Source organism: Eleutherodactylus coqui, chromosome 7 (assembly GCF_035609145.1).
Source record: "Eleutherodactylus coqui strain aEleCoq1 chromosome 7, aEleCoq1.hap1, whole genome shotgun sequence".
Lineage (NCBI taxonomy): Eukaryota > Metazoa > Chordata > Amphibia > Anura > Eleutherodactylidae > Eleutherodactylus > Eleutherodactylus coqui.
Genome location: NC_089843.1, coordinates 47,904,407 through 47,968,828, shown reverse-complemented (window position 1 = coordinate 47,968,828; position 64,422 = coordinate 47,904,407). Strand labels below are relative to the sequence as shown.

At 42.1% G+C, this 64,422-nt stretch overlaps 1 protein-coding gene across 1 annotated transcript; it reads left to right on the top strand.

Annotated features, from left to right (window-relative positions):
- Positions 1-6,708: 6,708 nt before the first annotated feature.
- On the top strand, positions 6,709-31,046 carry THNSL2 (threonine synthase like 2). Its single transcript, XM_066572962.1, has 9 exons — positions 6,709-6,835; positions 11,141-11,371; positions 19,649-19,843; positions 21,290-21,442; positions 21,978-22,208; positions 23,008-23,153; positions 25,232-25,357; positions 27,645-27,796; positions 30,128-31,046. Exons 2-9 carry the CDS (start codon positions 11,149-11,151, stop codon positions 30,324-30,326), a joined length of 1,425 nt encoding a protein of 474 aa, XP_066429059.1. The 5' UTR covers positions 6,709-6,835; positions 11,141-11,148; the 3' UTR covers positions 30,327-31,046.
- The last annotated feature ends 33,376 nt before the right edge of the window (positions 31,047-64,422 follow it).

The following is a 64,422-nucleotide window of genomic DNA, read 5'->3' as shown; positions in this document are numbered from 1 at the left end:
ATGAGATATGAGATAGATAGGAGATAGATAGATAGATAGATATGAGATAGATAGATAGATATGAGATATATAGATAGATATGAGATATATCTATCTATCTATCTCATATCTATCTATCTCATATCTATCTATCTATCTCATATCTATCTATCTATCTCATATCTATCTATCTATCTCATATCTATCTATCTATCTATCTATCTCATATCTATCTATCTATCTCATATCTATCTCATATCTATCTATCTATCTATCTATCTCATATCTATCTATCTATCACATATCTATCTCATATCTATCTATCTATCTCATATCTATCTATCTATCTCATATCTATCTATCTATCTCATATCTATCTATCTATCTCATATCTATCTATCTATCTCATATCTCATATCTATCTATCTCATATCTCATATCTATCTATCTCATATCTCATATCTATCTATCTCATATCTATCTATCTATCTATCTCATATCTATCTATCTCATATCTCATATCTATCTATCTCATATCTATCTATCTATCTATCTCATATCTATCTATCTCATATCTATCTATCTATCTATCTATCTATCTATCTCATATCTATCTATCTATCTATCTCATATCTATCTATCTATCTATCTCATATCTATCTATCTATCTATCTATCTATCTCATATCTATCTATCTATCTATCTCATATCTATCTATCTATCTCATATCTATCTATCTCATATCTATCTATCTATCTATCTATCTATCTCATATCTATCTATCTATCTATCTCATATCTATCTATCTATCTATCTCATATCTATCTATCTATCTCATATCTATCTATCTATCTATCTATCTCATATCTATCTATCTATCTATCTCATATCTATCTATCTATCTATCTCATATCTATCTATCTATCTATCTCATATCTATCTATCTATCTATCTCATATCTATCTATCTATCTATCTAAATATAAAAAATCCTAAAATCTTGCATTTTTCACACTGAGTACAGAGCCTAATAGGCATATACCTCCTGATCTGTAGAGAAAGCTTTGCAGGAGTTATCTCACTAACATCACAGGAGAGGAAGAGAGCACATGGGGGCAATACAAAATGTATATCCCATTAGGGAGGTGTCATGAAAAAGGCTTAAAGCATTAAGGGAATGCAGCTCTAGCCAACCAGTAGCCTATAGAAAACAATTTGGTCCCATAATACGGTCCCAGATATGGGCTGATGCTTTTCTTCAGACTAATTCATCAAGGGACAATTAATAAATTAAATATGTATACTTTAAGTATGGAAGTGATCTGGTGATTCCTTATTTATGCTGCTGTGAAATGCATGAAGTTCATATTCGTGCATGGTTTATGCGTCTCGCTATGCACAAAACTCGCACCACATTCTTGCTGGTGTGAAACCAGCCTTTGGGTGACTACCCACTACAGTTTTTTTTCCCTGCGAAATTCGCAGCATTTTTTTTTCTGCAGGGGTCTATGGGACTTGTAATGTTAAAACCGCGATCGCGCAAAATCACGATTTTGCGGTAAATTGCACGATTTTAACATTACAAGTCCCATAGAACCCTGGAGAAAGAAAAACGCTGCGAAGTTCGCAGGGGAAAAAAAATGGTAGTGGGTAGTCACCCTTAGGGCTCATTCACACGGGCTATAAAATCACGCAGAAAAAATTGTGGCTAACTCTGCTAAAATATCGCATGGATGGACGATTTCCCGCTATCAAGGCCCGAGCCTAATTAGCGGTGAAATTGCCCATTCACGCAATTGAATGTTGCTTTTAAAAGGCGCTGCTGCTCCAGGAGGAGAGAGAGATGAAGGAAAGCCCCGGAGGAACCCCTTCTCCGCTAGGCTTCTCTTCATCTCAGGGGGCTGGAGGGATATCCCCGCTACAGGGAGAGAGAGGTTCCCCTGCAGGGGAGAAGAAGGGAGTGGAATCCCTCCACTGAAGGGAGATGAAGGGAGTCCCCAGCAATAGAAAATACGCAGAAAATCTAAGACATTGATTTCAATGAGTTTGTTCACAAGAGCGTATTTTGCATGCGCAAATGCAATGTGCAAATAAAATGTAGCATGCTGGATTTTGCTGTGCCGCTGCGCACCAAAACTCCCCATAGAGGTCAAGTGGATTATGCTGCATAATTGCGTAGGAAGAGCAGACATCTTGAAGTCATTAGATTAATTAGCCATTTCAATGGCTGGGAGCATTGGTGCTATTTTTTTGCACGCACAATAGCTAGCAAATAGTGATGAGCGAGCATTGCCTTAGCGAGAACCTGCCCGCTCGAGAGAAAAGGTTCGGCTGCCAGCGGCGGAGGAGAGCGGGGAGGAACAGAGGGGAGATCTCTCTCTCCCTTTCTCCCCCCTCCCCTCCCTCCCTCCTGCTCACTGCCGCAACTCACCTGTCAACCGCGCCGGCACCCGAACCTTCTCTGCCGAGCGGAGAGATACTCGCTAAGGACAATGATCGATCAAGCAATTGTCCTTAGCGAGTATGCTCGCTCATCTCTACTAGCAAACTATATGCCAATGCGCATGCAAAAAAGCAGTCTTCATTCCGCAAATACGCAGATATGCATACGCTCGTGTGAAGCCAGCCTACGTCTCGGGAGCATGATGGGACTGTGTTAATGGACCTTGGTGTGGAATCCAGTTATTATATCATTAAGCTGGATACATTTAGTGCATCAGTGCAGCGTACAGCTAGATTCCTTTTCTGCATCGTCTTTTTCTATCTGGCTATTGGCTGGCTGTATCATTAGATGATTCGGTGGGACTTCTGTAAGGATATATCCAGCTGCCATGATTCATGATATCTGTTTTGTGACAATTTACAATGAACGATTACTGCATTAGGAACGGCTCTTGTATGGCATCATGTGATCAGTTTTGCGATACTGCGTGATGGCCACGCCATGGTCTGCTGTTATCTGTCCATCTGCACGTACATCTTCAGGAAGTCTTTCCCAACCACAGCACCATCTTTCAATAGTTCCATATCATTGAGCTCGGATCACTAAGGAGTGGTTGGTGGAACATGACAATGAATTCTCCACACTGCCTGGGCTCCAAACTCACCAGACTGTAACCCCATTGAATATGTTTGGGATATGCTGGAAAGGGCTGTGGGATCTGCTACCACTGATCCACAAAATGTGCAACAATGGCGGAACTGCTGCAGCGGGCATGGGTTGAGTTGAGTATGGAAGATGTTCACCACGTTGTGGAATTTGTTCCTAGCTGTCAAAGCAGTGTTCACCTGAAAAGGTGGACCAATCTGTATTCGAGTAGGTGTTCTTAATGAAGAGAATTAATAACATTGATATGATTGTGACTACAGTAATGTACTTTATGTGTATCTCCATATTATCGCTATTGGGGTTGTTACATTCATGCAGAGCTTATCCACGTGGCCTGCATGAATGAACGAAGAACACCAAGACATAATGGTCCAATAAGGACCACACCAACAAACATAAAAGGAAAAGTTATCCCTAGCAACTTATGGTGGAGCGGACCCTGCCTACAAGCAGGGTGAATGTCCTGACAGGAATGGCCCTGCGTCTTGTACCTCAGGGCCTAGTGTGTCCTGAGATGAAAAGTAGGAAATAGACAGATGTAGGATAAACCTTATAGGTACTCAACTGACAGATGTCACATGCTCACCCCACACACCAAACAAGACATGGATTCAGGTGTCTGCACACCTACAGACAGAAGGGATACATTCAGACCAAATCAGTCGTCCACGCGCCTACGGAAAGAGAAGATTCCAGCATCCATGCCCCTACGGATGGAGAGGATTCCAGCATCCGTACCCCTACGGACAGAGAGGATTCCAGCATCCGCGCCCCTACAGATGGTAGAGGATTCCAGCATCGGCACCCCTATGGATGAAGAGAATTCCAGCATCGGCGCCCCAATAGACGGAGAGGATTCCAGCATCCGCACCCCTATGGACGGAGAGGATTCCAGCATTCGCGCCCCTATGGACGGAGAGGATTCCAGCATCCGCGCCCCTATGGACGGAGAGGATTCCAGCATCTGCGCCCCTATGGATGGAGAGGATTCCAGCATCTGCGCCCCTATGGACGGAGAGGATTCCAGCATCCGCGCCCCTATGGACGGAGAGGATTCCAGCATCCGCGCCCCTATGGACGGAGAGGATTCCAGCATCCGCGCCCCTATGGACGGAGAGGATTCCAGCATCCGCGCCCCTATGCACGGAAAGGATTCCAGCATCCGCGCCCCTATGGACGGAGAGGATTCCAGCATCCGCGCCCCTATGGACGGAGAGGATTCCAGCATCCGCGCCCCTATGGACGGAGAGGATTCCAGCATCCGCGCCCCTATGGACGGAGAGGATTCCAGCATCCACCCCCCTATGGACTATGGACAGAGGGGATTCAGGCATGCACATACATACGGACAGACGGGCACAAACAACACCAAACATGAATTCCAAGATGGATCCAGGTAAACACCAACAGAAGATAGGGTCTAGAAAAAGGTACACCCATGTGACACAACATAGAACTAGACTCACACACCAAACTGGATCCAGACAGAGAGTGGCACAGCACACAAACAACTAGACTACAGAATGAACCACACCATGGCTTATTGGCCAAACAGGGGACATATCTCTCTGTCTACCAATCAGTTCATACAGCATAGGACATGTTACAGAAGAGTGGATAGGTAGACCCAGTGAGGTATGTCCAACAGACAATGTCACAGGGATCTTTTGCAGCATGAGGTTAAAGGCATACGGCAGAGTTTAAATCATAGCCACATGGACCAGGCTAACGTGAAAACACCACCCTGGTTCTACTACCTGTTATGGATGGCATGTCTAACAAAGGGCTTATAGGGTTGATAGGCTATTTCAGAGGGTTGTTATTGTAATGACTGTGGATGTGAAACCACTGTGTCAACCTATCGGGTAGGTGATGATCCAATCCAGCACAGTTGACAGCCGACTCCAGCATGGGAGATAAGATACCAGATGTACAAACCCCGTATGCAGATGGAAACTAGGGAAAGTATCTTGTCCTGAGCTGATAACCAGGAGAGGGAAACCCCTGCTTGTAAGCGGGGCTGGCGTCCTGATAAGGACGACCCCACGGTTATCTTCTAGGCACTGACCGACACTGACAGGACACCTATAAAACAAACAAGAGAACAATACCGGGGAGTACAGGAACAAAGAAGGTACAGGCTGACAAGGATAAACAGAGAGGCAGACTCACCAGGATAGCGGACAGCAGGATACACGACGGCAGTAACTGCCGAAGCAGCGGCTAAACATAGCGTTATGGATACAAATCACACAACAACACTACAGCACTGACTGAAAGGCCCAGGGTAGCTATATAGGGCAGTGATTGGAAAAAGTGCATCAGCTGAGGAGGCCCAGAAGCAATTAACCCTAGGAGTGCTGGAAAAAAATAAATGTAAGTTCAGTGAATAGGGAGAGCAGGACAATGCCCATGCCTGCCATACACAGAAGTAGAGGATTGTGTCTGAACAGCGCACCTAACAGTACCTCCCCCCTTATGCTCCCTTCCCCTCCTGACGATTCTCTGCAGAAATTCCTTAATCCGACGAGGGGCATTAATGTTCTCAGATGGCAGAGGCAGACACAGAAGCAGAGGATTGTGTCTGAACAGTGCACCTAACAGTTGTCCTTTTCAGGGCGAATACCCCACTATTTTGACAGCTGAGAAAAGGGTCGTATTAGGGTGAAATGTATATTTTTGACACCTTTGGCCCCTTTTTATTTCTTTTCTTTTTTTTGAGTGAAGTGTTACTAAATCTCCCTTATGGGTGTGCATTTTACATTCCCCCTATTGGGCTCGCTTTCCTACAATGCAGTGTATATATTTAGTTGGTTGGTATTGTCCTGTTCTCATTTGTCTTGGCAGAGTTTGGTTTTTCTTATGTATTAATTTAGTGAAATAAAAGTTAGTATTCAATGATTCAGTGATGGAGGAAACCAATCTCTTTGACCTAAACAGAGAAAACCACATTTATGTGCAGCCACAACTCTTATCTGGATAGAATCCTCATATCGCCATCACAGGGGGTAGGGAGTGGGAGTCCCAGGGCATGTGCCTTATGTGTCCTCTCTACAATTCACGTTCATCAGTCATAGCATGTGGTGCAACCAGCCTATTTCAAGAGTCGCCATTAGAGTTCAGCGAACGTACTCTGCTGAGCTTGATGCTCGTTCGAATTTTAGCATACTTGATGGTGCTCACGCTGTGCTCGACCCCGCCCCAGTTTTGGCCCCTCCCCGCCTCCTACGTGTCAAATATGACCCCCCCCCCCCGCTGAGACGCAGCGCACATCAATGCTAGGAGAGAGAGAGAAAGAGAGAGAGAGAGGGAAAAAAGTCAATGGGGTTCGTTACTTGAATAAAGCTCTCGAATTTGACAAAAAGCTCGACTTGAATAACGAGGACCGGGCATTTTGGTGCTCGCTCATCTCTAGTCGCCATAGCATGAACAAGGTCTACCATGATCGTACGTTGAATAGCAGTAAGGTATAGCATTTAATTATTTTCCTGCTTTGCTGTGTTTAATAAGTTAGTGAAAACTAACAGCAGATCTCAACAGCAACTCACAGAAAATCCCACTTGTACTGCTCGCCTGTGCTGTGCCTTTAAGACTAACAGTCATGTGACTCTGGGAGGAGTAGGCACATATGTGTGGCACGGAAAACGTTGCAGAATCTTTCTTTGGCAGTGGAATTTAATTATAGTTTGTTTAATGCAAATTGAGTCTCAGCTTTCAACATCAAGTGACCCCAAGGGCTTCTGATCAGGTACAATGTGAACTCTCCTAGCCCCGTAACTGACTATTATAGGTGTTACTGTCACACTGACCTCAGTGGGTTACCTCTACTCTACCCCCCCCCCCCCCCCCAGTAGTTGCTCAGCACTGGGAGTATGTAGTACAGGGTGATTATGTTTCATCACATGCTATAAACTTTTTATGTGTATGGCGTGTTTAAGATGAAGCCCTGGGAGATCACAGACTATAAGAGGTTTATAGTGGTTAGCCCCAAATAAAAGACAAAGCTATGATTTACAGAATAACTGCAGACATTCTGTTGCTATGGAAGTCTGAGTAGTCCTATAACACTGATTGCATACATAGAGAAATGCTTCTGTAGCAGTTGCTTATGGGAATAATGTAAAGTAGTTCACTGACGAATATACATTTTATACTTGTACATAGGAGCAGTATTATAGTAGTTATAATCTTGTACATAGGGGGGCAGTATTATACTAGTTATATTCTTGTACATAGGGGCAGCATTATAGTAGTTATATTCTTGTACATAGGGGGCAGTATTATAGTAGTTATATTCTTGTACATAGGAGCACTATTATAGTAGTTATAATCTTGTACATAGGGGGGCAGTATTATAGTAGTTATATTCTTGTACATAGGGGGCAGTATTATAGCAGTTATATTCTTGTACATAGGAGCGGTATTATAGTAGTTATATTCTTGTACATAGGGGCAGCATTATAGTAGTTATATTCTTGTACATAGGAGGTAGTATTATAGTAGTTATATTCTTGTACATAGGGGGCAGTATTATAGTAGTTATATTCTTGTACATAGGGGGCAGTATTATAGTAGTTATATTCTTGTACATAGGGCGCAGTATTATAGTAGTTATATTCTTGTACATAGGGCGCAGTATTATAGTAGTTATATTCTTGTACATAGGGGGCAGTATTATAGTAGTTATATTCTTGTACATAGGAGCAGTATTATAGTAGTTATATTCTTGTACATAGGGGGCAGTATTATAGTAGTTATATTCTTGTACATAGGAGCAGTATTATAGTATTTATATTCTTGTACATAGGCGCAGTATTATAGTTGTTATATTCTTGTACATAGGGGCAGTATTATAGTAGTTATATTCTTGTACATAGGGGACAGTATTATAGTAGTTATATTCTTGTACATAGGAGCGGTATTATAGTAGTTATATTCTTGTACATAGGGGCAGCATTATAGTAGTTATATTCTTGTACATAGGAGGTAGTATTATAGTAGTTATATTCTTGTACATAGGGGGCAGTATTATAGTAGTTATATTCTTGTACATAGGGGGCAGTATTATAGTAGTTATATTCTTGTACATAGGGCGCAGTATTATAGTAGTTATATTCTTGTACATAGGGCGCAGTATTATAGTAGTTATATTCTTGTACATAGGAGGCAGTATTATAGTAGTTATATTCTTGTACATAGGGGGCAGTATTGTAGTAGTTATATTCTTGTACATAGGAGCAGTATTATAGTAGTTATATTCTTGTACATAGGGGGCAGTATTATAGTAGTTATATTCTTGTACATAGGAGCAGTATTATAGTATTTATATTCTTGTACATAGGCGCAGTATTATAGTTGTTATATTCTTGTACATAGGGGCAGTATTATAGTAGTTATATTCTTGTACATAGGGGCCAGTATTATAGTAGATATATTCTTGTACATAGAGGGCAGTATTATAGTAGTTATATTCTTGTACATAGGGGGCAGTATTATAGTAGTTCTATTCTTGTACATAGGGGGCAGTATTATAGTAGTTATATTCTTGTACATATGGGGCAGTATTATAGTAGTTATTATTCTTGTACATAGAGGGCAGTATTATAGTAGTTACATTCTTGTACATAGCGGGCAGTATTATAGTAGTTATATTCTTGTACATATGGGGCAGTATTATAGTAGTTATATTCTTGTACATAGGGGGCAGTATTATAGTAGTTATAATCTTGTACATAGGAGGCAGTATTATAGTAGTTATATTCTTGTACATAGGAGGTAGTATTATAGTAGTTATATTCTTGTACATGGGGGGCAGTATTATAGTAGTTATATTCTTGTACATAGAGGGCAGTATTATAGTAGTTATATTCTTGTACATAGCGGGCAGTATTATAGTAGTTATATTCTTGTACATATGGGGCAGTATTATAGTAGTTATATTCTTGTACATAGGGGGCAGTATTATAGAAGTTATAATCTTGTACATAGGAGGCAGTATTATAGTAGTTATATTCTTGTACATAGGAGGTAGTATTATAGTAGTTATAGTCTTGTACATGGGGGGCAGTATTATAGTAGTTATATTCTTGTACATAGGGCGCAGAATTATAGTAGTTATATTCTTGTACATAGGAGCGGTATTATAGTAGTTATATTCTTGTACATAGGAGCAGTATTATAGTAGTTATATTCTTGTACATAGGGGGCAGTATTGTAGTAGTTATATTCTTGTACATAGGAGCAGTATTGTAGTAGTTATATTCTTGTACATAGGGGGCAGTATTATAGTAGTTATATTCTTGTACATAGGGGCGCAGTATTATAGTAGTTATATTCTTGTACATAGGGGCAGTATTATAGTAGTTATATTCTTGTACATAGGGGGCAGTATTATAGTAGTTATATTCTTGTACATAGGGGGCAGTATTATAGTAGTTATATTCTTGTACATAGGGAGCAGTATTATAGTAGTTATATTCTTGTACATAGAGGGCAATATTATAGTAGTTATATTCTTGTACATAGGAGCACTATTATAGTAGTTATATTCTTGTACATAGGGGGCAGTATTATAGTAGTTATATTCTTGTACATAGGGAGCAGTATTATAGTAGTTATATTCTTGTACATAGGAGCAGTATTATAGTAGTTATATTCTTGTACATAGAGGGCAGTATTATAGTAGTTATATTTTTGTACATAGGAGGCAGTATTATAGTAGTTATATTCTTGTACATAGGGGGCAGTATTATAGTAGTTATATTCTTGTACATAGGGGGCAGTATTATAGTAGTTATATTCTTGTACATAGGAGGTAGTATTATAGTAGTTATATTCTTGTACATAGAAGTATTATAGTAATTATATTCTTGTACATCGGGGGCAGTATTGTAGTAGTTATATTCTTGTACATAGGGGGCAGTATTATAGTAGTTATATTCTTGTACATAGGAGGCAGTATTATAGTAGTTATATTCTTGTACATAGGAGGCAATATTATAGTAGTTATATTCTTGTACATAGGAGCAGTATTATAGTAGTTATATTCTTGTACGTAGGAGGCAGTATTATAGTAGTTATATTCTTGTACATAGGGGGCAGTATTATAGTAGTTATATTCTTGTACATAGGGGGCAGTATTATAGTAGTTATATTCTTGTACATAGGGGGCAGTATTATAGTAGTTATATTCTTGTACATAGGGGGCAGTATTATAGTAGTTATATTCTTGTACATAGGAGGCAGTATTATAGTAGTTATATTCTTGTACATAGGAGCAGTATTATAGTAGTTATATTCTTGTACATAGGAGCAGTATTGTAGTAGTTATATTCTTGTACATAGCGGGCAGTATTATAGTAGTTATATTCTTGTACATGGAGGGCAGTATTATAGTAGTTATATTCTTGTACATAGCGGGCAGTATTATAGTAGTTATATTCTTGTACATGGAGGGCAGTATTGTAGTAGTTATATTCTTGTACATAGCGGGCAGTATTATAGTAGTTATATTCTTGTACATAGGAGGCAGTATTATAGTAGTTATATTCTTGTACATAGCGGGCAGTATTATAGTAGTTATATTCTTGTACATGGAGGGCAGTATTATAGTAGTTATATTCTTGTACATAGGGGCAGTATTATAGTAGTTATATTCTTGTACATAGGGGCAGTATTATAGTAGTTATATTCTTGTACATAGGAGCAGTATTATAGTAGTTATATTCTTGTACATAGGGGACAGTATTATAGTAGTTATATTCTTGTACATAGGGGGCAGTATTATAGTAGTTATATTCTTGTACACAGGGAGCAGTATTATAGTAGTTATATTCTTGTACATAGCGGGCAGTATTATAGTAGTTATATTCTTGTACATGGAGGGCAGTATTGTAGTAGTTATATTCTTGTACATAGCGGGCAGTATTATAGTAGTTATATTCTTGTACATAGGGAGCCGTATCATAGTAGTTATATTCTTTACAATTCAATACTTTTTTTTGGATTTCTCAGACTTTGTAAAAAGGCGCTGATGAAATGTCTCTCCCCACAGGTGAAGGTATGAAATATACTAGCACACGTGGAGGAGTGTTAGATGTGGATTTTGAAGGCGTGCTCTTTGCTGGTTTCGCTCCTGATGGAGGCCTGTTTATGCCAGAGCACATTCCCAAGTTGAACATGGAAACACTAACAAGATGGAGATCTCTCTCCTACAAAGAATTAGTGAAGGCTGTTTGCTCTATCTTTATTCCCACGGAAACTATACCCAGAAATGAGCTTAATGGTATGTTAAAAGTTTGTCTCTAGATACAATTGTATAGGACGCCCATTTGTATGTGCCAATGTGTTTTGGGTAGTATTAAACCATATAGGCCAAGTAATGTTTTTATTATGTCTAAGAACATCCTAAGGGTCTACAAAGTTGGAGTCAATGTTACATCCGCTATATTAGCCAGACTGCTTAACTTTACTATCAAACCCTAATAGTGATGAAGGTTAAGGACAAATTGCCCCTTGCTGCAGCATGTCTTCATTTTATCCCAGGTCAACATGCTATGTGATGTCCAGCCTGATATACAAATAAGCTCCCATCCAGGAAGGAAAGGGAGACTGGTTCTCTAGTGCCACCTATTGGATAGCAACCCTATAAGTCAATGTCTATGCAACACCCCAGGGGAGTACTCTGGACACTTGACAAAGTTGAAGAGCTGGGAGGGTCAAGTATAGGCTTGTCACGGCGGCACTTAGCAGGCTCTCTTCCCAGAGGGATGACATTTAGCCAAGGCAAGAGGGGGATTGCAGTCCACATTTGACACCCTTAGGATAGGGAATGCCAATAAACGGGACGATGGGGGTAGTAGTTATCACACGTGACTCCACCGTTCCCACACACCGGTATGCTGCACGGTGGAGAATAAGCACAGACACTGGTATATTGTGCCTCAGGTCCCCAGGAATGGTTAGGGCCTGGTATAACTTTACTTTCAACAAACTTTGGCAAAACAGTTATTCACAGTAATGCAGGTACATTTCTTCAAAGTGCAAGTAGAACCGAGCTCAGAGATTAGGGAGGATATACAGGATGAAACTGGTCCTACAGTCTGCGTTATCTGTCAGGTACCGCTCCTGGACTGGAAGCTCTCCAGAGGAAGAAGACACGGTAGCAGCAATTATTTACTCAAAGAGGTTAGCACCAACACCCTGCACTGGAAATGCGTAGGTGTGACTCGTAGCGTACTTCTACGTGGGGATCCTAACTTTGGATGGCCATTTAGGAAAAACTTGTGGCTTGAATTAGTAACTTTACAATGAGTCTCTCTATACAGAATTACTTATGAATGCTCTCTCTTATGGTTTTGGGACTCGCTCCACTCGCATCCAGATCTCACTCGCTACGGGATATCTCTCCTTCTCCTCCATCTTCACCTACATGGAAGCTGAAGGTGCTTCATTGTGGCTCTGTGTTAGGTCAGGAACTACCACTGAAGAGAAGATAGCACTCCTTTCCTGCTCTCAATCACTCCTATTTATACCTTCACTCATACCACATGACAAGACAGACTGACACATTTGCATGCAGGCAATGATTTTATTGAAGTTAACCTCTTAAGCGCCACAGCTGTGTAACACACACACACTGGAAATGACAAGACAAGCTTTGCACAGTGTATCTACATAAGACAAACATGTATAACATTTATGGAGGGGACCAGGATGGTGTACTGGGCCACTACATCTGACCCTTTAACAGAACTTGCAACATGACTAGGAATATGTAATCTCGTAAAACTGTTAAAGGGTTTGACATTGATCTATAGGCTTGCTTTCCAACAGGCGCCCGTTTTTCTAAGAAAGGATTACCTCGCCTATAGGTCTGTAAAAAAACACACTAAATTCCCAGATGAGTTTCCCTGGCCGCAGCAATTCAATAATATCCTGCTTATTTAATAGCAATTCAGTTATTAAAGATTGCGCTAAACCGGACAAAATGCGGCTACAGCTGAAAGTTAACTTTTTCTCCATGACTTAGAAGGAGCTGCCAAACACTTTGTGTCAGATGATACAGATGGAGCCAAGTTTAATGAACCGTGATGACATCAAAAAGCTATTGTTCTCTTATCTTAACACTGCAAAATCAATTGAAAATCTGTTGAAAGATTAACCGTACTATGACACAGAAAGTTATATTAACACATTAACCCTTTAACAACTGCCTTATTGCCTTTTTATAACAGACATTCATGGTGCTTGTTAGGATCCGCCACCTTTTCACAGCAGTAGCAGTTCAGCGGAAGCTGTGTCCACCGCTTCCTCCAATCCTGAAGCCCAGACTGTTCACCCACTGGATGAAGCCCATGAATGTATTCCATGACTAGTAGCTTCTAATTACATGGCTAAAACACTGATGGACAATAAGTAGTAGTGTGAATGAATGCGATATATGGCTTGTAATTCAGGATAGCGCCGAAAATTTCAAAATGATTAAAGGGTGCTTTTCGAATTGAGATCAAAAAATGTGGACTCTCCTGGTGTGGATAGCCGTCTTCCAACCAGCCTCCATGCCATTGTTCCCGGTTTACCTTCAAGATTGGTGCTATTCTACTCCATTACCAGATCCCTGTAAAAGGCCAAGTTCACCGGTAGATTGTCACTGGAATGGGCCCAGGAAACGTAGATGCCTCAGTCACAGATACAGGAACTAGGAAATTACAAAGTGGTCCTGCGCTCCTGGTGTGTGAGTAGATAAAGGCGCATGCAAGTAGGAAGATAACTCCTTTTGTGAGGAGTCCGCAAAGTGCTAGTGGACCTCCTCAAGTATCCAAGATCGCTTCTATAGAGTCACAGGCCAGGTTGGATAAAGGAGATGACCTTGTGTTGTATTTTTGTTAGCCATTAAAGGTATCAAATCTACAAGATTACTTGGTTTCCTTTACTGAGAACAATTACATTTTGCTCTACTGGCTAGCATGGTACCAAACGTTTTTCAGAAGATCTCTGAAATGCGTTACATGCATTTCCTGTATAACCTGTATCGTCTTGCATGAAGAAGTAAAGAATCTTGGAGTGTAATTACTCCCGAACCACCATACAGAGAAGAGGCACATAATGGACGCTATTCCAGAAGTTTTTTGCAATTTAAAGAGTTCTAAAATATTCTGGAGGAGTTCCTTGATTTGTTTTAAGTGAGAAAGTGAAAATAGTTTGAGTGGAGTTTCTGAGAAGTTTGCTCCTCTACTATCCTGCTTCTGTGCCCCAATCTGGTCACAGGATCCCCTTACATGTAAATGCACTTATGTAGATAGTGCATATTTATTTATAGTACCCTATTTATATAAGATGGCTGGAACATTGTTTAGTACATGCATTTATCCCTCATGTGTCAACCCCTTTCCTCATTTCCTGTAAGCTCTTGCAAGTAGAGCTCTCACCACTACTGTTCTGATCTTTGTATAAAGCACTCTGTCAGGACTTGAACTAGGAACCTCTTTTGCCAAAAGTGCTGACCCTTCTTGTTGAGCTATCCAGCTTCTGAACACTTTCCTTGCCTATGTCTCAGCCTTGTTCTCTGATCATAGTTATCTAGCCCCTGCCTCCCGTTCCTGACCCCACCTCTTGCCTTGATTACATCTCCCATAAAAGCCTGGCTTTGCCACTCCCTCAATATGTGATTATTGTGTTTCACCACTTTGATCAAGCTCCTGTTCCCCTGCTCCTCTATTGAATATCGATACCTCCTGCTGCTAACCTTTGGCTTCCCATGACTACGCTTCCGTCTCATCCATTTATACCGTATACTGTAACTTCCTGATAATGACTCCTGGATATTCTGACTACTCTCCAGCGACCAGCTTGGCTACTACACAGCGGCTCCAATTCAGTATCGGTAAGACACGACAAGATAATCACGCCCAAACATGGAGCACGTAGTGAATGCCCTGCAGAAGCAAGTTACAGAGTTTCAGGAATTTTGCATCTCTTATCAAGAGAAGTTTTCTGGATTACAGACACTGGTGCTAGATCAACAGAAGGAAATCATCAGTTTACAGAAGCAACTTCTGGACTTGCATCAGTCAGGCTCAGATGTCTGCATGGCACTGCCCACAAAGTTTGGGGGGATTGCCGGATTTATTTTCAAATGCAGCCAACATTGTTTACTAATGACTGGAAAAAAGTTACTCTTTATCATTAACCTTCTCATTGAAAAGACGCTTGCCTGGGCCTCGCCATACGTAGAGACCAACATTAATCTCCTCGACAGCATCAATGCCTTCACAGCTGCTATGGGGCAAATCTTTGATGATCTAAACTGCTGTGCCACAGCTGAAGGGAGGTTACATAGCCTACGACAAGGGCAATAATCTGTTGCAGAATATACAGCAGAGTTTCGTCACTGGGTCAATGATACCTACGTGGAATCCTGCTGCACAACAGAGCCAATTTTGCCGGGGATTATTTGAGTGGGTAAAGGATGAACTTTCCAGAGTGGAGACTCCCGATAACCTGGAAGACTTCATCCAGTTATGCATTTGGATTCACCAGAGACTTTTTGAGCTGCAAAGGGAGAGATTGCAGGGTTCAGGCACCAATACCCCTTACTCTTTCAGTCAACCCACGTTTAGTCCCCATATAAGGACTGAAGCTGCCCCCGAACTTATGCAGGTGGACGTCATCTCTCTCTATAACGGAAAAGGGCTGAAAATGTGTGCCTCTATTGTGGCAACTCAGGACATTATGCCCTAAACTGTCCAAGCAAGCCCCAAAGAACTCTCGCCTTGGCCCACGCTAAGCCAATGGCCAGCCACCATGAAACAAGGGGATGCCATCCAAAACACCTTTGTACCAGTAGTTCAGGATGGTGTGGAAACCCACCCCTCCACCATTTTGTCCTCCCAATTGAGATTGTAATGGGTGATCAGAAGACACAATGCTCAGCGATGTTGGACTCGGGAGCCGTGGGGAACTTCATGGACTTAACATTTGCTTTTGACAAAAACATTCTAACCAGACTGGAAGAAGGGGGTTACTGTCAGGACTTAAACTGGGAACCTCTTTTTCTGAAAGCACTAACCCTTCTTGTTGAGCTATCCAGCTTCTGAACACTTTCCATGCATATGTCTCAGCCTTGTTCTCTGATCCTAGTTGTCTATCCCCTGCCTCCTGTTCCTGACCCCGCCTCTTGCCTTGATTGCATCCCCTATAAAAGACTAGCTTTGCCACTCCCTCAATGCCTGATTATTGTGTTCCACCACTTTGATGAAGCTCCTGTTCCTCCTGCTCCTCTATTGTATATTGATACCTGCTGCTGCTAACCTTTGGCTTCCATTGACTACACTTCCATATTATCCCATTTGTACTGCATATTGATACTTCCTGCTGCTGACCTTTTGGCTTCCATTGACTTTGCTTCTATTTCATTCATTTGTACTGCATACTGTGACTTCCCAATAATGACTCACGGCTATTCTGACTACTCTCCAGCAACCGGCTTGGCTACTACACAGCAGCTCCAATCCAGTATCAGTAAGATGCGACACACTGAGGAATATTGTTATTATTAGAAGTCTAGGGAGATTAATTCACCAAGCATCAAGACAATTCTATGGACGGCCAACAAGAGTACATTGAATACTACATGAGTGGCTTCTTATATATCCTTATAAAGTGCAAATTGTCCACCAATTAAAACCAGATGATGAGCCATGTAAAAATTTGCTACCGAAATGCTTGATCATATCAATATCGACAGTCACTTTCTTGGAAACCTCTTTGGGAAAATTTACTAAGGCCGGCATTTCCTGTATCGGGCTTAGTACAACACGCTCTTCATCATGTATTCTACATATCCCTAGCAGATCCATGAATTTAGATGGAAATGTACACGTTTGGCATAACTTATACAAAAATCTGCTAGCCCAGGGTGGCTATGCCCCCTCCTGATAAGCCCCGCTCACTTTTCACAAAAGTGGCATGTCCGGACGCAGAAAAGTCGCAAATTCTTGCATAAAAGTTTGCATTAGGAATTGTGACTGGTGTAAAAATGGTCATAAATGCGCTCTATCTTGTTCTCAGACGAAGCACACTTCATTTGTCACGATATGTCAATCAGAACAATGTAAATATACAGGGAAACAAAATTCCTCATGTCTACAGAGAACATGTGTGAGAGAACACGAATCGGAATGTTTGATGTGGTGTAAAAAAGGGCAGGGTTATCGGCCTGTGTTGTTTTGGTGAATGTCCATTGACTTGTCAGAACTCTTCTTGTATCCTCAAGTAGATTATCTGCAACTTAACATCATCATCCAGCAATAAGGGATTCCCTAATATCAGAGTAAGGATATTCGGAGTTCACTGGATAAAACCTTTCAGATAGCTGGACTGGACGCGGTGGACAGCTATTTGGTAGTCGCCGCCTTCACCGGGTCTTACTCTGCTGGATTTCTTCCACTGGGGCTACGTGAAGGGCCATATATTCCTGACTTACATGAATGATCTCATAGATGTGGAAGCCTGCATCCAGGATATGAGTACAGACTGGATATTGTTCACGCTACCAATGGGCATATATGGAGGTTTATTAGTGTGTGCCAAATTTGTTTGCTCTGGAAACTGATTTAAATGTCGGAGGACTGAATGGAACACTCTGCTTAACCTCTTACCGCTACAGGGCGTAAGTTTACATCCTGGCTGGGGGGTACTTATGTTCTGTGGACGGCATGGAATCAGAAGTGAGACCGCACCATCCCGCAGAGGGAGATGGCTGTCAGTTAGAGCCGGCATCCCAATGCAACAGTGGGGATCAATAAAAACTAAAGTTTGCCAGGCAAAAAAACAAGCCCTCATACTGCCATGCTGACGGAAAAATAAAAAAGTTATGGCTTTTGAAAAGTGTAGATGAAAATTCCCCCCAAAATAGTTGTGTCCTTATGGCCAAAATAGGCTATGTGCTTAAAGGGTTAAGGTAAAAATGTAGAAAATGTGCACAGGTTTTAATAGATGGACATATGTTATATTTAGTAGCTTTGTATGTTATAATTATATGTATTCAGTTATGTGCGGTGCTTGAAACAAATTGTTAATGCTGATGAAGGGCGTGCAGAAGAACCCTCTGTGGGATATGACCAGGAAGAAGCTGACTAAGCGAAACTGGAGTCGGGCTTGTCCGGGGATGTTTGCCATGCATATGGAAACACCTTATTACATGTCCTCTGAGAACACTCAAGGTGTGATTATAAAGGACCTACTTATTAAGTCTCCTGTTCTAAGGCTTTATTGCACTTTTCTGTCTTTTATATTTTGGATATAAAGGACAGAAACTGTTGGGCAGCTCCTTCTGGGACACGGAGGAGAAGTTACCAGTAGCTGCATTTGAAGTTCGTCTGCACTGTCTAAACTCCCTATCCCAACTTGGCCACCTCCACAAGGAGAGACATCATGGCACCCAAGACCCATAGCCAGACTGAGACACATCTGAACATGGAGGGATCAATTCCATAAACCCAAAGCTAAAACGGAATACTTGCACGTGTCACAGAGCAATGCTATCACAGTTTCCTATAAAAGTCAATATATTATGGGGAAAGCTCACCTTCCTCCCCTCCCTGCATAGTGACCTCCATATGTAACAGATTACACTCTCCCATAGATAGTGGGCCATTTTTTGACTAAAGGTCCTTTTTAGATAGGCAGATTATCTGTCCATGCTAAACACCACTGACTGACAATGAGCATGTCAGTCAGCGCTCGTTCTATCCGTGTAGATGGGCAGATCATCTGCTCTATGAGGATGACCGATTGTCAATACCATCATTCATCTCCCCGTTCAGCTGTCATTGATCGGCTGCACATCTCCCCATTGACACAGGAAGAACTACAGCCGTCCGGCAACCAATATTTATGCTCACCTGAACATCCTAATCAGCCAATGAACAAGTGTTTACAGAATAAAATATAACTATATACATAAAGAAGAAAATGAGCCACTGCCAACGTCAACCAAAACCATCGCCGTATGCAACCTGTAATCCAAAACATCCTAAACAAAATAAGGCATCCGTTCCTGGACTTTATTTTGGCATAGATATACTAATTTTAAAAATAAACAACTATAAATAAAAAACATTAAAAAATCACTTTCTTTAGCTTCTTACCCCCAATAAAACTAAAAAAAGGAAAAAAGTCAGTGAATAAGGATATAAAAAAATAGCTATATATGTCACCAAAAAAATAAAGGCCGCAAAATAATATTGAAAGCTGAAGAAAAGAGAAATAGGGCAATAAAACCACCACAGGGGTAAAATCCCTAAAAAAGTATCTGGACCAAAACACCCTGGAAAAAACAGCAGCCTCCACTGGCAAGGAGTAGAACTGTAACCTAATACTCAAAAAATGTGAAACAGCGGCCACTAGTGGTAAATTCCTGGAGAGACAACAGTATCCTAACTGGCTGGCTGCATAATTATGTAGAAAGGTTAAGATGAAAAAATACACAATGTGAAGTTTTAGTTTTTATTCATCAGCCTTTTCTTCCATGTTTGAACATATTTTTTCCCTCCTGCAGGCCTGGTAGATGAAGCTTTAAGGAACTTTAGACACAAGGATGTTGTTCCAATGTCCAGATTGAAGAGTGGTCTGAATATACTGGAGATGTGGCATGGGGCTACTCACGCCTTTAAGGACCTTGCTATGTCTTGTGTGGGGCAGTTTTTAGATTACTTTTTGAAGAAGAACAATAGACATGTCAATATCTTGGTTGGTAAGTTCTCTTATTATTACAAGTGTAAGGGATATTCCCTCACAGGGACATATCAGAAGAGACGGGTTCTGTAATTTTGGCGCTGAGACTCCCCAGATGTAAGGGTCATGGAGTTTAGTTCTGAAAGAATTTCATGGCTTGAATGCTTTTGACAACAGGAGTACATGTTTTCCAAGAGTCCATTAATGACCTATCCTTAGGATAAGCCATCAGTGTGTGTTCGGTGTGGTTCTGACCTACAGGGCCTATTCTGAACTAATGGATTTTTTGTCTCTCTGGAGATGAGTTGTTCTTTCTGTGTTTTTCCTGGCACATCTGTATATGCTGCTGTAGGTCATCAGACTATATTTCTAGGGTGAAAATATAGAATTTTCTGCAGTAGTGTCGTGTGCATAGCAAGACGTACGTGTGCAAAAGACACACATTGTAGTGAAAATTTTACTAACAAGGTCTCAGGCGCTGAGTATGCAGCTTTGTCTTAATCAACCTTTGTAATGGTTTACTAAGATCACACATCTGGAGACTTTGCATTGTTGACTTTGGGGGGGGGGGGGGGGGGTTGTTACACTATATAACCTCTTGCATTGCAACAATAAAACAGAAGAGCTTGGAAACATCACTTGAGTGTTTTCTCATTTTTTTCTCTGATGCATCATCTACATATAATTAGGCATACCTGATTGATAAGGCTACGATAGCCCTTGAGTATCCCCTAAATTAAGTGACTACTTTAGAAAACCTAAGTGCTCCTATATCATATAAGGGTTATATCAGGGATTCTAGGAACCAGAAATCTCTAATTAGTGCACTAGAGGCTTACTGAACCTTTACGGCCTCTTCTTTGGCGGGGGTGTCCTCAGCTCATAGATTGTCACCACAATCAATTTGCTAAGTTTAAAAGGGTTTTCCGGGACTTTTATTATTGATGACCTATTTTCAGGATGGGTCACCAATAGTTGACCAGTGGGGGTCTGCCACTTGGGATTCCTGCCAATCAGCTGATTGCTGGTCTTCTTTATGAACAGTTTAGCAAGCATTGACTTCAATGGGAGTTGTGCCTGTAGTATCAAAACAGGCCACTCCTATGTTGACAGCACTATCTGCCTTCAGCGCTGTCCACACAAACAGTGGGTCCAGGATTCAGCCTATCGGAATCAGAAGTACAAAACCTGGACAACCCCTTTAAAGGGGACTTGTCACCTACTTTTAGCCCTATAAGCTAAGCTAAAAGTCGTATATGGTGCACAAATACACTCAGGTGAATAAGTCCTTACTGAGTCCTGAGTCTACTCAGCTTCTCCTGCTTTGTAACATGATGCCTGTAGATTGGACAGCATATTCGAGGTGACAGATTCCCCTTAAGACCATTATCTTGTGCAGTTATGGTAATCTGTGCCCCTCAGTATATCTATTGTCTTACCTACTGCTTCTTAACTTACCTCTCAGGGACATCAGGAGACACTGGAAGTGCGGCTATAGAGAGTGTGCGTGGCTATCCAAATATTGATATAATTGTTTTGTTGCCACATGGGCGGTGTACGGAAATCCAAGAGCGACAGATGACGACAGTCATGGAGGACAATGTCCATGTGTTTGCTGGTCTGTATTTCATCTTATGTTGATGTAGTCCTTAAAGAGGACCTCTCACCACTTCTGAACTGTCTATTTTAGTAAATACTCATATCCCGTGAAGTAACAATTCTGGGCCATCTTTTCTTCGAACTTAGCATTGTGACGTTCCTCTCATATTACCCCCCATCCGGCGACTATTTAGATGCGCAGTCACCTTTGACTATGGCACCTAAACAATTAACTACAGTGATCAGAGCTAACGCTGATCGTGGCTGTTACCGGTGGCTGTCAGAAACAGCTAATAGCTGCCGGGTATGAAGCGGACTTGGCTCTCAAGCCCACTCCATTCACACTTCAGGACTGCAGGATGTTTATAGTCATTTGGCCGTCCTGAAGTGGTAAAAAGACATGTCAGGAGATATCACCGGAGGTGGACGTAGATGCCACCATGTTAAATTCAAGGTTTACAAGTTTGAATAAGTAGATTTTTCCATGTCCAGGAAGCAGTTATGCCGCGGTCATGTCAAACTTTTACATCTACTCCTTTTTCATTTTGTTGTAGTTGATGGAACATCAGATGAACTGGATGAACCCATCAAAAAGCTCTTTAGAGATAGCGAATTTGTGAAGAAACATAACCTAATGAGTACAAACTCTGTGAACTGGGTGCGGGTGATGGTGCAGATTGCCCACTTCTTCTTTGGGTATTTCCAATGTGTTCCACCACAGGCAAATGATGTGCTGCCTTCGGTGGAAATAGTGGTACCAACAGGGGGAGCGGGGAACATTACAGGTAAGAAGATTACTTTTGGCAGAGTTGGCCTTGGAGCAAGTGTACATAAAAAAGTTGAGTAACTTTGTAAATGCAATACATTTCTTAGCTTGTACAGATCCTGTGTTAGGGCCCTTTTACACGGGATGACCTGCCAGGCGCAGATGCCCGACAGCCGTCCCAGCGATGATCGCTCCGATGCTTTTACACAGCAATGATCAGCGCTAGTGAATGCAGCAGGAATGGGATGGTGATCGCCTGTCTCCATTCAGTGTTTATGCATGCAAAAAACGGAAAGACGGAGACATTTTTTTCAAATTCAGTTGTGCATGTATATAGACTCAACAATATAATTGTTCAGATTCTTGCTGATGACAAGAATCTGAATACTTTTTTGGCCCATGTAAAAGGTCCCCAACAAGGTAAATTATACTTCAGAGCTGAATTCACAAGTCTGCAGACTTCAGAGCTGAAATCTCCCAGCATTCCTTGCTGACTCAATGTCTGTACAAAACCTACACTATTCACTGTACAGTCATTGATTTAGGCAAAATGATCTTTTCCATTATAGAAGCTCACCTCAGCTGTCAACAAACCTATCGACTGTTACCAATAACAGCTGACAGAATTATGAATACAGCTCTGGACTAGCATACAAATTGTAACTCAGGATCACGACAACACAAGTAATGTAATGTAGGAGATACTATACAAGTATACTGCCCAGTTATAACATAGACATAAAAAATGAGCTGTTCTAGGTGACTCTATACACAGCATTCCTATATACTGCTATATACTGGTTCTTCTCTTCTCTCAGCAGGGTGTATCGCCCAGAAGATGGGTCTGCCTATCCAGCTGGTGGCTGGAGTCAATAGCAATGACATAATTCACCGAACTGTACAACATGGTGACTTTTCCTTGGGGAACACGGAGAGGACATTGGCCTCTGCAATGGATATTCAGGTAGAGATGATTACATAATTTAGATGGTATTTACAGACTGAGCCCTGAACTATGTCAGTGTAAGCTTAGCTGAGCTCCTGTAATGTTCTCTGTTGCCCGGCATTCTAGAGGACTGAGTTATACACTTCAAATTACTACACAGTATCAGGTGAAAAAACTGCAATTCCCAGAATGCAAATTACCAGAGCAAGCACAGCGCAGATATTGAAGGGGCTTTCTAGCAGTTTGGAAACATTTTCGAAGGGCAGGAAATGGATTTCAGTCATCAATGGGGCATCGTTTGGGCCTTAGGCTAGATGGCACCTGTGTGGAATATTTTTTGGCACCTCCCATTATCCGAAGAAACTAATATATAATGTACTAATAGGTGGTCTGCTTGTATTCTGCTTGTGCAGAAAGCAATAACATAGCTGCATACCCACACCAAAAAAGCTCGGTCAATAAATACTGTACCAGAATCAAGCTCATAACAGAACTACAGCAGTAGAACTAAGCTCATAGCCTAAATGGAGCACCATAACCAAGTTCATAATATAAAAACAACTCTAGACTCAAGCTTATAACAGAAATACAGCACCAGAACCAAGCTCTTAATATAAATACAGTAGGAAAACCAAGCTCATAACATATAGCGCCATAACCAAGCTCATAACATAAATACAGCCCCAGATCAATGCTCATAACATAAATACAGCCCCAGTACCAAGCTTTATAACATAAATACAGCCCCAGTACCAAGCTTTATAACATAAATACAGCCCCAGAACCATACTCATAATATAAATACAGCCCCAGTACCAAGCTTTATAACATAAATACAGCCCCAGTACCAAGCTTTATAACATAAATACAGCCCCAGATCCATTTTCAGTACATAAATACAGCCTCAGATCCAAGCTCATAACATAAATACAGCCCCAGAACAATGCTCATAACATAAATACAGCCCCAGTGCCAAGCTTTATAACATAAATACAGCCCCAGTACCAAGCTTTATAACATAAATACAGCCCCAGAACCATACTCATAACATAAATACAGCCCCAGTACCAAGCTTTATAACATAAATACAGCCCCAGTACCAAGCTTTATAACATAAATACAGCCCCAGAACCATACTCATAATATAAATACAGCCCCAGTACCAAGCTTTATAACATAAATACAGCCCCAGTACCAAGCTTTATAACATAAATACAGCCCCAGTACCAAGCTTTATAACATAAATACAGCCCCAGATCCATTTTCAGTACATAAATACAGCCTCAGATCCAAGCTCATAACATAAATGCAGTAGCAGAACTAAGCAATTGTGTTGCTGGGGCGCCCATGGGCTGAGTGAGTCAGAATATCATAGGGGAGGAGATGAAGCCACGAAAAGAATGCTTCATGTAGCTCTACAAGGTACTGCCATACAGAGGAAGAACATCTGTCTGGATGGACCCTGGGGGGGGGGGGGTGATCACACCAGGCTACATCTACCGAGTGCCCCCTTCAAGCCGTTAGCTAGCACCAAATCTGACCATACGGGTCACAAATAGAGAAAGCCATAATACACATGACCAGTAAAGCTAATGATTGGCTGGAGTGGTCATATATGAATGATGAACAGCATGTGATTCCTTCAGGAGCTTCCGGAGCAGCAGAGACAGGGACAGTTGTGCTGGACCACAAGAGCCATATAATGGGTGAATACTGTTTATTTTTTATTTTATCCTATTCCCTGCCCTTAATTATTTTTTTAACTCTCAGAATACCCTTTTAAAGGGGTATTCCCAACTCACACAGTTATGGCACATCCACAGAATATGCCATTACTATGATAGGTGCAGGTACCACCTCTTCGACCCAAATTTATGCAGAGAACGTCCCTCAATGGCTGCTGCATCCAGGTGGAGAGTAAATGTAGAGGTGGATGCGCATGTGTATGGCTTTCTCTATTCAGTTCTATGGTTGTTACATAACTAATGTTTTTCCACCCCTTCTTTCATGCACAGCGGGTAATGCTGTCATGCATTATGCTATACCCATCCATATTAATCACTAACACTATATGATCCCTTATTCATTAAACACAGGAGCCCTACAACATGGAGCGGATACTATGGCTGGCTGCAGACTGTGACAGTGCAAAGGTCAAAGAAATGATGGACGAATTTAACCACAGAAAAAGGCTCAAGTTACCCCTGGAGCTGCATAGACGGGTAGAGTATAACCGCACTGTCAAAGAATATTAATCTGAAAATGTTATGTTTTCCCCACATTTTTAAAGGGAATCTTCATCCTTTAAGTAGGTCCAGCATTCTGTGTTGAATCATTTCTTAATATATGTTTATCATGTTCTGTGCTTTGTTTTTCTGATACAGAACTCCAAATCTCCTGCATAACAGACATTCAGTCAAATAATTCAATTCCAGATGAGTTTAGCTACCACTAGGGGGAGTTGGGAGCTTCCTGCATACTCTTTATATATTAAGATCAGCGCCCTCTAGTGATGGCTGCAAATAGACAGAATTGTGTTTATGTAATTCTATCTCTTTGCTGGGATTGAGAGCTGTATGTCCGAGAAATAGATCATCAGGTTCTGTAAAGAAATTAATCAGCACACAAAAACAAAGTGCACCCTCTTTGAATTCTATGGTTTTACATATCAGGTCCTTAGTAGGTATTGGGTAACTACAACCTCAGATGAACAACAGCATGACTAATTACACTGTGTCATTATTTATTTAACAAAAACAAGGCCAAAATGCCCAAGCAGTGCGTGAAGTAAGTACACCCTTACTGCTTTCATTGGATTGGAGAGGGAAAGTAGCATCCAGGTGCCCCTAATCAAATGTCCTTGATTAATTGATCACCAACAAGTGTGACCACCGCTATAAAAACAAAAGTTTTGGCAGTTTGCTGGTCTGGAGTATTCAGGCATGTGTTAACACAATGCCAAGGAGGAAAGACATCAGCAACAATCATTGCTGCCTATCAATTTGGGAAGGGTTATAAGGGCATTTCCAAACAATATGTGGTCTATCGTTCTACAGTGAGAATGATTATTCACACAAGCAGTACATTCAAGACAGTTGACAATCTGCCCAGGAGGGGATCTCCCAGAAAATTCTGCCCAAGGTCACACCATGAAAAGGTCACGCTCAGAAAAACTGAAAAGCCCTAAGAGGTACATCTCAGACTCTAAAGGCCTCAGTTAGCATGTTAATGTTCATGAGAGTACAATTAGCAAAATACTGAACATGTATGGCTTGTTTGGAAGAGTCGCCAGGAGAAAGTGAACATGGCAGTGAACATGGCAGCACAGCTAAGGTCTGTAAAGTGGAATCTAACCAAATAACAAGACTTCTGTAACAATGTCCTTTGGACAGACGAGCCAAAAGTGGAGATGTCTGACCATGATTCCCAATGCCACTTTTGGCAAAAACCAAGCACAGCTTATCAGTGCAAACACGTCATACCAACTATGAAACACAGTGGTGGAGGGGTGATGATTCTGGCTTATTTTGCAGCCACAGGATCTGGGCACCTTGCAGCCATTGAGTTGACCATGAACTCCTCTTTATATCAAAGGAGTCTAGAGTCAATTGTAAGGCCATCTATCGAAGTCTAAAGCTTGGCTGAAGCTAGGTCATACAACAGGACAATGATCCTAAGCACACCAGCAAATCTACATCAGAATGGCTGAAAAACGAAAGAATCAATGTGCTGCAATGGCCGGTCAAAGTCCAGACCTCAACCCAACTGAGATGCTGCGATGGGACCTTAAGAGAGCTGTGCAGAAACGAATACCCAGAAACCTCAATGAACTGAAGCAACTTTGTAGAGACGAGAAGACCAAAATTCTTTCAGAAGGATGTGAGAGACTGATAAGGTCATACAGAAAATAATTACTTCAAGTCATTCCAGCTAGAGCTGGTTCTACGAGACCTTGATTCATGGGGTGTACTTAATTGTTTCACACACTGCTTCTAGATTTTGGCCTAGTTGTGTGAAATAAATGATGACACGGTGTATTTCATCATGTGCTGTTCTTCATCCGAGGCTGTATTTACCGGATTTTAAGACCTTCTAAAGACCAGAGTTTTTATTATGTTCTGTCTCATAAAACTACAGAATTCAGAGAGGGTGCACTTATTTTTTCTCATGACTGTAGATTATATTACAGAAAAACTAAACTGAAATAAAGAGTTGCCATGCACTTACATTTAGCATAAAATGTGTATATGGTGGAGATGGGCAAAACCTCTTTAGAAGCTAGACCCTTTCCCTAGAAGTTAATGTGACTTACTTAGTGCCATAGAGTCAGATGTTTCATAGACATCAGTGGAAAACAACCCAAGACTTTTTTGGCCAGGTTTCTAAGCTTATTATGTATTTGGCTCGGACCTGATGTAATCTAACTAATTATAAAGCATTGCTACTACTGCTGATGGTAATAGAGATTCCAGTCGTAATATAGTTGGACTGTGTCCTCATCTCCTACAGCTTCTGGGAATGATGAAATCCTGCTCAGTCACAGATGATAACATCATCCAGACCATCAGACGCTGCTGGGAGGAGAACCAGTATCTGCTCTGCCCTCATTCTGCCGTTGCCACGTTTTACCATTACCAACAGTTCGACAGCAACCAAAACTTGTAAGAACTTATTTATTACTTTACAGCTTTACATTAGAAGCCACGATTTACACAGATCTCATCCACATGATGCGGCAAACATCTGCGCGGAATAGCCATGCGGTGCGAATTGTAAATCCGCAGCATGCCAATTGTTTGCTGTGGATTTAACTGTGTGATTTTGCACCTTGCAATGCAAAAGGTGAAATCCTAACTGAATCAGTGAGAAAATCCCCGGGGAGTATCTGCAGCTTATGATGCGGATCCACTTCGAAATCTGCAGCAGATTTCCCGCTGTAGAAAGGACGTTCTGTGCGGACGGACGAAAAGCTTCAGTCCCGCTGAGTATTTTCAGCACAGATTCTATGCGAATTCAGCTATATAATCCAATTGGAAATCCACTCCATTTTAGAATTCACTTAATACTATGGAAATCTATGGATTATTTGGCGCGTGTTTTTTCCGTACATGGATTGTGAAATCCACGCTGCGGAAAAAAAGACAAGATAAGTCAATTCTTGATTAAGTTTCCACATGGAAATCACGTAGGGTATTTGCGTGCAGATTTGCCTCATTGACTGCGGCTAAATTTATATGCAGACCTGCATGCAAATCCATAGCGGAACACCAAGACTGAGAACTCCGGAACTCTGAGGGCTTAAACAGATAGGCGTCTTTTAGTCCCGTTATGCGGTCGTGAAAATCACAGCCGCATAACGGGGCGAAACGCAACTGTTGATTTTAATGGTTTTGTTTCACTATCGTCTTCTTGTGTGTTATTACTACGTGTGAGAAAAGACTTATCTTTACGCTTTTTTTCCAAACTCGCACGCAATAGCGCTTAGTTTGAACAGTCAAAATAAAAAAACACGGCTCATGCGCTTCCATGCTCTGTAACGGTGGACATATTAGCGCATGCGCCCATGTGTTTTTGCCCTGAGGATTGAGCGACAGATCCATGTTGGAACAATGGAACGTGAATCTGACACTTACTTAAGCCATGTGGGCGAGGCCTAAGGCCGGGCTCACACGGGTGGATTTGGATTGTGATCCATGGTAAAATGAGGGCATTGAAAGGCATGCATTTTCCTTTTTTCGTTCACACTCGCGGACACTAATTGCATATTCTGCGAGCGGAAGAAAAATCGCAGCATGCTCTATTTTAGCGTAGATTGCAGGCGGACAGGCCCCATTGACGTCAATAGATGCAAGTGTTCCATCACCATTGCGTATGAGCGGCAGAAACACTTGCAACTTCAAAGGAAAATGGATAGACAAGCCACAATGCCGGCTGTAGAGGGTAGAGAGATGATTCTCTCATGTGGAAAATTTGCTGTGCATAGCGTATATCTGCGTGGAAATTGCTTGCATCCGTGATCTTCCGTGATCATCCGCAATTACTTTCCGCGAATGTTTGCATTTCTTCCGCTGCGGAAATCCATATGCAGTATCCAACCCATTCGTGTGAGCCCGGCCTAAGGGTGCTGTGGGGCAAAAGTGTTGAGAGAGCCCATAAAAAAAGGATCTGTAATGTATAGCCTAATGCTTGTAAGCTGCTTTAAAGGCCCATTATTTGCATCAGTCAAGAGATCAGTTGCCAATTCTGCTATTAACTAATTTTGATCGATTTTCTGCTTGACCCCACAGTCATATATGTTTTTTATAGCAGTCACTATGGGACTTTAAACTAGGCTACTGTAAAAACACGATAGCCTGGTCTAAGGCTGGCATGGAAGTCTTGTGCTGGGAAGAGCTTGGGCTCAGCAGCCTACTGACAGCCGGGCTCCTGCTCTAACAGCCAAGTGCTAAGAAACCTCTGATCCCGGCTGTTTAACCTCTTACATACCACAATCGATAGCGATCGCACCATGTAAGCAGTTGACAGAACAAAGGGGTTCTCTTGTCATTTATCAGCATTGCTATGGGTTCATATGGCAGCCTCTGGCAGGGTCTGATAGAAGAGCTGTCAAAAGTATACTACACTGCATAAGCAGTTGCAGTGTAGTAGAATAGTGATCAAACAATTGCATCTGCAAGTTCCCGTGACCAAAAAATTGTGGAAACAAAGGAAATAAAGTTTAATTAAAAAGAAAACGTGAGAAAAAACATTTTTCTATCCCTCAAAAAATAAAAATAAAGGTAAAACAATACAATTTATATGTAATCTAAAGCGGCACCATTACAAATATAAAACGTTTTAGTTCTTAGAATGTGACGATATAAAAACGGAAGGCATAGGCTGGTCACTTAGGTCTAAGATAAGCCATCACTAAAGGGTTAATAGGATAAACTACCAATTAATATGCATTTTGAGTGAAGTTGTCCGTCCTTTGAGCTATGTACTCCCCGCAGGCCCAGATGCTGCTTGGCACCGGCGTCGGCAGCTAAATTCCAGGACGTTATTCTCCGAGCCGGCCTCGTACCAGCGATACCACCGGAGATAGAAGCCTTGATGAAGAAGGAGACGCGCTCCGTATTCCTCGGAAAGGACGATGACTGGGAGAAGATACTGCGGGAGAAAATCGAAGCTATTGGCAGGAAGAGAATGTAAAGAGAATGTAAAGTCTATACGGAAACATGAAGGATAATATTATGAGCTCTCATAGTCTCGCCTGATACAATATATAGTATTTCCTTCCTTTCGGATGGCCAGCTATTCCCCTACTAGCCAGCAGATGGCACCATAAGCCAAGTCTCGAATTACTATTTCCCTTTTCCCCTTTTACTATTACTAAGTACGCAGTATTGGATTTGTCAATATGATTAATATGACAAACATGATTTATTGAGTGTTATGGAGCTCGAAATAACAGCAATCTAATCTTACAGACTTCTAATATAGTAAGTAATAAAGCAACAAGTCACTTCCCTCCATACGTACAGCCGGTAGATGTGATGGCGGTGACAGACGGAGGTGGAGACGGTATTAATGCAGCAAAAGTCTTATTGCCATTACTGTATATCACTCCATGGGAGGTTCAGGACTTCAATGTTACATAACAAAATGACCATAAAGTCCGCAATACTCTCACTGAAGACATTAAGTCGAGCGATTGTCCTTCAAGCAATGCACATTTTTCCCACAAATGTCCCTTAAGAAATACATATATGTATCCTACTCAGCTGTAACTGTCCTTTAAGCAGTTAACCTGCCATCAACTATTTAGCAATAAATCCCCACTACTTGAGGGGCAACTGTACCCCGAAATAATATGTCCTGTGGTGTTTTGTGACCGGAGTCGTGGCTAGCCGATTAGAGATGAGCGAGCGTACTCGGTACGGGTGTTTTTGCACTCGAGCACCGCTTTTTCCGAGTAACTGACTACTCGGACGAAAAGATTCGGGGGGGTGGCGTGGTGGAGCGGGGGGTAGCAGTGGGGAACAGGGGGGAGCAGCAACCCCCCCCCCCGCTCACCCCCGGCGCCCCCTGAATCTTTTCGTCCGAGTAGTCAGTTACTTGGAAAAAGCGGTGCTCGAGTGCAAAAACACCCGAACCGAGTACGCTCGCTCATCTCTAGAGCCGATGGTCTCATAGTGCTTTGTCTTTCGTCAGATGCCTTTTCCTTCTCTGCTGCTTCTCTTTCTTTTTTTCTAGACATTGCTTCCCTGACACATGAGGGCTGCCACAGCACTATATACGGAGTACTGACCACACACCCACCGGGGTAGCTGCGTCTGACTGCAGCATCATCTTGCAGCAATTTATTATTCGGCATCTCCATCTCACTGTCTATTTTTTTGTTGGTCTCCTCAGCCGCGCTCACAGACCTTTACACCGTCCCTCTTACTCTCACTCATGGGATCACTCGCCCTTACTTGGCTCGCTGTGACTTTTCTCATGCTTTACTTCCACTGTGCAGACCTTTGCAGCACCTGCTTCTTTGGTGTTGGGAAACGCAGGGATGCAGTTTCCTTCTCCTCCCATGTGCTGTAGGATCTCGCATGCTCCAGGCCCTTGGTGGCAGCTGGCCTCTCTCCTCCCTGCATTTTCTGAAACTTCTGCCTCACACCAGAGTCCGGGAACAAGAGCGGTCTTTTATACCCAGCCGTCAGCCAATCAGTGTTCATCTCAGGTTCACAGCAATAAAATCAGACTGAAAAAAAGTCATTTGACTTCTCTGAAGGTCCCTAAATACATACAAGTTCAGAGGGGTATTCCTATCTTGCCTAGATGGGAAAACCTGGAAGCTCCATTCCAACCGTCTCTTGTAAAGAGGCAAACCCTTAGTGCAACGCTGTTTCTGTAGTTGTCCTTGAAGTGAAAGGGAGGTGTGGAAACAACGTAGCAAGTGGGTTACACTGTTTCTGTAACTTAGCCACTTACAGTAACAGTGTAGCATGCTGTGCTATGCAGTTTCCATAGCTCCCATTCACTTCAATGATGGCTACGGGAACAGCATTGCACTAAGCGTTTGTCTCTTTCCTTAAGCTCTGCCTCGGTGGTCAATGGCCATGGCAGCAATTTCCCATCTCAGGTATGAAAAGCCAATATGGGAATACCCCTTGTAACCATGTAAAGACAGGCATATTAAAGGGGTTTAACCCCTTACACAGCAGTCGGACGCAACAGCAAAAATTGAAATGTTGCCTCTGATGGTGCTGGTTCATAATGTCATCGCAGCCTACATCACCCTTGGGTTCTGGGCATGTGTGCTGAGAGCTACAGGTTATCATGTAGCCAATCTGCCCAGACCTGGCTATTTAGGTATAGGACAAGGACTGGCAAGGGAAAGTCTCTCTAGGACTGTCATGCCCCATTCCTCTGGACTATAGCTACAGCATATCACTTGCCAGACACCTAGTTGGATTCCAACGTATGAAGATGACAGCTAACCCCCCTTCATGTGCCACCGGTTCCATTCTGCTGTAGCACCGTATACTACTCCATCTGTGCCTGCGATTCTTTCAGTCCTGTCATTGAGACGTTCACACATTGCACTACAATAACATTTCGCCTACAATTATTAATCCACGTGGTGGGAGGAAGGTACAGGGGGGTAAAGTTCCCTTCCTGGTATTTAGTGCCCAAAGCAAGAAGTAGTCTTCTCTTACCGCCCTTTGAAAACTAATGATGGCTCGTTAGGCTCCGGTTACCGAGTGACCCTGCAGTCCTTGTGTCATCCAAGTATTAGCCATCAGTAAAGTTCTATCTGTTTCCCGGAGCGTTGGATGGTGGGCAACCAAAGGCTTGCAGCTAACAAGGCTTCTCACACAACTTGCCAAAACTCCAGAATGGACAGTCAGCTGAGTTTGGCTCTACAAGAGATCACTATTGTCCAGATAGTCACTGGGTGTTCTCTGTGAATATGACCACCACCCGGTTGATGTGCGAGAATTCGTTCGCTAGTCACTTCATTTCAGTTAAAAATAGTCGCCGGTTGATTAAATATCGTCTGGTGTCAATAAGCGATTGTCTGTTCGTGATGACCAGCCAAGAGCTTCACAGAGAGGCGCGCTTCAGCGACCGCAAAAAACGAACAAGTAAACAACATTACTCTGTATACAAGCAGACAACCGTCATTCGCACACCAGCAACTCGCCTCGGCAACAAATCAAGAGACTATTTGGATGTATAAAACCCCCTTTAGGTCAAATTCTCATGGACATATGCATATTGCGCATGCATGAGCGCAGCGTTTTTACAGAACAACCGTTGCTTTTTTGCACGCGCATTGACATATTTCGCTGTACGTTTTTGCGCGCAGGTTGTTCACAATTGGACGTACAGAAAAAATGCACACGGTCGTTTCCAGCCATAATTAGTTTAATGAGTTCCAGATGTTCTCTTTGTTTCACGCATCTCCTAGCACATTCTGCGCACACATTTGCACATCCCCGTTGACTTCTATGGGGACTTTTAGTGCGCAGGAAAATAGAGCATGCTGCTGTTTTTTTTTGTGCGACCGAAATGCGTAGGAAAATATACACAAGTCAACAAATCGGTTCTATACTGCATGTTGCGTGCAAAAAATGTGCATGTGCAAATATGCTTGTGTGAATTCAGCCTTAGTTGGGCGGTGTTATGCGCCACACGCCTGGACTTTTGTATAGTCGGACAATTTGCCATTCAGCAGTTTCACTCAGCTCACCCCAAAACTGACGCATTAAAGAGTTGATTTCTAATATACTTTGAGTTTTAAGTCTTCATAATTGTCAAGATCTCTGCTTGCTGTCAATAAATGGAAATTTTTGGATTTCTACCCAAACGTGATGACAATCTGCGTGGGGCGCCGCAGATTATGTATGTGCTATAACTGCCAATATGGTATCACATGGCAGAATTTAGAGTCAAATCTGCGCTAAAACCAGCGCCAAATCCACAGCCCATTTATTTGAACAGGAATCTGTGTCGCACATCTTACTGCTGCAGATGTGATATTTGAGTCACATGCTCACTCCTTGATGCGGATCTGTTCAGTATCTGCGTCAACAATTCAGCACTTGGATTTTGCCTATACACAAGGGTTAAATTTACATGCGGATATGTAGCAGAATCCGCTGCAGAAATAGGCTGCGTTCGCACAGGGCAGTTCGGTTGCAATAAAAACCGCACCAAAGAGTGTATTTGTGAAACCAGGTGCGTTTTTTCTATGTTTGTAGTAAAATGGGGCAAAAACCGCACGCAGTTTTGCACATGCACTTTTTGGTGCTGTTTTTACTGCATGTGAATGGAGCCGTACGCGGCTCTGTGCAGCTTCAGACGTCCATGTGGACAAAGACGCTTGTCTAAGCGCGACATAAGAAGTTGATGCGTGTCTGCGCATAGTACTGTACTTTTTGCGCAGGACAGGCCGGCTCACACGTGTGCACGCCCCCCCCCCCCTCCATGGATTGTAATCAATTGTTCTATTCTCTGTGTTTTGTGTGCATATATTTTATACATGTAAAAACATGTGCAAATACAGTCCTGTGAAGAAGCCCTTAGGACGGACGTTTAGCCAATCAATGCCGTGGAAAGAAAGCATAACGCGCGTGTGAACTGTCTCTGCGTGTGCAAAAGGCACAGTAATAAGCGCTGACAGGCACAAAATAGGGTGCACATTCAGCTGATCGGTCAGGGTTCCAAGCGACGGACCCCAGCTGATCAACTATTGATGACCTATCCATAGGTTATCAATAGTATTCTCCCTGGGAAACCCCTTTAATGCAAGTGATCTGGTGGGTGTTGTAAAAAGGAGGGCAGAAGTACGCCTATTTTAGGGCAGGAGATGAAACAGCAATTGTAGGGTTACAGAGTTACTGTGCTGTGTAATAATGTAACCAATCAGTTTGTTCTAAGCTAAGGAAGTAATGTCTCGTGTGGATTGTACGAGAGAACATGATGCCTTTTGGTGGGGGTTCAGTCTTGGACAATGATTCCACTGAACACACAAACACACACATGCACACATACACACACACACATATATATATATGCAATAAAGTGTCTATGCTTTCTGAAGAAACAGCCTGGGTATCATTGGACCCTACAACATTCCCATTATATACATACCGGTATCTGTAGGATTGTCTTCCAGACACAGTGCCCCACTTGTCTACAGGTCGGGTGTGGTATTGCAGCTCAGTATAGTTCCAAGACGGCACACAGCCTCCAGACAGGCACGCCAATTTTTGTTCTTTTTTTTTTGTGTACTGGGCATAAAATACATGCTCACAAAACACAGAGAATAGAGCTCATTGATGTCAATGGACGCACTCTCATGACTGTGATTTGCACGTAGGAAAAAAATAGGACCTGCTCTATCTTTCTGCATATTGCGCGGCAGAGGCCCCCATAGAAGTCTATGGGAGGTGTGCACATTGGCAATTCGACTGTACTTTTTGCGCCGTAAGGCATTTTCATTTGTGCACTGCAAACGAAAATGCACCAATTGAAATGGCTAATTAGTCTAATGAGTTCCAGATGTGTTCTATTTCTTGAGCAACTATGCAGCGTTTCACGCATCGCCTAGAGTATTTTGCGTGCAACTGCGCATCTCCATTGACTTCTATAGGGACTTTTTGTGTTGTCTTTTTTTGCGTAACTGAAATAAAATTTCCACGGCTGTGAACAAACCTATTTAAATCATGGGATTTATTCTCTGCGTACTAGGTGAGCAAATAGACATGCAAAGACGCCAGTGTGAAAGGACATTACAGGCTCCTCCACACTGGGGAGCGCGGCAAAATCACATGTGTGCTCATGAGATGTTTGAGCGTCAGTGATGCTTTTTCCTGACCAGTAATCTCGCATCACATCGCTGCCGCTTGTGATATTCTGGCGCGATTTTCTTGCAATAGATGATATAGGAGTTTCATGAGAGAAAACATCGCAAATTGAAATGAAGTCATTAAAGCAAGGCTTTCATAATTCTGTTTTCTTGCGCTGTCGCATCGCTTAAAACTCACGTGATTTTCTTGTCCGCGTGAAGGCTAGAGGTTTGTGGAGTGCTATCAATCAGAGCTTATTCACATGCCAGGATTTTTCATCTAGAAAGTAAAAAAGAAGCTCCAGACGGCCGCAGGCGCCACTATGCTCGCCGGCCCCAAAGCGCAAGAGTTTGAAAAAAAAACACGGAAAGATAGCGGCTGTCTGATCTAGAGCAGGTCCTATTTTTTCTTGGCCGCAGTATTAACGGGCAAGAATCCCAACACTGAGAACGAAACCACGGAAATCCAGTGGTTTCATTTTGTAACGTTATGCAGCCGTGATTATCACGATCACATAATCAACACACGTTCGTCTAAAAACACCCTGAGGGCTCCGTCACACCAGCGTATATCAGACGTCGTTTTCATAGCCGGCCGATATACGCTACTGTCTGGTGCATTGGATTCCAATGCATGAGATCACATGCCCATATGCCCATGGCGTAAAAGTGCCTGGCCGGGCCAATATAGCGCCGAGCGTTTTTACGTCAGGCCGAAGAGATCGTCCTGGAACTTAGCATGACTGCTAAACTCCCTCCCTCCTCTCTCCTCCCCTCCGGCTGTTTGCAATGGGAGAAGGCACGGTGGGATAGAAGCTAAGCGCCGCTCTGTCCCGCCTCCTCCAATTGCTGGCAGTAAACAGGGGGCAGAGAGGGGGCGAGAGCTTAGCTGCACCCCGTCCCACCCTCTCCCATTGCAAACAGCTGGAGGGGAGAAGAGAGGAGGTGAGAGGGGGAGGGAAGGGCAACGGCATGGCGGCCTTGGCATATATGGGCCGGGCCCATGTCGTCTTAACGGGTGCAGAAACGTTAGACTTGTGCACCCGTTCACACATTTTTACGGCGCCGACGGGCGCACATAAAAACGCCTACAGCCGTGTGCAGTGGGCCTGATGAAAAGATTTGCATTTCTTCAGCAGAGAGTAGAACCGATTGATTTCAATGGGTTCATTCCCATTTTTACACGCGCAAAAAAAAGTGGCATGCTCTATTTTAGTGCGCATGTGCACACCAAAGGCCTCATGGGAGTCTATGGGGAGGGGGTTTGCACATAATAGGGGGTATTGCATCTAATACCCACACAATACACTGTGCCATTCTGCGGGGAAAAGAGCACAATTGTATTCTGCATTCTCCGCTGGGAGCGCTCGACTGTATGACAGCCGGGCGCTCCCAGTGGGGAACAGCTGTATGCAGAGGACAAGCGGGGACACCCCGCTTGTCTTCTGCATCCTCTGCTGGCAGCGCAAGGTGATCACTCATCTTGAGCGATCGTCTTGCACTGTAAATGACACAACGATGATCAGTTAAAAGTCACTTGAGGGACATCTTTCAATCGATTATCGTTGTGTCTAAATGGGCCTTTATTTCCGTTTTAGGTGAGTGAAAAACAGGCTGTTGTTCCTTGCGTGTGTATATATCCTGTGCAATCTGTTGCAGTTCATATGTCCGTTTTTATCTATATGTGTGATCTGTGTGTCATCCATTTTTTTTTCTCTTGAAAAAACAAAAATTAAAGTGGGCACAATTTTTTTCTAGAATTGCTAAGCACTGATCAACCAATTGGGTGACTGTCGTCCTGGGAGTTGGACCAGAATAGGACATACTGCACTTTTTTTTACAGTCCATGTCTATATAGCTTTATTGACCATAATGGGTCAACATCCGTGTCAGTGTGCAGTCATTGCCAATATGGACGGCACGCAGACGTAAACATCTCCAGTATGAATAGGCCTTAACATAAAGATGGAATTAAAAGTACTGTAAAGTGCAGCTCCGGATCACAACCCCATGAGCTAGTAAGACTGGCCTTCACCTCTGTCATCACCTTGAAACCATACCTCTTCTAGTAGCCACCCACTTCTTCATGTTCCTCAGGATCTCATGTGATTGATCAACTCATCCGTCTTGTCATTTGCCACGGAGCTTTCTGAGTGACTGCACAAATGTCTTTCCTAAATAACAATGTGTCAAGGAAAGTTCCTGCTTAACTTTGATTTATCACCACAACAGACTTTTGGAATAGTCACGATGATCCTGTAGAGTCTGGTGTCTTAGGTTTATCCCTACCGGCTCGTGTGACAGGAATTTACTTTAAGGGGATTTTCACTAAGACCATAGGAAGTTGTCACCCTGTGATGGATCAGCATCAAACAAACATTTAGGGCAGGTAACTAAAAAACAAATATAAAACGACACCTAACTTTTTTATGCCATGAGCTTAAAGGGGTGGGGCTTGGGTATGAATGGTGACCTGCCTGAATTACATGGGGATATCTGCAATTGTAAAAATAACTTAATTTATATTAAATCTTTAGTTGTTTTCCTCGGAACTACTTTACAATAGTATAACACATATGTATCATGCAGTCACGAAGCTTGTATGAAGTTGGCTGGGGAGCTGAGCCCACTCCCTATCCGGTGGGAGTTAGCTGTTTTCAACATCTGACAACAGCTGAGATCAGAGTTGGCCCCGATTGCAGTCATTAACTACTTAGATGTCATGGTCAATGATGACCTCTGCATCTAAGCTGTTGGTAGAGGAGCCTCTCCCCCCCCCCCACCGCAACACGATATGGAAGAGCGATGGGTTGGCATGGTAGCCTGGGGCCTAGTGAAGACTCCCACGGCTGTCATATATAGATGTAACATAGTAGCATAGTATGTGAGGCCGAATGAAGACAATGTCCATCTAGTCCAGCCTGTTTATCCTCCTGTGTTGTTGATCCAGAGGAAGGCAAAAACCCCAAGAGCAGGAGCCAATTAGCCCTTTGGGAGAAAAATTCCTTCCCGACTCCCTAATGGCAATCAGACTAATCCCTGGATCAACCCCTAATATTTCCTACCTGCTGTATACCCAGATTAACAGTTAACCTAAGATTTATATCCTGTAATATCCTTCCGCCCTGTCTCTTAAGCCCTGCCTATTAAACCTTGTAGTAGGGCTTAATAGGAAACAATAAAAAGTACTATATACTTAAATATGACAGTATATGTTACAAGTGATCCCAAGTTCAAGTATTCTACCGGAACTAAAAAATATTAAAAAAATGTTTCATATCATTTTTAAAAGTATAAAAAAATTAGAAGTTAAAAAAGTTAAATCAACGTTTGAGTTCTACCTAACTCCAAGACCCAGATCAATAACCCCGCTGGCTACTTAATGTCCATATCCTGTAATATCATAGCATGCTAGACCTCTTAAACTCCTCTATGGATTTTGCCATCACCACGTTCTCAGGCGGAGAGTTCCACAGTCTCACTGCTCTTACAGTAAAGAACCACCTTCTATGTTGGTGATGTAACCTTTGTTCCTCTAGATTTCACCCCATCAATCGTGGGGTAAAATCTGGTGGAGATCCACACCAATGTTCACACCAAATGGTTGTTCTTGTGGTTGCCTATTTAATGTGTGTGCAGGGGGCCAAAGTGGTGTGAACAGCCCGGGGGCCCAAGGTCCACTTAATCCGCCCCTGGATTCATGCTTATTAAAAGTCCCCACCCATATCCTCTCATAACCTCTACATACCTGTAGACCCGGGTTGAGCATGCACTCTGAGCATTTGCTGGGATTCTCCATATAGAGCATCCCATACAGGGGTCATCTAGAAGTACCATAAGGGTATGATTGATGGATGTCTAACCGATGTGCACCAAAGGGATGTAATCGAGATATGGATATATTGAATGCTTCGCCCTCCAGATGCCAGCAGTTGGACTTATGTAGGAATACCTCTTTTATGGGAAATACGCCTTTAATGGCCAGACCGTTCATGATGACCTCAGGGGCTAAATGCAAGTTTTTGCTTCCACTTCCACTTGCTGTATCTGGAAATTGGGGTTTGCACCTGAATAGTACAGTGTGGACTCTGTATAGACACCTTGTCTTGATAAGCCTGCCAGTGGAGGACATTAGAGCAGAAAAAGTGTACATACAATGCTGATGGGTGAGGCAGTCAGGTTCAGTCAGTCATTACAAGTCGCTGTGGTACCATTATCCCCATTAGTTCTTTTGGGCTGGAATACAACAAGCTCATCTAATTACAATCCCGTCACCCGTATTAGACATGAGCCTAAGGCCTCATTCACATGGGCGAATGCGCTTTTACGTTCTCCCCTATGTGTGGTAAAATCGTATGCAAGAAAAAGTGCCGTGATCGAGTCCCAAACTTTAGTCACATATTTTCAGCCATTCACACGGGCGGCTGCGTATCAGCAAAAAAATACGCTGCAGCGCGGAAATCCCTCAGGCAGCAGAAATCCTCGGAATGACTACTAATGCTTAAACAGAGGCATCTGTCTTCTTTTCCCAGTGTTAGACGCAGCTAAACCCCCTCTTTTTTTTTCCAGCTTCCATAGGAGTCTAGGGGAGCCTCCAGTGTGTCTTGGGTAAAGATAGGGCAAGACCTATCTTTGGATGCAGTGTATAAAATCGGCGATCGAAAATGGTGGACGATGTTCTATTTTTGACGGCACAATTTTTTTATGCAGCTAAAAATCGCTCATCTGAGTGAATACATTGGAATCCAAGGCTTCAGATGGTCGCGATTTTTGCCCTATTTTTGGACGCAGCTAAATAGCCACGAATATATGGTTGTGTGCAGGGCCGTAACTAAAGGCTCAGGGGCCCTGATGCAAAACGGGAGCTGGGGCCCCCCCTCTATCTGTATCTGTACCCGTACCCATACCTAAACCATGCTGCACAGAGGCATAACTTGAAGCTTCTGGGCCCCAATGCAAAACCTGTAAAAGGGACCCCAACTATAAGGCTTTACTCATAGTACTGGGCTTCCTATACGGAGAAGAGAGGACTTATGGGCCCCCTAAGGCTCCTGGGCCTGGGTGCAACCGCATCCCCTGTACCTTCTATAGTTACGCCCCTGGTTGTGTGAATGAGGCCTTAGGGTATTTTCATACAGGATGAAATAGGACGCAGCACAGATGCAAATTTTGTCAATTAGTGTGGTTTTTTGTGCAGAATTCCGGAACAGCATATTCGGCATCGCTGTTGCGAAATATTCCGTCCCTTGTAAAAGGTCCATAAATGTACCATAACTGCAATGAGCCATGCAACTGTTTCTCCATCACATAAGCAGGAAAGATGTTTCTTAACTGGAGGATATAATGAAGGTACCTACTGAATGACAGCAATGGAAACCGTGTAATAACAAGTTGTAGAACTTTTCATTATATAGAATATAGAATTTTCCTTAAAGCGATTGTTCAGTTGTAAACTATTGATGGCTTACCCTCAGGATAGGTCATCAATAATAGATTGATGGGGTCTGTCACCTGGGACACTTACCAATCACCGAGCCGATGCACTGAGCTAATTTCTACAAGAAGCAGACAGCTCTGTTCTCATTGCAGTGGCCAGGCTTAGTATTACAGGCCACTTAAGTGAATGAGAACTTTGCCTGCAATACCAAGTTGGACCACTATAGTGGGAACAGAGCTGTCTGCTTCCTGCAGAAATTAACTCACAAACCTGAAGAATAGCTGATGGGTGGGGGTCATAGGCAACAGACTCCTGCCAATTTACTATTGATGACCTATTCTGAGGAAAACCATATTAAGGGGTATTCTTCAAGTTTAAATGCCATTTTACGCAGCCTGATTATGAAGCACGAATGTTTGCCCAGTCGTCAGGCTGTAGAAAAAGAACAACAATTAGTGGACAAATGAGCAAATTATCTTTTGTCATCTATCGCTGCCTTTCAGAAAGCCTAAAAATGTTGTATGTAAAGGCAGTACAATTTCTTGTGTGAATGGGGAGATGTCCAGCCGGCCTATGGGGATGAATCATCATAATAATTCTTGGCCAATGTAAAAAACATATAAAGAGCACCGATCAACATCCTTTGTCAATCCATGCTCATTACATCGGGCCGAGAATCGATCCATGCAAAAGGGCCCAAAAGGAATTTTCACACGGGGCGGAATTACACCACAGGCTGCAGCCAAATCCGCAGCTGTGGAATTTAACTCCGCGAGTCCAACTGTGAATTTGTATGCAGAATTGCAGGCAGGATTTAAGCCATTTTCACTTCTGCATCACAATCTACAGGTTGCCTGCAGCTTGTGGTCTGTCATGCGGCCTATTCCATCCCGTGTGAAAGGTCCCTAAGATAGTAAATTACTGGCTATCCACTGTAAAAGATTTTCCAAAAAGTAAAGGAGATTTCAAGTAACCTTGTAAAAACGGCAGGAATTTGGACATTGAAGTCCTGATAATGATCTTTTACCGCAGATTCGGACAACTCTATATCGCTGTGGAGCCCTTACCTTTTTTTATCTAGTAGACAGTTGACCAAGTGTTGAAACTTCCACCTATTGAAAAAAGGGAACTAACTTTTTTTCCTGTTGTGCCTTTCAACCCCAATATGGCTGCCACGATGGCCACGTCTTTGAAGACGTAAGAGTGGGGGATTTAGGATATTGGATATTCCTAGCTTTTCCAGAATGTGGTGGTATATGTACACTCTATATGTCTTCAGAATACATTTGGTGTAATATATCCTCTGATCTTCAACCTCAACCAATTTTGGTGTTTAAAAAACATCTGATTAATGACTTAAAAGGTTCCCAGCCAATGATAGACAGCAGCTAATATGGCCACCAGTTGTTGCACGGCCATGTTTTAGGAAGTGATAGTGTAGCTGGTTTACAAAACTCTGAGGGATCATGACAAAATACTCGCAGGAACCTTTTGTCTGACTCTAGCCACCATGAGAAAACATAAACAAATGGATAGAGGTGCAGCGCTCTCATCAGTGCCGCGGGCCAGGCCGGTCGGGGACTTGTATTACGAGAGAGGTCTCCTCACTCTGCCCCAAGGCTCTTCACATCCTGAGTGAAACATTTCCCTCCACATAATAGCTGCACTTAAGACATTAATCCCAAAGTGATACTCCATCAGCATCTTATCTACAGCATTAAAAAATGGAACCTAATTTGGGAAATGGGGTAATTTTTCTTTTTGTTTTGTGAAGTAGACAAAGCATTTCTCATTTGACATACATCATGGACATGGAGGCACTGATACACTAAGGTGAAAATTTTAGTTAGAATTTCTAAACAGCTTTTACTAACTTCTATTTTCCAAAGAAAAAAAATCATATAAGTTTATCAAAAAATTCCGCAGAATTTCCGCCCCTGGAAACTGCCATAGGATTGCGTTAAAAAACATAATCCTAGGCAGATGGCCGTGATTTGTCTGCGCGAAATCACTCGCAGAAAACAAATAGCGGCATGCTCTATGTCTGTGCAGGGCTCGCATAGTCCCGCACAAAAATGTTACTCCCCGGACGCCGGCTCCGGTCTGCACATTCGCCGGCACATCAAAGAGCCGGAGTCGCGGGAGCAAGTAAGTGCCGCACTGGTCTCTGCAGAGGCTTGGGTCGGGTCCAGCTGCGAGAATTCTCGCAGCCTGATTCGACCCGGCCGTCTGCAGGCGGCCTATTAGTTTAAATTTGCAATTGTAAATAAACAGTGTGCTTAAGTAGCTGGACAACAACTAGTATGATACCTTCCCCAGTCTATAAGATACTATCCAATATTAACTAGAGCAAAGCGATTATGATACTGCCCCCTATGCACAAGAATATAACCACAGTAATACTGCTCCCTATGTACAAACAATAACTACTATAATTTTGCCCCCTATGTACAAGAATATAACTACTATAATACTGCCCCCTATGTACAAGAATATAACTACTATAATACTGCCCCCTATGTACAAGTATATAACTACTATAATACTGCCCCCTATGTACAAGTATATAACTACTATAACACTGCTCCTATGCACAAGAATGTAACTACTATTATACTGCCCCCTTTGTACAAGAATATAACTATTATAATACTGCCCCCTTTATACAAGAATATAACTACTATAATACTGCTCCTATGTACAAGAATATAACTACTATAATACTGCTCCTATGTACTAGAATATAACTACTATAATACTGTCCCCTATGTACAAGAATATAACTACTATAATACTGCTCCTATGTAAAAGAATATAACTACTATAATACTGCCCCCTTTATAGAAGAATATAACTAATATAATACTGCTCCTATGTACAAGAATATAACTACTATGATACTGCCCCCAATGTGCAAGAATATAACTACAATAATACTGCTCCTATGTACAAAAATATAACTACTATAATACTGCCCCCTTTATACAAGAATATAACTACTATAATACTGCCCCCTATGTACAAGAATATAACTACTATAATACTGCCCCTATGTACAAGAATATAACTACTATAATACTGTCCCCTATGTACAAGAATATAACTACTATAATACTGCCCCCTATGTACAAGAATATAACTACTATAATACTGCCCCCTATGTACAAGAATATAACTACTATAATACTGCCCCTATGTACAAAAATATAACTACTATAATACTGCCTCCTATGTACAAGAATATAACTACTATAATACTGCCCCCTATGTACAAGTATATAACTACTATAATACTGCCCCTATGTACAAGAATATAACTACTATAATACTGTCCCCTATGTACAAGAATATAACTACTATAATACTGTCTCTTATATACAAGAATATAACTACTATAATACTGCCCCCTATGTACAAGAATATAACTACTATAATACTGCCTCCTATGTACAAGAATATAACTACTATAATACTGCCTCTATGTACAAGAATATAACTACTATAATACTGCCCCCTATGTACAAGAATATAACTACTATAATACTGCCTCTATGTACAAGAATACAACTACTATAATACCGCCCTCTATGTACAAGAATATAACTACTATAATACAGCCTCCTATGTACAAGAATACAACTACTATAATACCGCCTCTATGTACAAGAATATAACTACTATAATACTGCCCCTATATATAGGAATACAGATTTTATGTGTAATTTCAGTGTGTGAGATTTGTTATGAGCAGACATTAATGTGACATTGTTTGAGATGATTATGAAGTCAGAGGTTGTCCTGTTTATACAACTAATGTGTTAGTCCTGTGTGTATAACTTGTTAAGGATTATGTGATGTGCATTTAGTGATCGTGTTTGATCCTCTTATTAGTGTTGGGATTATAGTAAAAGAAGAGCTAATAATGCTTGTAAGGCTTACAATGTGCCATTGAGAGCAGAGAAATAAGCTGCCGGCTCATTATGATGCGCATCATATTTGCCCACAGTAAGGACGGTTTCAAGACAACCATAATATGGCTTCAATTGTTGGTATTATGGTGAAAAGAGCTTGGTCTTACCCAAAAACGAACTGCATTTATGTCACTGTAGAATCTAATGATGACCTGACTTCAGTAGAGTGGTATAGACCTTGTGGCCATACCACACATAGTCATCACTCTACTTTTGAGGTCATCCATACTAATCTGTATGACAGAATGCAACTTAGAACTATATTTTGATTAGAACTTATGGGGTGATGCAGCTTTGTGTAAAAATCAATCTCAAATAGAAATAGATCTCTTATTTACCACAACAACAATTCTATGGCACCATAACAAGGTCAGAGTCAGAGTAGTATCTCAAAGAATACGTGACAACTCCACCACCTCCATGCAAGAACTGCCATTGACCTGATGCTCTTCCTTAAAAAAGTTCGCCATTAAGAGCTTGAGAAGGATTGAAATGCTTCAAATCTTTATTCAACACATGATGATGTATTAACTCTTCTACACATTCCCATAGGAGGTTTTACCACCTCATGTTGTATATTGGTCAAGATCTGAGTGCTTGAGACGTCAAGGATTATAGAACTGGAACAGATGGTGGGCAATACTCAAGATGGCACTAACCATCAGTTCTGAATTGTTCCCAGATAATCAAAGCACAGGAATCTAGTTGGTTCAATTTGGTAAATTGATTACAGCTCAGTGTCATCTACTAACACGTGAAAGGTAAGAAAAGATAGGGTTGGAGCTCCTTCACCTATAGGATTGAGTTGCCTTTCTAGGAGGCAGGGTGAGGTGCCGCCTGTCCACCAGTGTCAACCATATACTACAGAGCGTAACGTATAGGCTGTAGGAAATGTAAAAAATGTGGACCTGAGAAGCGCAACCCTCACACAAAAATTATCCTAACTAGTCGTAAACCTGGTTCTTCTTTATTAGGAAATAAAAAGCCGTCAATATTAACGCGTTTCAGGGACTGTAAAAAACGCAGAATTTGCCTCGGATTTCTCCTGTCTGTGCTCCTGATCAGACGAACAACGATGTGCAGTGCAGACAGGAGAAATCCTAGACGTACTCTAAGCTTTTAACGGTCATTTCTGTAGAAGAGGCTGCGTCCCAAAAATGCATTAATATTTTCTGTTTTAAAGTATCTCAATAAAGAAGAACCGGGATGACAACCAGTTGGAATAATTTTTGTGTGAAGGTTGCGCCATCTACTAACATGTGTCTGTGACCAGGGCTGGATTAAAGTATATGCCTGACGGGTTTATTCCACCTCTGTAACTTTGACCTCACCTGATTCCCTACCACAGCCACATATAGTGGTCACACGTATTTATAGTTGTTACAGTCCACCACCACTGTCACCCCCAATCACCTGCTGCTGGGACTGCAGTTGGTCGCTATCCTCATTCTCGTCCTGTCTGCTCCTTGGTCTCTAGCTTTGGCTTGTAGCCCTTGTGCCCTGTGACTTAAAGGACCAGTGTGTGCTCCACAATCCCCCCCCCCCCCCACCAATCACCTGATAACTCTAGCTATATTAGGTCTAATCAATTTGATTATACTCTGGCTGTGACAAAGCACCAGTTTGTATGTTCTCTGGTTAAGACTTGCTTCTGACTACATTGACTGCTGTACTCCTAATTTCGTCTACGTTCTGTCTGCTGTGTGCCCTGACCTGGACTGTGTTATGTTATCCCGTCTTCTGTACTCCTCACCTCTGCTACGTTATTGGACCATGCTATTTGTCTGCTGCCTGCCCTGATCCATTGCTTGATTACCATTGTGAAGTCTTGACCACTGCTAGTTTTCCAGATAGGTCTATGTTCACACCATCAGGTACTGCGCCTTGACCTTGTGTAGAATGAGCAGTCACACTATCAAGACTATTTCTGTGAGTAATGGCTTGGGGACACCACAGAAAAAAACAAATCCCTGCTGGAGGAGTCAAGGGTAAAACCCGGGATCACCCAAGTGCTGCCTCCAGATCTAGACCCAAGCCAAATAGCCATGTGACAAGATGGCTCCACATCCATCTGCCTGACCATCCATCTTCTCTATTTAGGTCCACGAGAGCTATAGAGCCAACTAAGCCAGCACCTCCCTTGAGGTGAGCATAGTTTGGAAAATAATAGTAAAAAGATGGGGTGGAGGACTAGCTGAAAGGCTAAAGTCTATAAACAAGAGCTTTCGTAAGACGTTTTCTTCCTGTTTGTAGGAATGAAAATGCTAATTTTGGTGGTGTATACTAAAAAAACAACAAAAAAATCAATGGTGTAGCCAACCCGAACACTGTCACACCGTTGAAGGAAGACGTGTGTGCAGAGTAGCAAAAGGCCAAAAATAGGTGTAAGGGCAACGTTTTCTAAAGAGAAACACAAGACATTATATTTAGCTCAACTCCTCCATTTTTATTTTAAACCAGTATACCCCTCTGATCGTTGTCAGTCAAATGCTTGTTCCGCCGACAGCACTTTCTCCAAACTACCCCATACACATCCATGTTTGGTTTAGAGAGGAGAGTCAACTTTTTGTAAGACACCTCCAACGGCAATTTATCTCTTGTGAGAACAACTTCAACATTTCTCATCCTTCTTTTCTCTAACATCTGCTGTTAGAGAAAGGTCAGGAGTCGGACACCTCCGTAGATACAGGATGGCTAAGTGGTCTCACTGAAATCAGCAGGTTCACCTGACTTTGCTATAATGTGCATGGGCACCTGTAGACTTTAAAGGGGTATTCCCAAAATTGACTTTTATCAACTATCCATGATCCATGGGATAGGTGATAAAAGTCTGAATGGTTGGGGTCTCACCGCTAGGTGATAAAGGTCAATTTTGAGAATAGACCTTTAGGAGAAATGCAGTGTCCCGTAGGGTAACCCCGGACACATGACATATGTTGAGGAGCTGGGAGGGTAAAGTGCTGGCTTGTCACGGCGGCACTTACCAAGCTCCCTCCCGGAGGGACACATGTAGCCAAGGCCAGGGCAGCGCGGAACCTCTTCTGGACATCCCCGGCATGGGGATGCCCAATAAACAGGGTAACAGGTGCAGAGGAATTTGTCATGTGTGACGCCACCGTTCCGGTACCTCCCCGGCATGACCATCGATGGGGTAAATAAATGATCCACAGACAGTTTAAGTACCTCAGGTCCCCAGGAACGGTCAGGGCCTGGAAATTACTGAAAATGTACAAGGCATAAATTCACAAGATATACTAGTGCAGGTATATCTTATTCCTTCTTTCATACCACATGACAGGATAGAATTGATACATTCACAGGCAGACAGCTCATATTTTGCAGACATTAACCCATCACACACTGCAGCTGTGCAATACACACAACAGAATGACAAGACATTGTGCACAGCGCATCAAAGGAAGACATTACATGTATGACATTATGGAGGAGGCCAGGAAAGCTTGTACTGGGCCACTACAGAAAGACTCATACATAAAGGGCCACCTCTTCTCAGTTAGACGGGATCATCAAATGGCCATCAAAGGTGAGTGGTGGCAAGTGATGACCTTGGGCGTGTTCCCCGTGTACCATTACCTATAATCCAGTCCTGGTCGCCGTGTGTTGAGTAGAGAATTGGTGCACACAGTCACCTTATTCACAGTCACTCTCCAAGGAAATCAATAGGACTAACGGATACATGAGAGGGTCCCAAACGAGTAGGGGCACAAAACTATGTATATTGTGAAACTAGAGGCATATGGGAGGTATAGTAAATTCCCATGCATCTCTTTGTGTGCCCTGTTATTCAATACAACATGGAGTTGTAATACAGTTGTGTGCAGGAGGCCTTATTCTGACCCGGAAGAATATTGGCATAACATACCCCCATCTGACATATTAGATAAATTATCTGTGTGCCTATTGACCAATTTAGGACTTTCATTAAGCCGTTATGGTTTTACTATGCTTAATATAATGAGATATCCTGTAATATGACATGTGGACACTTCTGCTGACTCATGAATACTTCCTTACTAAAGGGTTAACTGTGGTCAGGTGAAATACTTCTTCCCCTCTAGTAACCCCCACTCTTCACTTTAAGTAACCAATCATGTCTTTGAAGTGAACTGGAAGCCCAAAGTCTAAATCTCCCATTGATGTTGATTAGTCCTAATCAGCCTCTAATGCTCCTCTCAAATCCCATTTAAGTGAGAAGGAACCTCAGACGGAAGACATCATTAACGGGAAAGGGGCATTTAAAGTCACAGTAACCTCATTAATGGTTCTAGTCAAAATTTCTACATCACAAAAAAGGTGCAAAATTTCCTTCCAGGGTTTACTCAAGTCTAACCGAGTAAAGAAAAATATTATTTTAATGGGTCAAGAAGATGGTTTGGAGCAAGATGTTTCCCAGGGTTATACAAGAAAGGTGAAATTACCCAAGTGGGTACAGAAGCCATAAATGGTTGATTTAGGAGTCTTGGGACTTTTGTTGCAATTTGGCAGAGGCAATAATAGAGTCAGGGGGCTGACGGATCATGTGCCCTAAATTGTTGGTAGATGGGAGACATGGACAAGCCACTCAGTCGTGACCAGGGGTATTTAGGGCTAGGGCAACAAATTGAAGGAAAGACTAACAACAGCTCTGCAACATTTCTATCTGCTGCAAACAGCTAAAGGAAGTTCTACCACACCATATCTATATACTACTACTAGCTGATATACCCGGCTTCGCCTGAGTTAATTTGATACAGCTGTTTGTTTTGTTCACACTAAAAATTTTATGAAGTTATGGTTACTTCAGAGAAACCGAGGAATACAATATGTATATAAATAGAGAAGCATTAGATTCTCCTCAGACTGCATGTACCGATGTCCCTCTGTAGAATGTGCCACACCTCCCACTCTCCTCACTTTTTACCTTTAAAAGTAACGGCCCTTTTTATTCAAATGTACTCCCAGACTGGATGTTGCAGCCCTTTCTTAGTCTTAAACGCATGCTCCATCCCTGCAGTTCATGGCCACTTTCTTCTGCTCAGTAAATGCACACAGACCAAGTGACAGAGGTCACTTAGATTCTCCTCAGTATATACACATAGAGGTGAGGTAGATTCTCCTCAGTATATACACATAGAGATGAGGTAGATTGTCCTCAGTATATACACATAGAGGTGATGTAGATTCTCCTTAGTATATAAACATAGAGGAAAGGTAGATTCTTCTCAGTATATGCACATAGGTCACTTAGATTCTCCTCAGTATATGCACATAGAGGAGCAATAGATTCTCCTCAGTATATACACACAGGGGTGAGGTAGATTCTCCTCAGTATATACAAATAGAGGTGAGGTAGATTCTCCTCAGTATACAAATCATTTACCTAGGCTTTATGGCTTCTAAGGAAAGAATTATGTCATATATCATAGATTTTTCCATGCTTAGAATTTCGAATATTAGAATATTTCAATTGTAATATTAAAAACTGCAACCCCTTTACTTTTCCTATTTAAGACGTAAAGAATGGTTGTGGCAAATTTCATGTTTGTGTGGTTCTGATGTATGTTATTAGTTACATTACATAGGGGGTCACTTACTTTTTCACTTAGAATTAAATAATCACGTTGCAACCCCTTTACTTTTCCTATTTAGGACCCAAGAAATGGTCCTGACAAATTTCACATTTGTACGACACCAGGAAGTTACATAACATAGGGGGGATTTAGACGAAACGAATGCCAGGCAAACGATGGCCGACACTTGTCCCCGCATACACTTGCTCGCATGCTGTTGTACGGGAGCCAGTATCGCTGGCTCGCTCACAGAGCGGCCAGCAGGGGGGCCAGGAAGCTGCAGGAGATTTCTCTCCTCGCTCTACCCTGCCCCTCTCCATTGACTTAACATAGTGGTCGTTCAGTACTGAATGGCTGCTATTTACACTGAACAAGCAGCTCATCGTCCATCGCTTATGCAGCATAAACGATGGACGATGAGCTGAAGGTCATTGTTCAGTGAAAATAGCAGCCGTTCAGTACTTAACAGCCGCTATATTTAATCAATGGAGTGGGGTGGGGGAGCACGAGGAGAGAAATCTCCTGCATCCTCCCTGCTGTGAGCCAGCCATACTAGCTTCCGTGCAGCAGCATGAGAGCTAGTATGTGCAGGGACGAGTGCCAGGCATCTTTTGCCCGATATTTGTCCTGTCTAAATGGGCCTTTACTGTTGCACTTAGCATTGAAAAATCAAGTTGTGACCCCTTTACTTTTACTATTTAGGATTTAAAGAATGATCGTGCCAAATTTCGAATTTGAACGACACCGGGAAGTTACATTACATAGTGGGTCACCTCCTTTTGCATTTAGAATTGAATAATCAAGTTGTGACCCCTTTACTTTTCCTACTTAGGATGTAAAGAATGGTCATGCCAAATTTCATGTTTATATGACACCGGGAAATTAATGAATTAGATTAGGTACATAACACAGGGGTGCCAATACTTTTGCACTTAGCATTAAATAATCAAGTTGTGACCCCTTAACCTTTACTATTTAGAACCTAAAGAATGTCGTGCCAAAGTTCATGTTTGTACGACACCAGGAATTTAGAGAATTAGATTAGGTACATTACATAGGGGTGCACTTACTTTTGCACTTTGAATTGAAGAATCAAGTTGTGACCCCTTTACTTTTCCTATGTAGGACCTAAAGAATGCTCCTGCCAAATTTCAGGTGTGTACGACACCGGGCAGTTAGAAAATTAATGGCGAGTCAGTTAGTGAGTCAGTCAGTGAGGGCTTTCGCCTTTATATATATATAAATATATATAAACACTTGTCTATATCTCGTTGCCCTTGGGTCTTCACCATCTTTCCCTATTTATGGTCTAAGTATTTTATATACTACAGACGGTAGTATTTTTTGAACTGTAGAGTATTGTTTGGACATTACATGGCACTATTATTTTGACTGTATAGAACTGTTATGTGTTCATAATAAGACACTAATTTGCATTACACTGTTCTATGGCACTGTATAGCGGTACTACTGTATTTCATAACTGTACGTCCCGTGGCATTAGGCATTCAGTTGTTTCTTTATATCTTTGTTTTCGATGAACACTTTACGCTCTGTATACTCCATGTGCTACATCATATCTTGGCTCTTGCGCCACCATCCCTTGACCTGTGACAATATGATCGATGCCCTGGGTCACAATATTCTATGTACTTGTTTACACACAAAGTGGCCCAACATGTTTTTCAACAAGCCATTTACCTGTCCTACAGCATTATCCTGGCCATATATTACCGGCAATGGGGCATTTTCAACACATCAGCCTCCGATGACCTCCACCAATTATCTTGTCAGTAAAGTAGGTTCTTGAGGAGCTCACAGAGACCGTGTGAGAACTTGGGGTTGAATAAAGGTGACCTAAGTTAAAAAAGTAGAATATTTCAGTAGTCGTCCTTAACACCTTGTACTGTTAATGATGGAGCCATTGTTCAGACCCTGATTGACCTGGGATGCTACCAGGAGGTGACCTCCTGCTGGACAATGAAGTGTTGAGAGCAGGAGAACTTCTTACTCCGGACAAGAATTGGGCTTTCAGGGAAGAGTCGTAATGGTTAATATAAAGGGAATCCAAAAAACAAATATACAGGGCTGTATTATAAGAGGTAATGACCTTTAGCGCACTATCATACCGTAAGGTACTCAATATTGACTTTCCATGTTACAAAGTTGTCATGACATCCGCTATAGTAAGCTGTATAGCACTATTATACTGCATCATATAGCAATGTTATTTTTTGGCATAGTATGGTTATAGAGATATTATATAAGCACTATATGACAGTATTATGTAAGAACCATATAACAATATTATATATGCACTGTGTGACAGTATTATACAAACACTGTATATTACATACATAGTATTATATTAGCAGTATATGATGGTATCTTATAAGCACCATATGACAGTACTATTTACGAACAATACAAAGGTGTTATGTAAACACTATATAGTACATACATAGTACAGTCATGTAAAGGGTACAAAATACTACGTATGTAATATATAGTGTTCACATAGTGCGACCATTCAGTGCATACATAATACCATTGTACTGTGCTAACATAATACTGTCATATGGTGCTTATATAATACCATCATATAGTGCTTATATAATACTGCCATAGAGTGCTTACATGGAACAGTCATATAAAGCTTACAAAATCCTATGTCAGCACTATATGCCAGTATTATGAAAGCACTATATGCCAGTATTATGTAAGAACCAAATGATGATATTATGTAAACACTGCGTGGCAGTATTATGCAAACACTATATATTACATACATATTAGCAGTATATGAAATTATTATACAAGCACCATTTGAAAATATTATGCAAGCACAATACAAAGGTATTATGTAAGCACTGAATGATGGCACTATGTAAGCACTATATAGGACATATGCAGTATTATGTAAACTTTATATGACTGTACTATGTCAGCCCCACATGACAGTATTATGGAAGCACTATATGATGGCATTACATAAGCACCATTTGACAGTGCTATGTTAGCACGATACAAAAGTATTATGTAAGCACTATGTATTACATACGCGTATAGTCATGTAAAGATTACAAAATAGTATGTACTATGTAGTATGTACTATATAGTGTTCACATAGTGCCACCACTCATTGTTTACATAATACATTTGTATAGATCTAACATGTTACTGTCATATGGCGCTTATATAATACCATTATACAGTGCTTACATAATACTGCCTTAGAGTGCTGACATAGTATAGTCATATAAGGGTTATAAAGCACTATGTTAGCACTATATGTCAGTATGATGTAAGCACTATATGCCAGTATTATGTAAGCACTATATGTCAGTATGTGCTGATTGACTGAGCGCTCAGCCAATTACAGGCAGCGCTTAGCTATTCATTGATGAATAGCTAAGCGCTGCCTGTAATTGGCTGAGCGCTCAGTCAATCAGCACAGCCATTTCAGGAGGCAGGGATTTTTAAATCTCCGCCTGCTGAAAGTGCTGGACAGCAGTGCAGGGAAGCCAGCCGGAGGACGCGTCTGAGTGGCGGAGGGGTGAGTAAAGATTTTTTTAGGCTTTTTTTACCAGCTAGGGATGATTGTCAGGGAAAGGCTTATATTTCAAGCCCTTCCCCGAAAACCATGCTGTGGGGGTTGCCTAAAAACCACTGCTTTCAATGGGGCCGGCAGCAGCGCCGACCCATTGATAGCAATGGGATAGCATCCTGGACTTCTGCCACAGCTATCACAACTGTGGCAGAGGATTCCTTCATTTTCGCGGTCCCCACGGGGATGAAGGAAACTCCTGCCACAGCTGTCACAGCTGTGGCAGAAATCACCGATATTCTCCCTATGTTTTCAATGGGGCTAGCTAGCGCTGCTGCTGCTGACCCCATTGAAAACGCTGGCGATATCGTGTTTCCACTCTCTTTCTTAGCGCAAGAAATAAAAACGCCAGTGGGTGTCCACCCCAAGACGCACTTTTTTCCCTCCAAAGCTCAGGAAAAAAGTTGCTGCGTTTTATAGAGCGAATGTGCCGAAACTCATTTGTGATCCACATTTTTTAAAATGCGCGACTATGATTTAGTTAGCGTGATCGCGCGTTAAACTTGCGATCGCACGAACAAATGTGTGGTCAGTTAGCAATTTTCTCTCCTCCCCACTGCAGCCCATACATACTGCTGATTGGTGGCGAGCGCCGGCGACAACTGCTACTGCTTTCCGCCTCCACCAAACGGCTTCTCCCCTTTCTCCTGCTGCACACAAGAGCCGCTGTGACACGGAGCTGCGGTTTTTCAGACCTCTGCTGCTTCTTCTGCTCCATCGCCCGGCACTAACCCTGCGCTGTCCCTGGGTGAGTTCAAAATGTTTTTTCCCTATTTTCCTGCTCTAAAACTGTGATGCGTCTTATCGTCCGGTGCGTCTCATAGAGAGAAAAATACGGTAAGTGTAACCAGTTGGGGCAAAGCCGCAATAGTGCAAAATCAGCAATCACATTATTATTTCTACATTTGATGTTTATGCTACGTAAAGCTAGAAAACCCCTTAAACTGTAAGGCAATAATATTATTCCTGCATCATATAGACATTGTGCGGTACTTTCATCTGGCATGGTATTACAGCATTAGGTATACTAGCATTGGTCACTACATGGCTGTATTATTTAGGCATTGTGTGATCTAATATTTGGTAGCATTACTGTTATAAAGGGGCTCCAACACATTTGGGCAAGGGGCCTCAATAGGCCTTGACCTTGGACAAGGCCCCTCCAGAGACCTTGACCTTGGAGAAGGGGGTCTCCATAGACCTTGTCCTTGGTCAAGGGCCCTCCGTAGACCTTGACCTTGGACAAGGGGTCTCCATAGGCCTTGTCCTTGGACAAGGACCCTCTATAGACCTTGACCTTGGACAAGGGGCCTCCATAGACCTTGATCCAACTCTTTAATTATGAGCTTACAGCTTTGTTTTTGGGGATAATTATGACTTGTAACATCTTGGATGTTATTACAGAGACACAGTGATGTTACATTTAATATGAACAGATTATCACTCATGCAGTGGACCATATGCTGAAGCCCTCATAGTTCTCGGTGACCCCCAAGGACCTGGAAGAGGAAATGGTATGGAGGAAGATGGTAACACGTATGGGATGTGTATGGCGAAGGACGTTCGGTAGTTGCAGGGGGAGCATCATAAAACCTGCTCTGTACCAGGTGAAGTAAAGGCTGTGGGTTCTTGACTAATAATATGTATATTTTACACTTGGCCAACACTTTATTGAGGTTTTAACAAAGTTTGGGATGTAATAAATTATCTGAAGAAGCTATTGACCATTTTTCCAAATGTCGATCCTTACTGCAGCTCTGACATTCTATCCATGACCTACAAGGTTTAGAAAGAATAGTGCAAGATCTTTGCTGAAACAGTCATTCGTGGCATTGTGGGTAGGCAAATAATATAATGATTTTAATCTGAACTCAAAGGGGTCTGGAATTTACTGGTATGTTCCCACTAAAGTGTAATCTCTTGCAATACCATGTCTGACCAACAGGGAGCAGCATATAGTCATTTTCTATTTGTATTGTTCTATTGCTTGACTTCTGCATTAATAGTTGCTAGCATGTAGGTCTCCATCTGTTGTAAACTGTAACCCTTGGCATGCCAGAACATGCTGGGGGTTGTAGTTCTAAGTTTCACAGGTAAAGTTATAATATTTGCTGAGTTGTATAGTTATGCTGGAAAATAACGCACAGCTGGAAATAAGGGGCTCACAGAAGTGTTTTATTGTAACATAGTACCCTGTTTCCCTGAAAATAAGACATACCCTGAAAATAAGACATAGCATGATTTTCCGGAATTTTTGAGGATGCAAAATTATTTTTCAGGCTTTTTGAGGAAGCTTGAAATATAAGCCCTACTCCAAAATTAAGCCCTGCTAACAGTTAATTTAAAAAGTCAATTTAAATAGTGTCCAGGCAGCTATATATGTAAAAAAGTTAAACCTTTTTGAACAAAAATTAATATAAGACACTGTCTTATTTTCGGGGAAACACGGGTAAGTATGGCTGAAAAAAGACATATGTCCATCCAGTTCAGCCTAATGTTATTTCAGAGGAAGGCAAAAAAACTCAATGAGGTAGAATTCCTTCCTGACTCCAAACTGGCAATCGGAATAATCCCCCCCCCCCCCCAACAGCCTCTTCAATGGATGAAAACTAAAAGAAAATGTTAAAGCAGCACATGACAGGTGTTACTGCCCTCACAACAAGCCAGAGAATGAGACGATTTAGTTATTCATCCCACCTGGTGAACACTAAAATTAGGTTAAACACTAACGCCAGAATCAGGGGCGTAACTATAGAGGATGCAGGGGATGCGGTTGCACCCGGGCCCAGGAGCCTTAGGGGGCCCATAAGGCCTCTCTTCTCCATATAGGGAGCCCAGTACTATGAGTAAAGCATTATAGTTGGGGGCCCTGTTACAGGTTTTGCATTGGGGCCCAGAAGCTTCAAGTTATGTCTCTGTGCAGCATGGTTTAGGTATGGGTACGGGTACAGATACAGATAGAGGGGGGGCCCAGCTCCCGTTTTGCATCAGGGCCCCTGAGCCTTTAGTTACACCCCTGGCCTGAATTGTTATTTTTCTTTTGTTCGCCTCCCAAATAACAGAATAAAAAGTAATCCAAAAGTCCCATGTACCGTAAACTGGTAAAAAGAAAAACTAGCCGAAAACAGAGAGCTCCGTCATCAGAAATGTCACAATGCAAGCCATCTTAGGAAGCGACGAAACACATTCAATTGTTTTTCCTTAACCCCTTAACGACATGGCCTATTTTGGGCTTAAGGACGTATTTTTCAAAAGCCATAACTTTTTTATTTTTCCGTCGACACGGCCAAATAAGGGCTTGTTTTTTGTGTGGCGAACTGTAGTTTTTATCGGTGCCACTTTTGGGTACATAGACTATATTGTAAAACTTTTTTTATTTTTTTTATGATCGCAGGGAGAGAAAACGCATCCATTCTGCCATAGATTTTAGTTTTTTTTATACTGCATTTATCATGCAGCAGAAATCATACAATACATTTTTTCTGTGGGCCGGTACGATTACAACGATACCAAAATTCTTATATTTTTTTAGGTTTTTCCACTTTTCTGCAATAAAAACCCTTTTTTGGCTTTTTAAAGTCTTATAATGTTTTTATTTTTCTATGGCCGAAGCCTTGTGAGGGCTTATTTTTTGCAAGACGAGCTGTAGTTTTTAGTGGTACTATTTTGGGGTACATATGACTCTTTTGATAATTTTGTTGCATTTTTGGGAGGCAGAATGCTAAAAATTAGCATTTGGCCTCAGTTTGTAGCGTGTTTTTTACACTTTTTGCCCGGCAGGATAAAAAGCATTTTCAACTTATTGTACGCTTCGTTACAGGCATGACGATACCAAATATGTGGGATTTTATTTTATTTATGCTAATATGAGAAAAAGCACAAAAAAAGGTTTTCTTAAGGCTGGGGTCACACAGGGCGGATTTGCCGCGGTTTTGCCGCGGATTGCCGTTGCATATCCGCACTGCAGCAAAACCGCTGCGGTTGCAGTGCAATGCAGCACAAATGAGATTTGCCAAAAAGCTGTTCTCACAAGATGGATTTTTTCCGTACAGCCGCAGTGCGGAAATGCAACTGCGTTGCGGTTTTAAAAGATGCAGCATGTTCATTCTTTGGTCGTTTCCGCAGCGCTTTTTTGTCCATAGACCTCTATGGACGCAGCCAAAACCGCACCAAATACGCGACAAATACGCAACAAAAGTAAAAAAGCGCACGAAAATCTGCAGCAAAATCCGCAAGCCCAAATTAACCGTTGAAGCGGTTTTGCCGCAGAAGCAGTTCTTCTGCGTCAAAACCGCAGCAAAATCACAACAAATCCGCCCTGTGTGACCCTAGCCTTAACATTTTTTTTTTTTACATTTTTCTTTTTTGTACATTATTTTTTTCCTTTTTTTTTTTTTTTACATCATTTGTGTCCCTTTGGGGGACTTACATCATAGCCCCAATGATCACTATGATAAGGCAGTGCAGGACTTTTCTCTTGCAATGTCTTATCGCTTGTTACAGCAATCAGAAGCACAGGCAATACAGGATGCCGGTATCTGGCGACCTGTTGCTATGGTAACCTGTCGGGCTCTCCGCAATAATATCGCGAGAGCCTGATGAGATCACAGAGGGAGAGAGCTCCCTCTGTGAACAGTTCACATGCCGAGATCTACATAGATCACAACAGGGAAGGTGTTAACAGCAGGGGTCGCCGGATAGCGCACGATCTCTTATGATCGCACCCTATCCACAGGACGGAAATGTACGCCCTGTTGTGGGAAGTACCCCACTGCCAGGATGTAAACTTGCGCCCCCTGGAGCGGGAATGGGTTAAAAATGTGTTTTTATTGTGGAAAAGTAGTAAAAAATAATCTAGAAAGAAATCTCTATACACTTTGTACATCCTGTTATTCTTACTGAACAGTGAACGCCGTAAGAACAAAACTCGGAAACAATGGAAGATTTTCTGAGGGACTTTTCTACCCCCCCTCCCCCAAAGAAAAAAATGTAATACAAGTTGCATCTTAAATAGATATCTGTAGTGTGATAAATGCCCTTCTACTATATCTACTACAGTATATGATTGATCACCATGGCCTGATTTACTATACTGACTCTCCCACCCCATCTTGAAGAATGCCTCTCCCAGCAGTGAGCACCGGGCTGGATGAGGGTCCAGCTGGTCTTTTATGCTGTTCTGCTTGTGATCACAGAATTCCTCAAGGCAGTCATTTCTGAAGCGATCCTTCATGGCGTCACATCCAGCAGGGTGATACTTATGATAAGCGTCTCATGACATCACCTCTCCGTCGTACCGATCTCCAGACCCACCGAGTTCTCCAGTACAGGGCGGAAATACACAGAGCAACTTCCTAGTAGACTGAGGAATTATAACATCTTCAGACCTTTTCTCCTGTCGGTTTGGGGTATGTTCACATCTAGCTGGTTTGCTATGGATTTTGTCACCAATTTTGGTGTGGATCTGAAGCAGATTTCATCCTTTCAACTGCATTCAAGGGGTAAATCTTCTGCAGATCTGCATCAAAATCGGAGACAAAATCAGCAGCAAATCAGCTACATGTGAACTCACAATCATAGTTACACCATATTGATAAAAGTATTGGACACACATAGAAGGCAAAGACACTCAATGTTGTTCACATTCTTCAATACAGTGTTGAGCTGCCTTTGAGCTCAATGACTGCAGTAACCCTCCTTAGCTGCTTCACACCAAGTTCTTATAGATGTATGGAGGGATTTTCCTCCATTCCTTAAGGAGAGCTTCAGATAGTGATGTGGGGGATGACGGGCGTGTTGGGTGTGCATGGACATGGCGTTCTAGTTCATTCCAAAGATGCAGGATAGGATTGAGATCCAGACTTTGGGCTGACCAATTAAGTTTGCAGATGTTCTACTCCTCAAAGCAAGCCTCAACATTGAGTGTTGTATAACATGGTGCTTGGTCATGTTGGTAGAGACACAGAGTTGTGTAGTGGCCCAGAGTTAGTAGGGCCTCTCCATAATGTTCTATGTCTGTCTCGTGCCAGTGTCTTGTCATTGTCTTGTTTGTGGAATTTGATTTATGTGTATTGCATGGCTGCAGGACCGGAAGTGTTAATGTCTGGTATGTTCTGTCCTGTCTGGAAAATGTATTGTTTAGTGTGTCAATTGTAGTCACAGGATGTTGTTTCATATATGTCTTTGCTGAATGCAATGTAGGGGAGTACGTGTGAGAGTCTGGAGAGAGCCTGAGAGGAGCGAGTCAGTCTGTGTGTGAAGGCCGAGCGACTTCCCCGTTCTCAACCTGGGCCCATACTATTCAGGACACTTTGGCGCTTCTGTTGAACGCTGAAGGAAGGATCAACCACTAGACAGTGGGAAGAAGAGAGAGTGAGTGTTTGCCGGTAGAGAGAGAGTGTTTGCCAGAAAAGGAAATTCACAGATAACTTGGACTGTGAGTGATCCGAATATCCCATGAGTCCTCCCTGCTGCACCACTATCATTTATTGTTTGTACAAAGACTGTTTATTTGCATCGGAGTTCAAGAGTGTTCAGTAGACAAACAAAATTGACCGTTCCCGGTTCTTCTTCAGAAAGCTACCCTGTGTAATCCCCAGTTACAACCCCATTGATCTCCCCCAATCATGATATTACCAAATTTATAGTGTTTTTTTGTTTTACTACTTTTAAAAAATAATTTTTAAGAATATAACATTTTGTATTTCTCCATTGATGTAGTTGTGTGAAGACCCGCGGTTTCTACTAGTTTCCATATACTTTTTAAACTTTTGATCGCATTTTTTGTCTGATGCCATTCATGGTGCCGTGTAAATAATGCATTATTTTAATAGATCAGACTTTTATAGATGCAGTGATACTATTTACGTTTATTTTTTCCTTGTTTTAATTTTTTTTCATTATAAACATGGCAAAAGTTTTTAAAAAAACTTTTCATATTAATTTTTGTAATTATTAAAAAAATAGCTGTACTTGTTCTTACGTTTCTGTTAGTCGTAAGGGGACTTGAACTTGCAATAGTTTGATGGCTTATATAGTATACTGCAATGCTATAGTATTGCATTATACTTTATTTTGACAGACAAATGTTCATGGCAGCCCCGGAGGTATTTAGGCCCCACTCTGCCCTGACACCCAAACAGCACCTCATAATCTCATTGCAGGGAGGCTGCTTGGGACATTTCAATCCGGGACGATTAAATGCCTCTAACACCTATGATCAGCGTTATCTCCGATTGCGGCTGTTGATGGTGGGTGTCAGCTGTGAAAGATGGCCGACACCCACCATGTAGAGCGTGGTAGGCTCCCAAAACCATTTTATACAAACCCCATGCACATCTGGCTTAAGGCCCATTTAGACCCAATGATTCTCGCTCAAGATTCGCTCAAAGACGTCTTTTGAGCGAGAATCGTTGGGTCTAAATGCACGGACATCGTGCAGTTTTCATGCCCGAGTCATTCCTTGCTCAATTCTAGTTTTCTGGAAGTGAGCGATTAACTCTTATCAGCGGTGCAGGCTGTTATCACAGTCGGCAGCACTGATAAGATTCTTTCAGCTCGCATCCCGCTGGTAGTTCACAGCGGGATGCAAACTTTAATTGTGGAGAACAATACAGTTGTTTGCTTATGCAAAACAGCTGTATTGTTAGCCGAGCGATAGCGGCAGTGTCCCGATCCTTAAGTTGCTACTTAGCAACTATAGACTATGCAAAGATGATCGCTCAAAACTGTCACTCAAACTGTCATTTAAGCGAGTTTTGAGCGATCATCTGTCAGTGTAAATGGGGTCTTGCATGTTCTTCGGATTTTGTTAATTGGTTAATGCGCATTTAGAAGTAATATCCTAGAGGCTTATTCATATGAGGCATAATTCTCATCTGTGTGCTGTCTGTGTGTTCAAATGACTGCACATGCACAGCACACGGACGCCAATAGGACTGTTCTTTTTTTTTATAGGGACCGATACTCTGTGTTTAAAAAAAACAAAACTGTAGCATGTCCTGTTGTGGTCCAGCCATTTAGTGGATGTGCAGAAAAATAGAGTGCGCATGAATTAACTTCTAATTAAAGTCAAAGATTATGAAAATTTTATATGGTGGTTGTCGCACTCCTTCAAGACAGTTCTATCCATCAGGCTAGCCTCAGAGGTGTAACTATAATGGGTGTAGAGGATGCACTCATGCTTAGTTCCTGGAGCCGTAGGGGGCCCATAAGGTCTTTCCCCCCCTTTATTCTATGAATGAAGCATCATAGTTGAGGCCCTGAGGGGTATCGTCTCTCCTTAAGAAGAACACCTAGAAGGTGAGTGAGAAGACTTCAAGGCCATGCATGCTCCTCTGGGAAATATATGCAAATAAGGAAGATGGAGCAATACCTCTGCAGCGCCACCTATTGGTTGGCAGCATTCCTTCAAATCAATGACAGACCCTTTAAACAGGTCTTTAAAACAGTGATTAGGAATTAAAAACCAAGCCAGAATCCATACACAGACAGCTGCTTTGGGGTTTTGCCCTTTATCAGTGTGCAGTAGGATTATGGCTTGGCTGGTGAGAGGCCTGTGACGTGAGTTAAGAGGGGTATCATCACTCCTTAAAGAGAGCATCTAGAAGGTGAGTGAGGAGACTTATAAGGCCATGCATGCTCTTCTGGGAAATATATGCAAATAAGGAAGATAGAACAATACTTCTTTGGCTTGTTGTCCACTTATTTAGTCCCGGATATTAAGAAGGCAATGCCCATGTAGCTGGAGATAGCCTTCACCTGTATATAACCCTACATATTCTCAGAGCTGATACCTGCAACGTGCTGCGCTGTGTGTCTAGAACTCAGGAAACCAAGCCTGACACTCACAGCCAGGGGCTCCGACCAACGGCCAAGAGTGGGCATTTAATGAAGCTGGAATGGAAGATCCTGGGCGGATCAGTCAAGCAGTAAATGCAGACACATTATCACCTGAGGACTCGCTCCAGTTTCACACCAATTAAGTAGGAATGAGAGAGGAGGGCAGCTACTGACTGCAGAGATGTGGTGGCTGATAGGGCTGGAGACACGGCCTGATTGACGTGCACACAACAAGGCCTGCAATTCCACAGGGAACCTGTAATGACTGTGGGAGGGGGCTCGTTACCATGCTAATAGCATACAATTAACCCTATCATTAGACACATGGGCTTTAATAATGCAGGCAATTTGGACCACTTGCATAACTACGTTCTGACAGCCATAAATGTTTAGTATTTGCATCAAGGTGTTGCGGTAGCTGTCAGGTGTCACAGGTATCCGCATACGAAGTTGACATCAAAGTCACAAAAAATAGAGAATTTTATTATAACTAATAAATGGCAAAACAAAATTGGTTATGAGGTTTTCGGAAACCGTTAAGAAAACACGTGAATTATATGTTTCCGTTACACATACCTGACTAGCAGCTAGCAAATACATTATATAGTATGACAGTTATTAATTACAGTATCCGCAATACACTAGAGCTATGATAAATGGTATTTTAGCAGCAACTGGAAACCAATAATTGCAGCTTGCCACAAACAGTCCGTAAATGACCAAAGAACCGTCCATAAGTAGTGAATTTGTAAATACTCAAAGACAAGTTCATGAAAGCCTCAGGCTCATTTACTGTCAAGTCTCAGTTCCTTCATCAGGTATTTGAGCCAAGAATTTACTAGTGTCCCACAGAATAATGTTATGTGACTGGCAGGCCTACGTATTCCCTAACGGGCTATTTGTGTGTGCACACTTTCGGCTGTATAGAGGCCAACCTCACTTACAATTTGACAAAATAATTCTCATTGCCCGCCTTTATAACTTGATCCGATTGATTGTGCAGTTTCATGTGTTCTCTCTCCATCACAGATG

What these genes read in the sequence shown, in the direction of transcription:
- THNSL2 (XM_066572962.1), top strand. Translation starts at nt 11,149, where the DNA reads ATGAAATATACTAGCACACGTGGAGGAGTGTTAGATGTGGATTTTGAA. An exon ending in CAATGTCCATGTGTTTGCTG is followed by an intron (nt 21,443 to 21,977) that starts GTCTGTATTTCA and finishes ATTTTGTTGTAG; the next exon opens with TTGATGGAACATCAGATGAA. An exon ending in CCCTGGAGCTGCATAGACGG is followed by an intron (nt 25,358 to 27,644) that starts GTAGAGTATAAC and finishes CATCTCCTACAG; the next exon opens with CTTCTGGGAATGATGAAATC.